Genomic DNA, 72,089 nt, shown 5'->3' with positions numbered 1-72,089 from the left:
AAGCAAGAGCTTCAGTCCCCAGTTACTGTTAACCTAATACTTTCAACCTAGTGAGTTCTGACATTAAGAAACTTGGGGGAAGAAATGAAGGATGGCAGGATAACGCAAAGGCAAATGATTAACAAATACTAGGAATTGATCCCTATCCCTTCCTGGTGTCTGTATCCTTCTGTAGATATGAAAAAGCAATGTAATTCCCTTCCCTCCTAGCAAAGGATGTTGGATCAGTCACCATGGACAAAAATACATCATGATGTTGTCATGTCAATCAAAGCTTTGACAGACAATGCCAAGACCAGTGGCCAAAGCTTTGTAAAAATATGAACAGGTTTCTGCTCAATGAATCTCTGCATAGACCCCTCTAATCGTATTTGAGAATGTTATTTACCAGGTGAACCAAAATAAAAGAAGAAAAGGAAAAAATCAAATTGATCCAGACCAAATATATTTTTGTGTTTTCTGTGACAAAGATAGAACCCTTGCATTTTGTTTGGATTGAAACAAATCATTTTGGTAACTTCTTTTTTTTTAAAAAAAAAAGCAGAGAAAATGCAAGTCTAAATTGTTACAAAACTGCTGATTTCAGCTTTCCCTGTTTTCACCTCTGACTTTTATTCACAAATTGCAATGCTTAGGTAGATCACTTGGAACGGAACAGCCCTGTTTTCAGTCTCCCAGGACAGCACCCCAGCCCTGAAGCAATAAAGCTATTTGAGGTATGAATCTCTCCTATTGACACTGTTCCACTTTGGGAAATAAGCATTTCCTAGATCAAAGACTGAAACTTGAGTGGGTATCGTAAACACAAGACTGCATAATTACTTTATATAAAATATATTTAGCTTGAAAGCTCCAATGTAATCTCAGCTTCAAAATACACTTTGGCTGGGGAGTTATGTACTCTTCTGACACACAGGAAGGGCTTGATTTAAATCCCTGTCATCGGTTCCTCTATGAGAGACTGCAGGACAGTGCTTCCACGGAGAGCAGCTCCGAGGAGCCAATTTTTCAGGAAATAATAAACGAACGTGCATCTGCATATGTGCTGCAACTTCTGTGCAGCCAAGAACTGGGAAAGGAGGATTTGAATGTGAAAACGTCTGTCCTCTACCAGTACCTCAGGCACCCAGCATGAGGCAGGCCAGCCGGCATGTAAACACCCAAATCCCCAATCCCCACCTGAATCATGAGGGAACGGCACCTGCCAGTGTTACAAAGTGGAAATCTTCAGAAATGTGTTTGTTCATTGGTAAGGGGTATTTGTACCTCATTTCTTCTAATGGACATTTCTCTTGTTCATTAGCATGCCTTTACTGGTGTTTTTGTGGAGGTAACCAAAGCAGCCTGTCTGCTTTGAGATAAACCCTGCGATGATGCTGCGGTCAGCAGGAACCAGGGGGAAGGAAGCATTTTAAAGCCCTTTAGCAAAGATGTCAGTAGGTCTCAAAGACTCAGTCTGCAGCTCTTCCAAAGCAGTCAGGCTCAGGGATCCATTTGAAGGCTCCAATAAGGTAGCAAACCTGTTTTCTTAATGATCTATCCTTTCTCATCTGCAGAGGAAAAGCAAGTCAAGTGTGTCCTTATACACTACTTTAGTAAAATGGATGTGCAGTACACACTTCATTACAACCACCATGGGGATTAAAAGTAACTTGAGCAAATGGCCCCAACTCCTTGTAATTATCTTTTGAAGACACTCGAAGACAAAAGAAAGGACAAGGACAAGACAGCAGGAGGACAGCGGAGGACAGCTCAAGGACAGCAGAGTTTGCCTAGGGGCCGGTGAGCGGCTAACACAGGCCCTGGGCTCAGCGGTTCCCCCCACGAGCCTGGCTCTCCTGCATAGCGTCCTGGGCCGATGGCAGGGGTGGTGGGCCCCAAGAGCCAGGGAGTGTGCAGAGCTCCTCAGAGAAGGAGGAGCCCTTCCATGGATGCCGGCAGGACAAGGCTGAAAGGCGTCTGGCTTTGTGTCTGAGCAATGCTGCCCTCCGATGGCATGTCCCTTAGCCCACTCACTTTGCTGACACCCATCGGTCTCAAATGCTTCAAGAGGCCCCTAACCCCACCGAAAAGGCAAAAGGAGAGGGTACGTGACGATCAGTCGGTTACTCTTTCTGGCTCGGGGCCTCTGAAACATATTCCCAGATGGCTGATCCAGCTGGCAGAGCCCCATGCTCTGCCCAGGCCCTTTTACTGGGCCACAGCCCTTCCCAGCCTTCAGGTCCTGTTTTTCTCTGAAGTCTCTTGGCTGTGGAGCTTATTCCCCTGTTAACCCTTTCAGAGGTAATGTAACGAAGAAGCAAGAAGCTGAGAAGTTTAACCGAGAGCACAAATATTCTTTTAAAAACAAACCTTCAAACTGTGACAAGTACAGGCCTGTCAGAAGCTCATGACTGGAGCCGTGTGTTCCCTTACTACACTGTCCAGGGGGACTGCAACCCCACCTGGGTCCTTAGGCCAACCCAGTACTGAGTCTTCTTCCTTCTGATAGAAGAGTAAGACCTCTCTTGTGTAAAGATTATTTTTCTTTTGAAAACAGTTTCTAGCTCCTTTCTTACCTACCTACTAGCCAAGTTCCTCTTTGTTGCCCCAAAATGGCTGCAAGTGGCTGTGGAGTTGTCCCTGCAGACCCTGCTCACAGCACATCTCTACAGCTTTGTGTGGAACTCTTCAGTACAAGCACTCAGCCCTCATGGCCCCCTTTGGGGTTTTCTCAACTTAATAAAACATCTTTCCATTACACCACCAGTCTCCACTCGAGTCAGTCGAGGCCTGTTGTTTATTGGTGAGACCTGGCTTTAGGTCCTGAATACGTGTGAAGATTTGTTAAATAAACACACCACCTTTCTGAAATGTGGTGCAGAAAACTAAAGGGTCAGCAAGCAGTTCAGCAACAACAGAGGCACCCACATTTTATGTGGACAAAGGCCCACAGCTACATTTTTGTGAATGCTCTTTGTGGAGAAGGAGGCTTGAACTGGATACACCTCATGGGTTTACAAGCAGCTGCAGAATATAAATGTATAAGGGAAAAGAAATTATAAATTGAAGAGTTTTAGCATGGCAGAAGAAAATGGCAATCCATGGGCTCTGCTCAGATCCGTTTGGTGCCCTGGATGATAACTGCATATTTTGTGCATTTATTGAAGTTGGTTGCATAAGACGCTCAGATACATGGAGCAACTTTTAGCTAACGGAATACTCTTCTGCCTCTCCCTCAAATCCCCCAAATAGCTGTGAAAGCACTTCTCCAGCACAGAAACGGGTCTGCTTTAAGTCATGCCAGCCCACTTTCCAAATCCGCTGTGGTCAGAGCTCTGCAGTTCTGAGGCAAACCTGTAGCTTTTATGTAATAAAAAAGTAAATGACTTTGTGTTTATCATGTGCCTTCTCAGATGCTTCTCACATCTGGATTTTTTCCAGTCTACATATATAGTTCATATATGTTTATAACTTTATAAAGTTTTAAAAGCTTTGGCAGTCTCTCAGCCAGAGCTGTGATGTAGGTCTCGTGTGTGTTTATGGGGCCTGAGCTGGGTATCAAAATACTGGGAAATTTCAAGCACCTTTATGGACTTGCAGGTGGAGCTAAGCAGAAGCTGTAACCCAAGTGAAGAGGATTTCTTCTGCATGTAAAAAACGTTTTCCTACAACAACAAATTCCTGACTGAGCCTCACTGTAATCACTTAAATCACCAGATCCCAGGCAGTGCACTCCTCCCAGGGACCTGTGGAGCCCCAGGCTGTCTGAATGGACACACAGGCTGTCATCTCTCAGTGCCACCCCAGGTCTTACAATCCCCCTGGCCCCTCTGCAGCCCACACTGCTTTGTACATGAGGACAAGACCGAGCTTCAGGCCTGGCCCACCCTCCAGCCTCCAGCATGCCTCATTTGCCATGGCCTTACTTTGTCAGGCAGGAGACCCCTTTGCATGACTTAACCCTCGCCTTGCTGTGCCTGAACCATGGCAGACCCCACTGGGGAGTGGGAGAAGGGAGCGTCAGCAAGCGCCCGTCTACTCTCGGATGCAGAATTTATCTTTAGTCCCAGGCTTTGGTCCCACATGTCACCCCCAAACTTCCCTGGGCTTCTCCTCAGTGGGTCATCCTTCTCCCACCCTTTCTCTGTCCTTGAGCAAAGCCATACGCAGTGATACACTCCACTCTGCGAATACCTGGCAATTGGATCTTAGAAGTTCATTTCTGAAAACAACTCACCTTGCGTGATTGTACATTAGCCCCTATATAGGCTACCACATCCAGTAATATTGTGGCTCTACTGGTTTTACCATCCCACTATGACATACTTGAAACCTGATAAATAGCTTTTGATGGTAGGCCATAGCTGGCTTCAGGCAGGCAATCCAGCAAGCAGTGGAGATTTTGCATATAAAGCTATTAAAACACAAGTTAACATGAAGGGTCAACTTCTTTCCGTGCCGCTATGGCAAGCAGGGAGAAGATAAAGACAGAACACATTTCTGTAATGAGCTAATTACACTTAATACAAAAGAGCGTGGAATGTCTACAGAGAGGCTGTATTCAACACTGATGGATCTAGGAATGCTGGACACTGTAGTTTGCATTCCTTACAATACCTGAGCATCTGTTTCAAACCATTTCCTGACAATCTAATTTCCCCCTTGAAATTTCAGAAGATGGAGGCACCAGTTTTGTCTCCCCTCACTACCCTCAGAAAGTGAAGCACAGCTATTTTTACTAGCATTACAAAACAGTTTCCATTTAAACAAACTTGTATAAACAGCAGAAGACTTTTACTGCTTTTATACATTATACTGAGCATTGTTATCTCCCTTTTTGAGAAAACACCCACTATGAATATATAGTTGGAATTCATCCCACAAACTGATGAACTGATTGCAATCACAGCATTACTAGAAAACTGACAAATTGTAAATAATTATTTCAAAAGGTAAATATACCTGGTCTTTTATTAATGATCTGTTAGCAGCTTCCTAGAAAATAATAACTATCATTTTGAAAAGACCATATCCTCAAAATGCAAAGAAAATATATACCAGTTCACTTTCCCCACTTGTATGAAGCAGAAGGTTTCAGAAATGCAATGGGAGCAATTGTGCTAATTGTTGCAAATAATTAAGCAATCAGAATTTGCTTTTGCACGGGGTTCTTCATCTATGAAGTGCAAAGAACTTCTCAGAAGCAGGCTATGAGTTTTCCCCATTTCTTAAAGAGAGGCAGGAAAGGCTCCAAAATGAATCCAGTCTCAGCAACAGACAGACACTGAACCCAGCAGCACGCTGACTCCCAGCACCCTGCTGTAAGCATTAGGAAGTTTCCCTCAGATAAAGAGGCAGAAATGTGCTAACTTCTGCCCTCCATAACACCAGCAGAGTCCTAGCATTACAATTAAGGTGACGACACAACCTAGTCAGTCAACCATCTCGTGTCCGCCCAGGTAATTATATTTTAACTGTTAAAGGGCTTTGGCAAATTGGCAGCCACGTGAATGCTTTGTTGGTGCAGCACGTACATTTGCCATCTTAAGGTGATTACTGTAATTCCCAGCCCAGGAGAAGCCAAATGATGAGTTCAGTGCAACCCCTGGTATTTAAAAGCAACAACCAAGAGAAATAATTGAGGACATACTCACACTACTCTTCATTTGTGACAGATAGATAAAGGAGTTTAGAGAAGAACCTGTATAACTTCTGCTACAGATAGTTCCTTAGATTTGGCTGAATGGACTGAGGCTGTTTTACTCCACAGGGCCTTCATAGGACATTAACATTGTACCTAAATAATTTAGCTGGACAGTGAATCAAGAACAAATGCTTTTCAGGACTTGTATGAAGGACCAGGAGAGGAAGTGACAAGTGCTGGCTGGGGACTTTATATGCAGTTTAGCACCTGACTTAGCATGTGACGCTGAGCAAGCTGAACAGTGTTTCTGGTCCCCTGTTTCACTGTCTTTAAAAGGAAGCGGGGTACCTAGTTCTTAGATATGAGCTCCTCCTACTGAGGCTGTAAGGCTCAAGGTTTGTAGAATAGCTTGGGATCTTTGGAAGAAAGATGTACAAAATCATTATTGATCCCAAATGTTTTGTATACTCTGTTGCTGCACTCAATAAAACAATCAAATATAGAACATGTTTCTGCAAAGCCAGCATGTAGAAAATTCTCTATTGTCTCTTTCTACTTTATCAAGCAGCCCATGGAAATCTTTAGAGTCCCTAGTCAATACTATTTAAAACATCAAGACTGATTTTACACTCCACATTCTTTGTAATTTCTCTTTCTCTCAAACAGGTAATATACTTGTGGGAAGAATGCCTTCCCTTCATAATTACAACACACAAAGCTTCAGACATGCACATTTCAGGTGAAGGCCTAAAATTTTGAAGGCTCTCATTATCCTTCCAACACAAAGAGGCTTTCCTGGGGACCACTTCTTTTGCATGAAAGGATGTGTATTTTGTTTTCTTTCCATGTTACAGTGAAAGATAATGTCATGACTACCTCATAGACTTACTAGTAATCCATTTCATGAACAATCAAATCCACCTATTGTATAAGTGTAGCTTTATGATAATACAAGAACCCATACAGGGTGGCTTAGGAGCAAACTGGTTCCAACTTGTCCTTTCCAGTCATTCAGCTTCCACTGCATGTCTCTTGGAGTCATAGGGCTAGCACGTGCATCTTGACAGCCGTGGAAATTACTCTAAATCATTTCATCATATTCCAACCCAACACTTCTTATGATCACAAAGTTAATAGCTTGAAATGGACATTCTAGAATTAACCCTGTGACCTGCTTAATTGGTGACAAGAAGAGAGGCAAAGTGAGCTGCAAGCACCAGGCTGAGAGTGACAATGCCAAGTGATGCTTGAGGCTCCACTACTAGAAGCAATGCTGGAAAATTGAGGTAATTGTAGGTTTTTCATTTCTCCTTTTGGCCTGCAAAAGTTTGTTTTCCATAATTGACTTTCACATGGTACTTACTATGTGTATTTCTCAATGGGAAAATATCAGTGATGAGGCATAATGATGCAGCTTGATCAGATACTTGGCTAATTCTCCACTGTTGGAAGGCAGAAGGGAATTTCTGAGAAAGGAGTGTAGGACCGTTAGGACAGGACAGGTATTCAGAGCTGCCCAGTAACTACTTTTGGCCAGTGACTGAATGATTTACATCCAGCCCAGTAACAGATGACATTAAAGTATTAAGGGCCAGGGAAAAAGAATTATTTCTTAGATAAAAAGGGGCTTTAAAATTTCCTCCTGAAAACAAACAAACAAAAAAGCCCAACCCCTGTTTTAACAAAAAGGTTGTACACTCGGCAGATTTAGCTCACACACAGACTCAAATGAGGAACATTACTGGCACAGCAAAAGGGGCAGGAACACATAACTAGGGAGCAGCAGACGGAAATGGGACTGTGCTACTGACCCCCTGTACCCATTAGATTGGCTTAGTTGTAATGCGAATCTACTCTCTGACTGATATCCAGCCTATCTATAGAAACGTGTGAGACAGGAATCAACTGAATGAGCCTCATTCTCCAAGTATAAGACTTGACAGGTCTGAATGTGGGTTTTAAATGCCTGAACAATGAAGGAAAGAGATTCTGGTGATGAAAACTTTTTGCACAACAAAATTTCCAACCTGAATCCATACTGTGTAAAGCATTAAGGACGTCTTTTTATCTTTGGAAATTATTTTGCAGGTAACTGAATAACAACTCTGAAAATAAAGCCTCTTTTTATTCTCCCTCCTTGGATTTGCAATGGGAAGGATTTAAAGAAGTATATTTGATCCATTAGGTTGAGGAACTCACAGTACTGTACATTGTTTTAGTGTACTAAATTTAGTTGACTTCTGTCTCTTTCAATTACCCTTCTAAAAAGGACAGGTGAAAAATAATGTCTCTCTTTATATCATTTGGTTTGCTGTTGATTAAGTCTTCTCTTCTAGTGCTTGCTTATGTTTTTTAGGGTAGGGAGGACAGAACAGCTTGGGGCGTGGGGGGGGGGAAGCCTTAATAAAAAGCTTTTTTTCTGAGCTTGAGCTTGTAGAGTCTTCCCTTTCATATTTAAATCTCATCAATAGAATGTCAGGATTGTTGATAAGGACACAAAAGTTAGACAGAGAATGGACTGAATCTTAACTTTGGTAAAATAGGCCAACTGTAAGAAATCCTGAACATAAAAATAAATTTCTACGCATGCTATCCTCATCGTTAATGTGAAGCAAAACTAAATACGAGTTTTACTTAATTAATCCACTGCCTTGTCCATTTTTGCCACAGCAAAGAACTGTAGAGGAATAGCATGCCCTAATTCTTAAAAGAACTGTGCTCTGCATCAGAGGTACTCTTAGACATTTCAGAAATAGTTCAATTCCATTTGGTATCACTTATGTGTATGCTCTCTGTAAGCTATGTACAACTCAACACCCCTCAATCTCTCAAAAGGAGGTAGAAAGTAGGCATGAATTCTGGGGCAGGTCTTGAACTCAGCTTCTTCTTTGCAAAGGATACAACAGTGAGAGGCAAAGGGTTTCTGACTGTGATGTCCTCCAACCATCAAATGGTAATCAAATACTTTGATGAGGAGGAAGCAAAAAGATGAATGTATTTTAGTGATCCGTTTAAATTTCCAAAATAGTAATTGCTGAACTTGACTGCTTTCAAAAACCTTGTTCTGAAAACAGAAAGAAGCAGCAATGATCTGCCCTGAGTTTCTGCAGAGTCTGAATGATCAAAGATATATCAAAGTTTTATTCCCCCACCTTGTTTCAGTGCTCAGACTGGGCTGATACTCCACAAAGACCAAAAAAATCCCAGGCTTCTGTAGAGGAAGGAAGTGCTTCATTCAGAAATTCACTAATTCTTTCCAACCTTCCTGTTGGAAATGTTAGAAAAGTCTACCTTACTACATTTGATAGTACATCGTTAATTATCGGGATTAATCTACCACTAAAATCTAATGCAGAAAACTCGGCAGTGAACATGTATATTTCATTGATTCCTCCAGAGAAACACAAAGCAAGAAATCCAGATCCTGTAATAAGACCCGGAAGAACTTATGACAGGATTGAAAAACTTATTAGTGCATCCTATGACAGTGCTGGTGATCGGTAAATTGGGTAGTGGACTAGTATCACAGGCAGAGGTGATGATTAGCAAGCCTACACTGAATTCTTGGGAGTTGTGGCTTCCTGGAGACAGGTGTCTGTGGAGCAGATATCCTGAAATCCCTCCTTCCCATCCACCCACCAGATTTTCCCTTGATGAATGCCTTCTTCAGACATTGAGATGTGACCAGGAACTGGGGAAGAATGGATCACATCTGCACTATAGCTGGTACAAATATAAGTAACTGGCAATGCCCATAAATTCTCCTATAAGGTTCTGTAGGTATGCAAATCTGATAGTCTTTTGTGGGCTGATGGCTTAAATAACTTGCCAGCAGATCATATACTAGAAACATGTCACTGCTTGTGATACAACGGCAGGTGTGTCCTTGCCCATAGCTGAAATGCACCTATTAGGGCAGAGAGTGAAATTTACCAGTGCAGACAAAGATGTCTTCTTCAGATTGTGACAAAGACAGCAAAAGAAGGGAAATATCTTAGTAGACATTCATTTTTTTCTTTATGAACAATCTATTTAATGAATGTTGTTACTTAGTTAAAGCTCCACTTTATGAACAGGCAGTCATTCTTAAGACAGAAAATGATGCAAGTACCTTTGTCACCAGAGATTCAGATCCCTGTTTGGCTGGTGGTCTACTAGACTGATCAGCTGTTGGGCACATAATATCCCTTGGCTCTTCTCGAAAGAAACCTTGCAGTTCGAAATAAAACTTGCAGTTTTAAGAAGCTGGACAATCTTCGTTGCTTGCTGCTGACCTACATGGCCTATGCATGCATTCAAGCAGATTTCCACAGTAAACAAGCTCCCAGTGGAATGTGACATGATATACAAAAATCTTTGTCCATCTTCCAATCTAGATACTTGAGAACTCATGAGATAATTAGGGGCTTATAATCTATGCTGTCTCTCCCTGGGGGACCATTAATACATTAAGAAACTCAAACACTCCCAAGAAACCATACCAGGACAATACATATACGCAGAAAACTATCACGCCCACAAAGTAAAGGAATACTCTGGTGGTTGAACATCATACATCTGGCTAAAATTGTTTTCCAGAAGAAATCACTTCTTCAGTACAGTTTTTTCATTCCCAGTTTGATAGTCTTTCAGAAAAATAATAGGATTGTGGAAGGCAACACCATGATATGGAAACAGTGAACTGAAAGCTTCTCTGATGAGTCTTCATATCTGTCTGTGGGGGAGAAGTAGAAGGAAAACGGATGGAAGGGGAAAAACAATGTGTGTAGATCCTGTAAAGATCTGAGAAGATGCTACGGAGGAAGAGAGGAATAAAAGAAGAGAAATTAGGGGAGAGTGGAGAGCAAACCCTTCTCCATTATTTGTGTCTCCTTGAAGGCTCCCTGTAATATTACAGCCCCTGCCAAGCTGTGAAACCCAGCTGACCCCCCAGTACCCATGCAGGACTCACACTTCTGGTCCCAGGGCTTTGAACATTGCATGTATGGCTCTGATTAGAACAGTGCATCAAATAGCAATTAAAGTTGTCTGCACTTAAAGAGGGAAGAAATCAGATTGAATAGGACTGAAAGAGACAGATGAAGGAAAGATCCAAGGTGGATGGCTCTATTTTGCTTTTTCCAGGCAGATATGATGAAGGGGAAGCATCAAGGCAACCACTGTTGTAGGAAAGGCCCACACCTTGAATCTTCAACCCTAGGCAAGAAGCAGAGAGCCTGTCCAGAACAGCAATCCCGTTTCCTTAGCTATAAGCACAACGGTCTGTTATGCCCTGGCCTGCTCCAATGCCTGCCTGTGCCTCAGGTCTGCTCTGGCTCTCCTCATTTTCAATGCTCTTCAGGGCAACGTAAATTTCAATAAGGCTAATAATTAGCCTAATGAGGCTAAATAATAAAGCTAAATAAAGCTAAATAATAAAGCTAAATAAAGCTAAACTACTTGTTGGAATAACCCAAAAATTCCATTGGAAGGCAGAAGGAAGAAACATGTTGACATGAAGTAAGCAAAGTAACTAATAAAAGTCATTTTACCATAGGCACTCAGCATCTCACATTCTAGTACACCAGGTGCTATGCAGACGAGTAAGAAGACAACGACCTCTTGAAAGAGCTTAAAACAAAGCCAACATGCAAAAACTGTGAAGAACATAGCAAAAACTGAAACACATTTCAATACATTTGTTTTTCACTCCTGTGGTTCCTCATTACCTTGGTCACAGTAGCCTTAGTTAATCAAGGAATGTCAAGTTCAAGCATAAGTTCTGTGGGTTAGCTTAACAGTTATTGTGTTGCAGTGTGCAATTTCATTTCTGAATTACTAATTCCCTGTTAGGGCCTCTCTTGTGATTTTGCTTGTATTGCTGCTCTTAAAGGACAATTCAGCAGTGTGCTAAATAGCCAAAAATACCATTATCTTTCTTGCAGGCAAGGGGTACATTTTTAGAGGAACATAAACTTGATTTTCAGAGATACTGGATACCTGCAGCTCTTACTGGCTTCAAATTATATTTTGGGCACTACCACGTCAGAAAAGTCAGGCTTTCCATGTAAACAACTGGAATTCACCCCCAAAACAGAATGGTTTCCACACACAGAAAAAAGTATTCTGGTCAGATTTAGAAAAAAACCTTGTGCTGCGTTTATACCAGAAATGGATGATGAGTTTCAAAATTGTTTTTAGGAGGGCTTTGGCTTGAGGAAGAGAAAAAGGCAATCAGTGAGATAACTCACTGCCACATGTGGAACCAGCTGATGGATGAAGATAACAGAGGCAAAAAATGTTGTCATTTTCTAAGGTGGTACATCAAGGGACACCTGGTCTGGATAAGAGGTGAGTTTTAAATTTCACCTCCTTCCAGGTTTAACAACATTGATTAAAAAAAACCCAAAGCCTATAAATTACTGATGATCAGCTCTGTCGGTGACAGAAGGAACTAGTTGTTAGACCATGTCCAGATATTTTCAGCACTGTATTGTCTTCTAAATATGGTGCTGTTTACTATATACCTTCAGCTATGGCTATCGCCAAGCATTATTAGAAGTGAGTCAGGGATTGCACATTTGCTAGCACAGATCCACCCTCACCATTCCAAAGGAAACAGCTCCATAATGAGAGATTAGTGAGAATGTAAGAATAAAGGCATTTTTATTTTTTATAGATATATCTGTTTTCAGAAAGGAATTCAGTTTATTAGTACAACTATTTTTGTTCAGGTTTAGCAGCGGATAAACAAAATTAGCTGGAGGGTTACTTACTTTCAAGTAGATCCAGTGTTCCTCTCCTCTCCTGGCAGAAAGGAAAAGGAAAGTACCTTCAGGTTTTCAAGGTACAGATCATGTATTTCTTGTGGTATGAAGTAATTTCTTTTAACATTCAGCTGTGCAATTCACCAATTCCCAGAACTGCATGTTATAGTTTGCATTCTGAACAAAGCTAAGTACCTTCCCTTCCAGGGCTCCTTTGTCTTCTAAATGCATCCTCCTTGGTTGTATTTCATGTTATTGTGTTCTCACTGCTTCTGTATAAATGAACATATTAATCCTTAATTTTCTTGGTTTCTTGCTCCATTTGCCGAGGAAGCATTTTTCTTCTCTCAGAAGCTGCAGATGCAGATTACCACTGTGCCAGCTTCTTCCTGTCTGGAGTGGTCTGGCAAAAGGAATTACTTCAGGAAACTTCATAAAAATGTATATTTTCTTTTCACTTCTATTGTACTTCACAGCTGTCTCATTGTGTTCTCATCACTTTTCTTTCGAGTATACTTACGAAAAACCCATCACAGCAGCTAAGGTCTGCAGGGTTGGAAAGCTGACCTTCCAAGACAAGGGGTAGAAGTACGGGAGGCAATTTTTCTCCCATCAAATGACAGTTCCTCCACAACTCTTTTACCCTTTGCAGATTCCCTGAGAAAATGCAAAACCTCAATTTTGGCTTGTTGCAGTATTCACAGTAGTGAAAAAAACATTGTGAGGATTCACTTGTCAGCAGCTTAGGCAGTTGTGGAACTTGATCTCTGCTTGCAAATACTTTGCCTCTTTATATGCAGTAGACCTAAATGCAAGGGAATTAAAAACCATATTTAAAGTCTGGCATGGAAGCCTACATGGGCAGGATATGCTCCAGTCTGAAAGAAGATAGGTTTTGGCTGGGATAAGATGAAACACAGACTACTAGAAAGAAGTGCAAGTGCAATGCTGCTGGTGACTTCATGTTTAAAAACATGGCGTGTCAGTGCAGAGAAAACTAGTCTGTAGCATCCAGTTAGAGCTGTTGGATTTTTCTGAGCTGTCTGGGTTACTCTGCATCCAGGCAAAACTCAGGTCACAGGAACAGTATATTCCCTTTTCTATTTATCCTTTCAGGAGAAAAGGAAAAAGAAAACCCAAAACTTGCTATAGAGGTATCACCCATAGAGATAAAGAACGCCTAAAATGAAGCAAAGACTTCATGGAATCACCTTTCTAAATCTTCAGCTGCTCACTCTTGAAAATGTAAGGGAGGAAAACTGAAATGCATGTGAGTTAGCATGTAGTTGCATGAGACCCCAACTAGGACTCTAGGAATTTCCAAAGTTGATCCGACCACACCTGCTTTCTCCCTGCCTGTGAGAAAGGATGTCATGAAAATCAGTCCTCAGACAGATAAAACAGATTCCTTCTCCCTTTGAGTACTGCATCATTGCAAACAGCCCAGCACCCCCAAAACAGCGTGGGAGGTGAAGGACTTGGCACTTATTGCCACAGAGCTTTTCCAACCAGTTTGATGTTGCAGCGCAGCTACAAACAACGGGATCCAGCTCATGTTCAAGGAGCACCAGCTCCACGTCTCATTTAACAATGGAACTGGTGCACTATGGAAACTGTAATCTAGATGTCCCACTATATATGCTGGTAAAAGCATATACATACTGGTTATTCAGACATAATCTGGGGTTTGCCTGACACCTCCTACAATGAAGCTACTGATGCTTATCTATCATCACCCATACAGGGCACTGCAAACCACCCTTGAAACAACTCATCAGCAACTGGTAGACTCTCTATTAAAACTGTAGCAGTATTAATATCTGATGATATTACAGTAAAGATTTTTTTTTTAAAGCACAAAAGTCTGAGAAAGCCACTATTTGTCACAGGATGATCCAAAGGCTGTTAATCTCCTGTCTACACCTTAAGAAAGGAGGAGAAAAATCTAATTTAAACAAGTGCTAATAGGGATAAAAAATTCAGACTGATGCTACGTTAAATTACTCAGGAGGCTGAGGTATCCAGCCATGGTCTTCAGTAAAAAAGAAAATTATAGGGTCTATCAATTAGAGAAGCGGTGCTCTGAGCCTATGTGCTGGCATGCTTACAGTTTTTTTAATGTCTGGCAGGATGTTTTACAAACTAAACTCAGCAAGATGACAATTCCACCAGAAGGTGCTTCAGATGGTTTTGCTAATAATTTTGATCAGCTGAAATGGAGAAAAACATCACTTCGTTTATTTGGCTTTTCCAGAACCTGTCAAATCTGAGCAGAACCATTAATTGCCCGCTTCTGCATCTCCCTGCCATCTCGCCCACCTTCTTCCAGAAAAGACACACTTCGATTTTTTTTTTTTCCCTGAAAGCATTCTGCATAATCAGCCTTTGTTCCCAAAACAAACTTTGGTCATTCTTTGTGCACTTCCTTTGCTAGAAGGAAGTGCCATTTCTTGAGAATATTCATTGGAGGCTGGTACTGCTTCTGCTGCAAACACGTAAGTGCTAACCACCATATATTGGCTTTTGTTTTAATAGCCTTTTAACCAACTTTGTTAATGGACTGAATGCAATTTAGATATGGAACTTGGCTAAAATGTAGCTTCAATTGGCTATTAAAATTTAAGAGCCAACTAAGATAGCTAATTACAAAAAAGCTCCAGTGATAATGCTAAGCAGAATTAGTAATAGCAAATGACAGTCTGTCTAGTCTTATTCCCAAAGGGAAAGAAACTCTTAACTGAGAAGTCAACCAGACAACGTGCAGAAAACCTAATTGCATTACTGGTATTATGGCATCCCAAATCTGGCAGCTCACTGGGACAAAACAGTGAGTAAAGTCTGTCAAACTACTCAGGAAAGCAACTGACCCCCTTCTTAATGCTAGCTGCAACAGATATTGGGAATTACATTATTATTTTATATGAACTTACTGGGAAATATTCCCGTAAAAATTATCAAATCAGCATCAGCTAAAAAATATCTTATACCCATCCTGAATTTGAGTCTCTCTCCAGATATTTTAGATTAGGGGAAAAAATATAAACAATCTGTCGGCAAAATGTTCAAGCACTAAAAGAAGCATTCTGTGCTTCATTATCAATATCCTCATTACACCATCAGCCGAAGTGCCGACTAGTTCTCCTGTGAAGATTTATCATGTATGGTGGCCACTTTGAAACATAGGTAGCGGAGTCTTTAACATTCCCTACTCAAGTGTCTCCCTGCTGCGCCTGTAAATGTCAGTCCAGTTTTTTCACGGCTGTGCGCACAGATTAGAAACAGCAGGAGAGCTTGGGAGTATGACTACAATACCAGTAAGGACACTTGTCTTCATGGCACTGCTCAAGTGATTCTTGGAATGCAGGACCCTGCTGTTTTCTAATATTTACACACAACTGGAGTCATCAAGAGCAGTAAATGCAGTCTAAAGGCAGCTTGCTTCTTTTGTGTTAGGGGCTTTACTTTCAAATGGGGACGTCAACAAAAACCTGCTACACCCTCTGCCTCTTATAAAGTGGTGTATTTCCCCATCACTGTTTTGCAAAACAGCAAAAACACATGTGTGCAAGCACACACTGCATGCAATACATACGGTAGTACTGCAGGTATTATCACAGCCTTCCACTTGGCTCGTCCTCACTGTCCCACACTTTAAACATCATTGCAGTTTACAGGGAGCCAGAGACATTCTTGCCTGCGAAGACTGTACTTTTGCACAGTCTCTTGTGAGCAGAGACCAACCCTGAAACAACATTCACCTAGAATGGAAAGCACCCTTTTCCTTCACAGAACACTTGCCAGTACAAACCTTTCCCAGGACATTTTTGGGGTGGGAAGAGGTAGGGGCGCCTTATGAAATCTGCACCTCAAAACACTCTTTTCAAATATATGGAAATATCTGCGTTCGTTGCATTTGGCTTTGGTAGTGTGTCCTGGTTTCAGCTGGGATAGCGTTAATTTGTTTTTTCCTAGTAGCTGGTATAGTGCTGTGTTTTGGATTTAGGATGAGAATAATGTTGATAACACGCTGATGTTTCAGTTGTTGCTAAGCGGTGCTTACACCAGCCAAGGACCTTTCAGCTCCCCATGCTCTGCCAGCGAGAAGCTGGGAGGGGGCACAGCCAGGACACTGACCCAGACTGGCCCAAGGGCTATGCCGTACCGTATGACGTCATGCTCAGTGTATAAACTGGGGGAGTTGGCCGGGGGGCGGCGACCGCTGCTTGGGGCTGGCCGGGCATCGGTCGGCAGGTGGTGAGCAATTCCATTGTGCATCACTTATTTTGTATCTTCTTTTATTATTATTATTTTCCCTTCCTTTTCTGTCCTATGAAACTGACTTTATCTCAACCCATGAATTTTATTTCCCCCCCCCCCCCTTTTTTTTTTCCTGATTCCCTCCCACCTCCCACTGGGAATGGGGAGCAAGCCAACGGCTGTGTGGTGTTTAGCTGCCTGCCGCGTTAAACCACAACATAGTGTCAAAAGAAAACACACTCCTTGAAATATTGGAAAGTAAAGAAAGGAAGTTTACCAGTAAATAAGTTACTAAAAAATTAAAATATCAAACAACTAAAGTACAAAAGAATGACAGTGAGTATGCAAGACCAGAAAGAGAACACAATGTGCTTTCCTGACAACAGCTCTTCAGAACAGTGTAACATACTTTTTGAACAAAATGATTAAATGAAGTCATTAAAATGATAGTTTGATTTGAGGAGTTTTAAATATGAGAGAGGCTTGAGCAGTCCTATTTTTACACCTGAAACAAAGAGAATGCTATGCTTGAAGTCATCAGACACACTTTGCTAATACCCAGGAAAATGAGTCTGTATAGCACTCAGAACAGAAATGAGAAAGCACTAGATTTTAAATATGTTATTCCAGTTTTATTTCAAAACAACGGATTGCCTTGCTTTCAAAACATAACCTCATCATTCACTCAACATTTTCTGCTACAACATATTTATTTCAGTGAGTAGCTACTTGGACATTACACAATCAAGCAAGCAGAGGACTGAACATCCACACGAATACACTACCCGTTGGCTCATATGGATTCCTTTTGGTTTGCCAAACTTCATAACGCAGTCTCCCTGATAAGAGTGATGTTCATGCTCTAATTCTATGTATTTTTGCAGTATCTAAATGAAAAGTATTTCGGTATTTCACACCGAAATTAAACACTGCATTTTTCTGACTTAGAACTCTGAAGAGAAGACTAAAAGCCAAGCAAGGCAGTACTTTTAAGAAAGGTTACATGCTTCTCAACTATTAAAAAAGGTAAACCATTATTTAGTTATGAGAAGCACATGTGAGTCAAGCTTTCACTGGAACTAGATACTGTACAAAGTTATTCATAATTATAACTTTTCTAGCCTTTTCACTAATATAAAGACAACCTGAGCAGGGGGTTGAGATTGGGCATTGGGTTTTGGTTGGTTCTTTTCTTTGCTCTGGGCCCTATACCTGAAGTTCTGGTCTCCTTCTTTCCAGAGAAACTCTGAATAATTGGAAAAATGATACAAACACAAATACTATGCAAAAAAATAACTAAAATTCACTACCTGTCCTCCAAAGAATTGTTTAAACACTTTTTATAACAAACTAGAACGGAAGGATGTGATATTTTGTCTTATGTTCTCTTTTTTTAATTCAAAACACTTGAGAAATATTTAAAAGATATCTCTGCCATTTCAGACTTCATCTCAGTGTATATCCAAGTGACCTCCAATAAGACTTTACTCAAAATTAGAAGAAATCAGATGCAACGCCGCTGTTCCGTATAAAGTACCCATAGCAAAACTAAATAAGGCTTCATTTCTACCTTATAAAGCAGAAAAAAGCACTTTCTTTTAGTTTGCCTTTAAGATATGAATTTGTGTATATAAAGAATAAAAATGCATCCTCACTTCAAAGTTGGCAAAATTTTGCATTAGTATTTAAGTACACATAAATTATGCAAATATTTTAATAAAACATTTATTCTTCAAAAACAGGTACAAACAACTGTCCATGTTTTTACAGGATTCATCATTTAAAAAGGAAAGAAAAAGATTCCAGTGCTACAATAACTGAAAAAAAAACCCAGAGATGAACCAAAGAGCAACTTATTTTTTTGCTCCACCTATTATTTACTTCTGGACTCTCTTTCTGGTTGCTGTGCCTTTCTTGGGTTTTGGTGAGGTCACCTTCCGGGTTCTGGTAGCTACCGCATCTGCAATTCAAACAAAAAAGAGACAAGACTCTGTAAAATAAAACAACAGAAATGGATCACAGGAAAATATTTGTAGTCTTTAAGGGGACAGATCAATTCAAATCACTCATGTAGTTTTGATGGGGGGTTGGGGGACACGTGACATGGACTCAGAAGAATTTACCGCAATTTCTGGGCACCGATTTTCTCCTGAAATACACATTGTACAATTCAACTTCTCAAAGAGTAGCATTACATAGAGTTGAGCCAATTTAACAGCTCACATCCACCAAAGCATGAAGAATCAGATCCTCTTCAAATCCTAAATCCCTCCTTCCCTCCGATGCACCAACTTTCAGTTCTGTGATCCTTCCCACTATTAAGTCATTTTTGGTGCTCTTTGGACCTCGCACTAGGCCGATCCAGCTCCGCAACCTGGCAAAGAACTTTTTTTTGGTCTAGTATTCTCATAGTTTTAGTGAGTTGCGGCATCTTAGACAGTTCTGAATGGAGCTTATACAAGTGGAGCTGGAAGGCACACAGGTAGAAAAAGAGGAAGATTTTTGTTTGGCAGTGTCAAGCTGTTAAATAAGCTCAGCATCAGTGCAACTCTACCTACGGATTTCAAGCTATTATTTGACAATATTTTATTAACAAAGGTAACAAACAGTCCCATCTAAATAAGATTCCTAACAAACCTGGCAGGCAGGTTGTTCAGAGAGACCATACTTAAATGCAATAATAAAAAACTCCCTGCACTTTGATTCCTTCCTGCCCACTAGCAGAGAAAAGGAAAACAAAACAAAAAAAAAAAACACCACAGCTCATTTCTGTGAATCACATTCAACTGTAGTCACTTTGAGAAAAAAATATTACATACAATAAAAATTGCTACCATTTTCACAAATGTTTTTCATCTCCTAGATACAGTACTATTTTTTCAATTTTTTTTTTAATCCTGACTTCCTCCTTGAAGTCAGTATGCCTAACTATATAAGTTCTTGCTTTTAAAACTATATATAACTCTACAGTTCCTGTCAACTTCTAAATCTGCATTACTGACAAAGAAAAAAAGGTAAAATTGAGTTTTGTGGAAGTCCTTAAGAAAGAAGCTGCTCGCATAAGACAACAGCCTTTGAGCAGTATGAGTCACTGATCATTCAAGCTCAATGAGTAAATCTGGGGGAAAGCAAGGAGGCAGAGAACAATGCAAAACAAACCAAAATAGTCTTGAGTCTACCCAAAACCAAAACCACACCAAGAAAAGCAATGAATTATTGCAAACAGTTTTGCTTTCATGTTTGTTTTATTTTACATAACTTAATTTGCTCTCAAAATGTTGATTTAAAATTAAAAATACCAAAATTAACTTTGAAGAATTTTTCCATTCTTGAAAATGAAATGAAGAATGAAAAAATATTCTTGTTCCTTTTTTTGTCCAAAAGCATTTGCTGCATTCAACATAAAACCACAAGTAGATTTTGCCAGACAATACATCTTTGATTAATAAATCACTTTAAAAAAACCCCAACCAACCAACAACGGACAGCTCTGGTGACAGTCTCTTATTGAGCAGAGCAGCTTTATCAATGAGAGATCTGCTCTGGCAAAACACCCCCCCCCCCCCCCCCAACCACTATGTAAAAATCAAATCTATTCTGGTACCCTTACAAGTACTGGTAGCTAAAAGCAATACAAGCATGTATCATAAACTACAGTACTTACTTAACTATGTAAATCATTCCCTCTCCCAGCTAAATTCTGATTTATGTTCAAAAATTAGCTTATACTTTTCAAAGTCACAGAATATTTCAGCTACTATAATTGTGAATTCTAGCAACCGACATGTCTTCTGACTTTTCAAACTGAGTAGTCTTAGTGGTGTGTAGGCCAAGTTATCCTATCAACTGCATGAACTGTACCGGTTCCATCCCTCCTGAGATTTTTCGCTGGAATCTTTGTATTGCAACAGAAAGCAGAGAATGACCAAAGTTTTCTTTTCAAGAGAAAACAATAACCTGATCTTTTTCCCTTTCATTAATCTTCACTGGTTTTGACTGAGGTAACCGTGACTTTTTTTTCTCATCCAATCATAGACTGTATAATCAAATGCTGCAAAGATGGGTCAAATTCATGTTCTATTATCAGCAAGACTGTCAGTATGAAAATGATGACCTTGGGTAGGAAAACACTACAGGTGTTTGTTTATACAGAAAAAAAAGAAATGAGTTATCAGATTTTCATGTTTGTACTTCAGGAATGTAGTATTTCATGGTAGTCACAGACAACACAATCAATTGAAGCTTACTAATTCCTAATTCAGTAAGAGCTTATCCATTTCTAATTGCCCATGCTGGAATACCAAAAAGGAGAAGAGAGCTACCCTGCCTCTGATCTTTCCTTTGTCTTTATTACATTAATGAGTTCTTTTCAAGGCTTTTCTAAACAAACCATGATCATGGGGAATCTCCAAGTGAATCACAACAAAAAGGAAAAAAAAAAACCCTTGTCATGGTTCCTTTACTCATAATTTCAAACTTAAGCAGCAGAAATATTCTCTTAAAATATCTGATTAAGTTAATTATGTTAAACTCAGAATGACTGCTCTCAACCCATGTTTAGCTTCAAAGTTTGCAGCTGTTTTAGAACTGAAGATCTTCTGTACTGAAAAGCTTGTCTGCATTTTCAAAATTAGTTAGCCTGATAACTTATATTGCCCCCTCCCCACAAACTTTTCTTGCGGGAGAAACGTCAATTCTGTTTCTGAAAACAGGAGAAGTCCCGTGTGGGCAGCACCAAATGAGGACACAAACAGAGCTATTACAAGCAAAGGAGAGGGTTTTTATAAAGCAGATTAAACTGAATTAGGTTGAAACAGCAATTTAAATGAGGAAGAATTATATAGGCAAAAATAAACCAGATGGTGTCACTGCACAGCTTGTTTTGAGACTGGAACAAAGTTCAGCAGAGGCATAAAGAGTCCCACAGGCTCTAGAGGAATTATTAGACAAGTTGACTGTGATATCTGATCCTCTCAATGTAAACAGTATTATAAAGCAACAAAAGAAACCCAGCATGCCACATATAGTTTTGGGCTCTATCCTTCAAGAAAGTTCTGAGAAAAACAGAAAATAAAATCAGGAGTGGTGATCATGGATTCCAGCTCTCTAACAAACAAAAAAAAAAGAGAATAATTTAATTTAACTAGTTTAACTGATGAAAGTAAAAAAACGGAAGAGAGATGTGATGGTGCAGCCTTTCTACTCATCAAATATGCATAAAATGAGAGCAATTTTTATGTCCACAGTGGACAGGACAAGTAATAAGCTTAAGGGAAATTCATATTAGGTACTAAAAATATCAAAATAAAATACTCCACCTTATCAAACCCTTTCTAGTAGTAAGGATAGTTAAGTATTACAAGTGGTGTTGACCGGGGATGTTTTAGAATCTCAATTATAGAGGTTTTAAGAGAAAATATTGGTATGTGTCAGGATTAAAACAGATGTAGATAGATAAGCCTGTCCTTAGGCTGATGTATAGAGCAGATCACCTCTTGATGTCCCTTCTCATCTTGTTTTCCAATTCTACATACACCGTTTTAGAAACACACATAAGTCTTATGAGTAAGAGAAATAAAACTGTACTTGAGTCAAAAAAATGAAAGTTTCTATAAAATGACAAAGGTTCCTTTGGTAAAAATAAGCAGACACCAGAGTCGCAAGTTTCACGCTTAACTGCCTGCTCTGATGGAAATGAGGACAGTGAGAGATTCTGAGCGTGAAAACACAGCTACTGAGCAGATGAAATCGGGTACGATTTAGGTGCTAATAGGGACTTCTAGGTTACATCATAGGCTAGAATATTTGAAAACTGAACCACATACAGATTTTAGACTGTAGGCAAACATCAGGTCCATAGAAAAAACATCTAGCAGGAGGCATGCTGAAGGTTAGCAACTGCATCACTTGCATGTCCTGAACTTACACCTGACAATGAGTACATGCCAGTCTCAGTATAATGGCTTAAGAGTTCTAGCGATTCTAGTATATGCAGGCTCTTAAACGAGACTTGAAAACACAGCTAACATCTTTCGCCCTCAAAAGAAGCACATGCAGTGGAGTATGTTGACCAGACACAGCAAGGTTTCCTTTCTTAAAACAAAAAAACACAAAACAACACTAATGTGTGTGTGCGCATGTGTGCATAATCACACACACACTTTGCTGTATGTTTATCTCTTTAAGAAATCAAAGGTCAATAAATCTGGAGAGTTGGACCATGTGATGGAGAGTTCTCAAGTGGTTTCTGGAAGAGATGTTCTCAGACTAGTCTCCACATAGATGGAGCTTAATCATCATTTCTGTATAGACACTCAGTGTGCCGCAGCAGGACAGTCTTATTGCAGAACTGACATTTCTTTAGTGGTGGCAACTTCATGTCACAGTTAAGCCAAGAAGTGATGAAGTTGACTCCCTAGTCAACTAGATATGATCTGACATATACCACTATATCAGATCTCAGTGCAGTAAATTAATCCAAGAATGTTTTGTTTGTTTTGTTGTTAAGTAACTAATTGTGGACCTGCAATTTCCAAAGGAGACAAATTTAGGACTGCCAGTTCTTCAAAATTCTTCCACTGGCCACAGTGCCACTTTTGTCTTGCAAAATGTGCTTCAGTCATATTTCAGCTGTCTTCAATCATATCAAATAACCAAGACATTTTGCTAGATGGCTCCCTAGGAGACCTTTTTCCTTCAACTGCCCCTTATAAGGGTTCTACAATCATCAAATTGAAAAGGGAAAACAAGAGAATGGAACCCATACAATTGCTATTTACATATGGAAGGAATAAGAAAAAAAAAATAGCATTGGAAGCTGAAACACTTCACTCGGCATCCAGCTGCAACATCAAATGGGAACTGAAGCCAGCGTGTCCAGCATTTAATGAGAGTTTAGCATCACACTAGTCTACCGTTCTCAAATCAGTTTGGGCAGTTTGAATACAGTGCCAAGGAAGAGCTATTTTTTTTTTTGAGAAGATGAAATAAGGAAGAGTATGTAGTCCTCTGACAAGCCCCTTCCAAACTCTGCTAAGGAACCCTGCATAGCTGACAAAAACCTGTAGTGTAACACTTCTCAAACAAGAATTTTTCAGTACTTTGAAGGCTGTTGAAGCAACTGCAAGGGTGACAGATAGTTTTGGTTAGTTGGCTTGTTCTCTTTTCTCCACAGTTCTTTTCTCTACAAAAATTCAAAAATACGATTCAGAAAAAAAGAGCAGAGAGACTGGAAGAATGGAAATATGTACTTGAATTCCAGGAAATACATGACTGCAGGGTGGGGATGAGAAAGAAGAAAGAAAGTTTGTAGAGTTATAGGATGGGGTTTGGCTTTAGGTAGTCTGTTCTTCCAAGTCTTCTGTTTCCTGCAACAAATGAAGCCAATACATTTCCATATGATAATATGGAAAGACATCAGGACACAAGAATGTATTATTTGATGACTTTATGCCTCTGTATTTCCTAAAGCTAACATCAAATCTGAGTGTTCTTTTAAAAAATTTAACAAAAATTTGTTCCAGATAAAACAAACTGATTTACTTCTATTTGTAAAAATTGCTTTTCTGAAGACATTCCAAAACATAATTGTATATACACATATAAATCAGTAGCCACATGCAGTATGTGTTTAAAAATAGCACTCCTTTCCACCACAGAGCAATTCGCAGGAGGAACAAAGTTTAATTCAAATATATTACTTGCAATCATGAAAAAGGTTAGTTCCCTGTAAAAATCTGAGTCATTGCAGTACAGAGGTTTTTTTCTTTCTTGTAGAAAAATTTCACTTACAAATTTTATAACTGAGTTTGAATTGCAACTCTTGTTCAGCAGACTGCAATACATCTTCAGGTCACAGAAAAATAACAAAACAGCAGACATCACTTTTATTCTTAAATGATTTAGTTCTACGTGTAAAGTCATTATACAAAACATTACCCCATGGAAAATTTTCCTCAGAAGGTTTTTTTGTTTTAATTTAATACTTTTTATTAGCAGCAAACACAAGAAAGTTCCGTGAAGTGTAACAAGGAACTTAAATGTATTTACATTTTAAATGTGTTTAAGTACTAAAAATGGTTTGAAGAGATTGTACGGAAATAAGCTTAAAATATAAAGGAAGACTAAATAGAAAACTGTGTTCCACACAGACACAGGAGAAAACAGGAACACTCCCATACTTTACATCTTGGACATTAATTTTGCCTCTTTATTATTATAAGTGGCATGTATTCAAGGTGCTTCTCAGTGAATCTGTCACTTGCAAATTGTCAAAGAAAACCATTATTCAGGAAGAACCACAAAGATATATTTGTTTTCTATCTAATTTATTTTAGCCTTCCTACTCATAATATTTAAGGATCTTTATGCTTAAAAAAATCACCTCCTACCACACCTCTCCTAATTTAAATAGCTTTTGAAGATCCTCAAACAATTTTGGCACAGGCCATAAGAAGACAGACCACTTCATATCATGTTTGAATATACTTAATCCAAAATATAGAGGCAAGTTTATCAATAATTCTGACAACTGAGAGCAGTATTTCTCTGCTCTAAAGCCTGAATCTTCCTGTTAATTTCTAGATGCAACATAGCAGCACGTGCTTTTAACTTCTAAAACCAGATCGCGTAACTCTCATACTAGAACATTTAACTTGCAACATTCCTGAGACAGGTAAGGGAAGGCTAAGAACGGCGCAGGAAAGGACAGATCTTTTGGTGACTAGTCACAGAGGTGGATACACTGTTTTAAGACTAATACCGACTTACTCCCAGAGTGTTACAGATACTAGTCAATACCAAATCCATTACAAGAAGGAACAGATAAGAGGCAATTAGAACTATTGTACAGTACAAGTTTTGCTGAAAATGTTTGTATTAGGGTATAAAATTAAGAGGTAAAAATCTGCCTATAATGTGGGCATTGGTGTGGAGTAGAAAGACAAGTAACAAGTGATGCCATAAACAAGCTCGAAAAAACCCATATGATTTGCTTTCTCCTAAAGCTTGATGACAAGGCCAATAATTCTCTAAATATAAAAATAAGCCTAAGTGTAGATTTAATCCAACATTAACTAATAAGTCTTGCTTGAATAAAGAAAAAAAATATTTCTAAGACAAAAACCCAGATACTGATTTATGCAAAACCATGCAATGTAAATAAACATAAAGCTAAATACCAATTAATTGAGAAATACTATTAAACCTCCATTTTGGAACGCCTTCTAACCAATCCATCAGTATGACTGTTTTCATATCAGAGCTGTTCACAGTTTGTTATTTAAGAGAAACCAAAGACCCCAGTTAAGGCCTTACCATGCTAGATGCTAGCCAGCAATACAGACATGCACAATTCCTACCCCTAGCAGTACTGGCTATTAAAAAAGTACATTAAAAATACAGTATTGTCATTGTCATGTCTACTTTAGTATTTCTCTCTATACTGTCCCAATCAATAAACTCCAAAATTGTTTAAAAAAAATTCATGACAGAAAAAAAGGCTGGTGTAAAAAATTTCTATTCTAAAAAAATTCTGTATTTCTATAACCCAGTCTTCATCAACCCCAAGATTAAAGAAAACCACCAGTGACAGAGGTTTTATCTCTATTGGTAGCTCTGAACCTATGATTATTTACAAATTCTCATAAAACTCTTATTTTTCTGGCGTTTATGCCATTTTCAACGAGGCTCCCTACACTAGCTGCCTATTCCATACAAACTGATTAAAAATAAGCATATTAGTGCTATTAACATTATGCAGTACACCCCTGCAGAAGCGTTGGTGGATATGTACAGTATATGCCAAAATTTGGTATTCTGCTTTAACAGTATCATAACTTTTAAGCCTATGTATTTTACTATCATACATGTAGGCAGCTAATAATGAAAATGGAGATATAACAGTGTGAAAAAACCTTTTCGTTTAAATAGACATCATCTCTTCTGATAGCATTTTTCCTGGTGGAGAGACATTGACTAATAATGGAACACCTCTGCTATGAAGAAAGGCTGAACGAGCTGGGGTTGTTCAGCCTGGAGAAGAGAAGGCTGCGGGGAGACCTTATTGCGGCCTTTCAATACTTAAAGGGGGCTTATAAGAAAGATGGGGACAGACTTTTAGCAGGGCCAGTAGTGACAGGACAAGGGGTAATGGTTTTGAACTAGAAGAGGGTAGATTCAGACTAGATATAAGGAAGAAATTTTTTGCGATGAAGGTGGTGAAACACTGGAATGGGTTGCACAGAGAGGTGGTAGATGCCCCATTCTTGGAAACATTCAAGGTCAGGTTGGACGGGGCTCTGAGCAACCTGATCTAGTTGCAGAGGTCCCTGCCAATTGCAGGTGGGGTGGACTAGGTGACCTTTATAGGTCCCTTCCATCCCAAAGCATTCTATGATTCTATGAATATAATAGTTCAACATAATCCATATTAGCTTAAAAAGGATACCTCTTAAAATTCCAGCCTTCAGGAAAGCATATAGGTTCCAGTTATCACAGGAAGAGAAAGAGGAAACTGATAACATGCTAATGTAAATAAAAAACAGTTTAAGAATTCCACAAAATTTTATGCATCTTATTTTGGAAGTACAACACAGCTTGTTTCTTGAGGGCTTTCTGAAATTCTGTTTCTAAAAAGAAGAGTCTAACACTCTTGCTTGACAGCTCCAGAAACACTGATGGCTGACATGACTGAAAGAGATGGCCTTTACTGAACTCATCTGAAGCGGCCACTCTTACACTGAGAGCAACCAGAAGCAGCAAGAATTTCAAGATGCCCTTCCTTTCTCTGTGCCATTCTTTCTCCCTCCTCCGCCAAGCCTGGGGGCTCCCCAGCCTCAGCAGTAGCAGATTTCATTACTGGCAGAGTCCCTGTAGCCACTGAGCACCCTGGCGTACTCAAACTGCTGCACAGCTGATCAGGATCTTTTTGCGCCGACTAATCTTTTGGACTGGATTAGACAAACTGCATAGTCAGATGTGGTTAATGCTGATTAGCTGAACAGCAAGAGGCTGCATGGCTCTTCTTGCCACTGTTTTAAGTCCAAATACTCATGAGATGTTGTCTGAACACCTGAAGAATAACCCCTGTCCAGCCATATTTATCCCCTTTTAGAAACCAATAAAATAGCATTTCAAGAACTTTTAAAATGTTCCTGTATGACTAAACTTCAATGTATACAATGAAGAGGTATCAAGAACTGATCCATTTTGCTGGACAGTAAACTTTAGGATATTTTTTTAGTCACAGGACTAATCACTAATGGAGAAACAAGTCTGTGGTAACATAAAACTAGTCAGATCTGGAAACACGGTTTTAAGTATTCCTATAATAATCAGCTATTTTCAATTTATCAAAAGAATCAAAATCATAAGATTATGAAACAGCTGCCCTTTCCTTCAACACAGATTTATGAATCATGTAATAAGTGGTAAAGTTTTTAATTCCAAATTTGGAGAGAATAAAATGAGTAAGTACATGTATCACTTTCCACCTGAAATCATTTGATATACTCCCCCCACTTGGTATTCATTAAATTGGGTAGTATAAAAAGGTGAAATTAGAACTATTTCACCTCTAACTATTGAATTGGCAGGAGGAGGTTTAAATTTAAGCTAATGTCCATTACTCATTTTAACCACTGGATGCTGAAAATACATATAGCCTCCCAAATACCTTTACTTAGTCTTAATCTAAAATGTTAAAAGTATGAATAAAGATCAGCATCATATAAAATAATTCTATTTCCTTGAAAGGAAGTATAATAAAATTAACACTTTTTCAGCCACTGACAGACTAGAAAATTCATAATAAATTGAAGTCAACAATTCAAAAGGCATTCAAGTAAGAGACATAATCACCAATTTTAATGATCAGAATTCTATAATTTGAACAGCTGAAAACGAACAAAGGAGTGTCACTTGCTTGAATAACATTAGCTTAATTACTTGCACTTTGTACCGTACTGTTTGAGTAAATATACTAGGGTAAATCCATAACTTACCAATGATAGTACTGTGTTTGAAACGTTACATTTTCCCATCCTGTCATACTCCTTCATCAAACCATTTTTAAACAAACAGCTTTGTTTTGGGGTAGACTCCAGTGCTACTCCTTTATTATTTTTTAGACTACTTGACCACAGACAACATCTGGTCTTTTACTTAAAAGTCTGAATCAAAAATTCTTTAGGAAAAATATCTTTGTAATTACTTGAATTCAATTCACATCTACATGAAGGAGTCAGAAGGTTAGATCCAGAAAACAGTTTGACTGGACACTCACCATAAGCTTACCCTGTACAGATCTACTGAAGAAGATTTCTGATCTTGGACTTACAATAATCCTACTTTATCTGTCCATGACTTTTTCCAGACAATACTGAAACTATGCCAAATTATCTGAAATGTAGCCTCAGCATTTTCTACCCTTATAGCTGATCCTTTCCTCGACTTTAAATACACTCGCTTTTGGAAGCTGCTGCTGCTAGCCCCTGGCTTTAACACACTGTGATGAAGAAGTCCTGAGGAGTCAGCATATTCTGACAGTGAATTGGACAAGACGGAAGGACAAAAATGAGAGTGGAGGACAGAAAGAACGATGGCAAAAGAACACGGTGCAACCACCAATTTTTATCACCTAGCATTTCTACCAGCTTTAGGCAGCATATAATTGGAGAGTACAGCTTTCTTACACAGAAAGTTTAAATATTTCAATTTTATTACAGTTAATCTAAAAAGAAATTATGGAAGATAAAAAGCACTTGAACTGCTAAAGGTAAACGGTTGTATTGGGTATATGTGGCCATGTGGCAGAGTTTTGGTAAGCTGGGGTCAGCTACAGGGTGGCCTCTGTGGGGAAAAAGCCAGGTACTGTCCTGTGCCTAACACAGCCCATTCCAGCTGGCTCCAAAACAAACCCACCGTAGGCCAAAGTTGAGCCCATCTTGTTTGTGGAACCTCTGTGAAAACATTTAAGAGAGGGTGAAAAACACTGGACAGGCCAGGGGCGATGGTGCGGGGAAGAGAGTGAAAAACAGCAGAGCGAATGCCAAGGTCAGAGGTGGAGGTGGTGCTCCACAGCACTGGAGCAGATATTCCCTGTAGCTCATGGAGGACCCAGGATGGAGCAGATATCCCCTGCAACTCATGGGAGTGCCCACACGGGACCAGATGGATATTTCCTGAAGGAACTGGAGCACATTTTTTTCCCCTGAGGGACTGTAGGCCAAGAGAGAGACACCACACTGCAGCAGGAGAAAAATGTGACGAGGGAGGAGCAGCAGAGAGAAAATGCCATGTACTGATCACAACACACTTCCACTCCATGCCCCCTGCACCACTCAGGGAGTGGGGTAGAGGAGTCTAGAGTGAGGAAGTTAAGTTGAGCTTGAGAGAAGGGGAAGGAAAGATGTTGTTTTAATGTTTGCCTTTGTCACTACCCAAATTTATTTTATTGGCAATAAATTAAATCAATTTTCCCCAAATTGGGTCTGTTTTGCCTGCAACAGTAAGTAATAAGCAATCTCCCCATCTTTGCATCGACCCATGAGTTTTCTCATCCTGTTTTCTCCTTCAGTCCCACTGAGGAGGGGAGTGAGTGGCTGGGTGGGAGTTTGGCCCTTAGCCAGGGTTAATCTACCACACCAGTACATGTGACTGTGAGAACGATCTCTTAACTTACTAGAAGAAGTAGGTTTCTTTTTTTCTGGACTTCCTGTATCTTCCACTTCTGCTTCAGTGTTCTCATTGGTTGCAGCTGCTGCTTTTCTTTTTTTCTGGGGAAAAAAAAAGGCGGGGGGGTGGAGGGGGGACGACAACAAATGAACTCAAGAGCAGAAAAAAGACCACACAAAGTAGAAAATATCTTATCCTTACAAGGTATTCCCCAATTTTAAGCATTATTTCTTCATATATTATAAAACGTCTCCAGTTGTAGAAAAAATTTGTTCATATATTAATACAAGAATACTAGTACTAGGCAATAGACAATTTAAAAGTTCAGTTCCCCTATCTGGAGATCACATTAGGAGTTGAAATTTTAATGTATGAAAACATAAGTTTTTATGATCAAAACCTGTTTTTTTTATTTACATTGAATAACTGTTACAAAAGGAGCAATCTGAAAAATCTTAAAGAACGCAGAAAAACATTTTATCCAAAGTTGATGTTAATTGCTTTTTTAAAAGCAATTACACCTCATTAAATTCAAGTTTATCTGGATCCTTGCTTCTTAAGGCTTTCTTTGCACAGCTTAAAAGTAGCTAACACCCACTGACAGTACATTATTATTTTTTTCTAATAGCAACTACGGGTTCTGTTCCAAAGAGAGGTACTTGGGAAATGTGAACTCTATTCAAGGTACATTATCTTAAAACCTCTAAATGGATAGAACTGTTATTATCTGTGTATTACAATTAATCTTAATATTGCAAAGTATTCTTAAGGTGGTTATGTAAAATTATTTTTTTAAAGCCACGTGACTTTTGCAAAGGATGACTTGACCTGTATCTGTATCAGACATAGATGATAACTTGGATGAACACTGGAAGAGTTTATCTTTCCCTTTTTTTTTTTTTTTTTAATTGTGTGAGACTAGAGCTTTACTAATACAGCTTTACAAGTGGCTACAACTTCACACAGCTCATGAGAGAAGGGGAGAGTGCATTACATCTTTCCCTTCCAAAGTGTTGCTTCATGATTATCATCTAAACCCTGCTGGGCTGAACAGATTGGTTCGATAATTACATACAATAACTGCAGTGGGCAGGTAACCCTCAGCTGGCACAGGGCAGCTCCCCTGTGAGAACTTCCATATGCAAACTGCACTGATGGAGTGCATTAGGTACATCTTTCCTGCCGGTGCACAGGCCTGATTACCGCCAGCCAAGACTCCAAGGTTAGCATGTCAGCAGATTTGTGATGCATTAGGCAGGAATAAACACAGACACTTTTGTTCATTCTGACCAAAATTAAGGAGGACTATTTCAGCGCTGTACTGTTTTTATATGAGAGATAATGCATTCCTCCCAATTGTACTAGAAAACATTTTAAACGCTCATCAGAAAAACAGATATCCAATACATGCTACACAAAAGCAAAATACATTTATCTTGTTTCCAAGCTTATTTAATAAAAAGTGGTTTCTTAATCTTGATGCAGTTGAATTACATAGCAGTAGGAATCAGGCAGCATTCATCTGACAAAAGCAACACCTGCGCATCAGATGCTGAACATTAGAAGGAACCACAAATCACTAGGATCCATATTTCTCCAGTTTAGTTTACTCCCAATATTTCCCAGCAACTCTTCAGCACTAAACAAAAGTAAGATGTGGTCCTTGCCCTAAATAATTTAGTCAAGAGCTCCAGATACTTCCTTCAACACCTGGTACTGTTAGCTTCTTGTTTTGCTAGAACTGTTATAAAATATCGCACACATAAACCAACATGCATTTACTATACAGAAAAAACAAAGCAAAACAAAAAAACAGCCTCCAGCAGAACTGTGGACTGTGTTTCATTTACTTATACATCTGGGGAAACTTGAGCCAGGATATAGAAAAAATAAAATGTTAACTTTTAATATAGCAGACATCTGTGACTTTTAGCCAGATACCAATACTGGAGAATGACTGAGATTCCGAACAACCATGCTTATATGCAGCATATAATGCACATCATGGCTCAATTAGCTATACGAGCTAAAAGCACAGGAGAATCCTAGATTCTAAGAATTTATTTACACAGAAGCTAGAAATATTGTCTCCTAGCTATGAAATAGCATAACTTCAGAACACCAAATAACAGTGTTTTATGGAAGTATTACGGTAGATTGCCCCAAAGGAACTGAAGAGTAGGTGTCTTAATACCTGGTGTGATTAAACTATCAGTAGAGCCAAAATGTCATAAACACTCTGCATTAGAAGTCACCATCTTCTTAAGGGTGGATGCCAGACTGCATTTTTCTTTTCCAAATTAGACATTAAGCATGCCAAATGAAATTCAGCATGTGCTAGAAGATACTGGCTTTCAGAGGCAAGATGCTACTGATCAGTGGTAGGTTGTCTTTATGGAAAGCAGTTTCTAACAGAGTTTGGAATTTGGAGCTTATCTTTAAAACACTCAGTCATCAAGTTGGACTTCCTGTCACAGTTGAAAATACACATAATTTTAATTAGCATTCTGTGTTCTTCCTTTCTTCCTCTGTGTATCTAAGTGTCCAGCTATTCTCAACTAACACAAATCATCTTTCTGTTCTCCTAGACTCTCATTAATGTCTGATACCCCCTGGAAGTAAAACCTAGTAGCTTGAGTTCCAAAACATATATTCTGGGAAGGAAGACATCCTGCTGAAGACCCTCTTTCCCTTCATTCTTGAAGTGCAAAATACACCCTTGGAAGGAAGACTGACACAATCTATTCTTCTACCCTAGCCTACACCACAGCTGTTACAGGGCCTAGAAAATTCAACATAGAAGGAAGAGTCATCTGTCTTGGTATTTGGTCAAAAGCAAGCAGGCTATGTCAACCTGACTGCTTTCAAGCAAAAAATCTTATTCTGTCTGGACACTCTAGCAGTAGCTGGCAGGAAGTAGCTAGCATGAAGCCCACTGCAATGAAGCGGACAGCTGAAAACGCTTATTCAAGCAGGCCAGTGACACTCACTTTTATGTAAGCACTTGAACATATTTGTGATAACTGAGCAAGCCAACTATGCATATGGTTCCTCAAAGTAAAAAAAAAAAAAAAAAAAAAAAAAAAAAAAAAAAAAAAGACGCACACCAAAAAGGTAAGAAATTATGGAAAATATTATCCCACCCTTTGGGAGTGGTCTTGACTGATACTGGATAGAGAAATAAGATTTTTGAGGTTTTTTTCCATTGGAAACGTGCACCAGCCATCTCTGCTGGACAAGGACATTAAAGGTCACAGATGTTGGCTCTGCAGCAGGCCAACTTATTCAGCAAAGAAACCAGCCAACCATTAAAAATTAAACCCCCCCCCCAACACAGGTCTCAAGCCATGTCGATCTACAGGGGGAACAGAAGTATTATAATTCTCACGTCCATGGCTCATGCTAAAGGAACCAATAAACTGCCTACTTGTTATTAACAAATGCAAATAAACAAGTAATAAATGCAGTTTGAAGTACGGCATAATAATAACAATGGGCCTGTTGTGATAGGACAAGGGGTAATGGCTTTAAATTAAAAGAGGGTAGATTTAGACTAGAAAGAAGAATTTTTTTACGATGAAAAAATTTTTATGAAATTTTAGGAAGAAATTTTTTATGATGATGAGGGTGGTGAAACACTGGCACAGGTTTCCCAGAGAGGTGGTAGACGCCCCATCCCTGGAAACATTCAAGGCCAGGCTGGATGGGGCTCTGAGCAACCTGCTCTAGTTGTAGATGTCCCTGCCAATTGCAGGGGGGATGGACTAGACGACCTTTAAAGGTCCCTTCCAACCCAAACCATTCTGCAATTCTATATTTATTGTTTCATTGTTTGACCATTTTTTATTGTTGTTATAAACTGTTTTAACACACAATTTCCTTAAGGCTTAAAAAGTTCTTACGCTGTATTCAAATGGGAGTCCAAATCTAGAGTTTAAGGCTTCTTAAATACAAGGAATAAAATAACCCTAGCCTACCACTATAGTTAAGGCTCATAAATAACATATTAGATCACAGTGAATTCAATATGTGAATTCCAGAATCAAATACTTGGCATAAAGATGTATACTTAAAACTAAAGCTTTGAACTAATCACAGAACGGAAACTAATATGAAACAAAAACTAGACTTATTTTACTTTACATGTGTTTTGACCCATCTGGAGTTTTACCAATTTAAGGAAAATAAGTAAATTAACTGAATGTTCATCTGTTCAAATGTCACTACAATTATATATACACATTCTGTTATCCAAGATATTATCTATTATGAAAGTACACCTATAAACATCATTCTGTATTAAGTTTTAATAACAACTAGTGAAGTTAAATTAGAGAAATAATGTATAAGAGTAGGACTTAATCAAATAAACATTTCACTATTTGTTTATTTGCAGTTATGACACCTACTTCCAATACCACTTTAACACTTATTTAGGTTAAAAAAAATGCATTAAAAGCTGACATAAATTTTTAGAGTAAAAACCTTTTGAGTGGGATTTGTTTGCAAGTCTCCATTCTCTGACAAGCCAAAGTCAAGTACTCCATCATCTTTTTGCCCAATGGCCTTAAGACCTTGCAGAAGTATTTCTCGGAAATGCTGATAAACAGGTTTCTCTTCATAGCTCAGTAGCTTCACCTTTTCCATGTATTTGGCTATTTCATCTAAAGAAATGGTACCTCCAATTAATTACTATTTTAAAACATTTTAATCATTCACTTTTACCACAAAAGACTCCGAAATTATGCATGCACTACTTATGCTATTTTTTGAAATCATTATTTATAAACTCATAATTATGACTTTACTACAACACATTTTAGAAAAAAAATTATACCAAGGTTCATTAACCAGTGATGATAGCATCACTGTTTTTTACACGTTCATTGCAATGAAGAAAACAGTCAGTCGTAAAAAAATGTAATAGGCCAATCTTCACCAATGAATGCTTGTTTACATGATATTTCTTATGTCTATATTTAAAAATGTTGAAAAGGAAACTCAATGTTATCTCAAAAAATTCATCAGTTCAAGACTAAAACACATATTAAAAAATACGTGAAAGATTTGACCACTGAAAAACCAGAAAAGACACACTTGACAGAGAAAACTCTTCTGATCACTGGGAGTAGCTGGAAATAACTAAATATTTAAGTTTAAGTGTATTTCTAATAGAGTCAGGTTTAAAAAAAAAAAAATCTACTCCGCAAATCACCAGTGCCAAATAGACACAATCTAGACTTCAAGTTCGCATTACTTTATATTTTGAATCTCTAAAATTCAGTTGTGAAAAATCAACTTACACATTTCATGTTTGCAAATACTTAATACTAATACTGTCTTTAGTCAGAAGCAACAGAGTGTCTGCAGTTCATACAACTGTAGCCAAAACGAAGAGTCTAAACTTCTCCTAATCAACAATGTAATTCATGCCACTTTGCTGTTGCCAATAAAAGTAAGAAGAAAAACAGGCACAAACTTAAGTCAACAAGAAGGACTTAAACAAGCAAGAGATTAGAGTACAATGCCTGAGACACACCTCTCGGGAAGAAAGCTGCTGACAGTCTGACAACTCCTCACCTTTTGCAGCAACTGAATTGCTCTGTTTTTATTTGAATACAGAGTAGCACAATCTTCCCTTGTACACACTCAAGGTAGCCCATGTAAATACGAAATTTCAGAACTTCTACTCATTGTCTGAAGTTGTCAACAATTTGGTGATGACACCCAAACAGATTGAGGGAATTTTTTTTTTTTTTTTAAGAAAAAGAGCATTAAAACAAATTTTTAGAGAATGCTTACCACATGGTACAAACCACAGTATTTTAATTTAAAATAGCTCCTCTTACCTGGTTTATTTTTCCCAGGGAAGCATTTGTCCATCAAAACTGAAATATTATCTCTACATCTGAAAAACAGAATTATTCAAAACTATTGTTTCTTTCGAAGTTTGGATCTTGCCCTGTTCTGATAGACTTCCAAAATACCTAGCTTAGGCCACCGTCAGAGACAGGAAACACTATTAGATAAACCTTTGGCATGGCTTAGTACAGCCATTTTTAGGAGTGCAGTACATTTGAGAACCTGATGAGTGCCAGACAGGCTATCTGAAATACGATAAATTTTTGTTCAACTGTTTTTGATTCCTATAAAAGCAAGCAAGTAGAAGACTGAAGAAGAAGAACTGGTCCATTTTAAACCCTCACATACCAATGCTCTCACCTCTTCCTGCTAGAGGACTCTTTCTCTAGCTGATATTCAGAGCAGATCCCCTGTCAAAATAATAACTCAGGAGAAGTAGGGGGAGCTTCGCTAACATTGATGGAGGCCAAAGTGTTAAAAGTAGAGATCAGGAAGCCAGATAAATACTTGTTAATGAGATAAACTGCTATGCTGGGACAGCTTTCTTCATATTAAATATCTGATGAGAGAGGGTTGAGCAGGGGTGGGGGGGAAGACAAAGGAATGTAACAGTGAAGGAGGGGAACCAAAAAAATAATTAAAAAAAATCCCACATTAGTAGCCCTCTAGCTGGAACGATGATCAAAGACATTTAAGATCCACCTTTAGCTCTCATCTCTGCCACTGACTTCAGAGCATGGTGTTATAAAGGCTACTCATACTCCATACTTCAGTTCTCTTTCTGTAAAGCAGGACTAATGGTTACCTGCATACTGATAAGAGCGCTTTCTGCCTTAACCATGGCAGTATTCTAAAGTGACAGTACTGTGGTGGATAAATAAGCATCTCACATATGGAAAAGAAAACAGAGTAGAATAGTACAAGTAAAGTTTAATTAGAAGCCAAGGATACAGGAGACACAATGAAGGGAAACTGGGGGGTATACAAAACAATAGTCTACTCACCAAAAGGGAACATACCTAAAGTACAAAGTATTTCTACATTAAGACATTTTCATTCCTATTTTCTATTTCAATAGAGAAAGAAAACAAGTAGTTTCTCACCTGATTTTTGAATCTCTGACAAAATTTGGATCTTTCAAATTATCCTCCCATGGTAGATGGCCACTAAGCCAATGAATCATACAGTAACCCAAGATCTCCAGATCGCCACGTCTCGATGGCGCTAAATATACACACACACATAATAAACATAGTTTAACAACAGTTAAAACTTGTAAATATGTTAAGATGATAGAACTTGTAAATATGTTAAGATGATAGAAAGCCAATGCTAACAATGTAACACTACTGTATCTGTTACTTGTTTCTTTATTTTAGCATGAAAGCAGGAAGGAAAAAATATTGTTCCTGTATCTGGAAGAATAACTTCATTTTCAAGTCCTTCATCAATCTCTTTCTTCTACTCAAGGATATGACATGCTGCAGTTATCCCAATTTGGGAAGCTTTTTAAGTACTCCCATTGTGGAAAAAAACCAGAGCAAGTTAGTGAAGTGATTGACTTTCTATTCAAAACAGTTTTTTGTTCCCTTCTTCTATGAAAAGGTAATAGTGCTAAAACCCCAGCTCCTGAAAAAAAAATTCCACAATGCTGAAATATTTTATGTGGCCTGAAAACTGAACAGAAGACAATAATAGATCAGATCCCTAAGCCCTGCCAAAGAAAATTTAAAAAAAAGCCACCCACATGTACATTGACCATAGACTACACTATAAGTATAAATGGGCAAAGTCATCTTTGTTCATGTTCGGTTTTAAGCATAGGTGCAACAGTTCATCCTGAAGTAAATAATAATTTTCAATAACTGATATTTTTGCAGGACTCACTTCTATGCTAACAAAATCTAAGAATGAAGAAGAAAAAACTGGTATTCACTATAAATCCTCAGTGTTTAATCAGACATAGACCTGTCCTTTTCACATGCAACCTTTTGTCACTTTGTGCCTTTTGATATTCAGTGACCATAGGCATAATTATGAAATAATATTTCATAATTAAATGAATTTTCATTTAAAAATATTCTAAATATTAAGCCATAAACAAGATAAAGAATATAGTGCATCTTTGCCAAATATGAAGGAACAACGTTCACATTGATAACAGAAACTATTTATCTCCTGAAAACACAGCCTGCTTTTCTATCAAGATCTCATAAGCACTATTCCATTTCTACTTAGTTAATAAAAAGCAATACAATAAACATCTTAACAGTCTTTATAATTTAAAGGAAATCTATTTAAGAAAGTTACATTAAAAAATACAGTAAATTGATATGAAAAGTTAGTAAATGGAAAAAAAGAAAAATACCAGCATAGTCCATAGAGAAGAAGAAAATATTTTTATAGACTCAGAAACCTGGTTGTTTACAAAACTCAATGCAGCAAATAAAGTCTTTTGTGTTTATAAAAAGGATGCACAAAATGCCTATTGCCAAGAACAAAGTTTTACATCCTTACCCACACCCTTGTGTGCATCAATACTGGTATACTCAATAGTTCCATCATGACACCTTTTAGGATCTTCTTTATACACTTTGTGAACTCCTTCAGGACAGTATCGGTAGGCAAGTCCATAATCCACCAAGTACACCTAGTAATTTCCACAAAGAATTCTAAGATTAAAGAACTACAAATACAAAAAATAAACAAAAAATAAACATAACTCCCAACCATTCTCAGAACTTCTTAAGAAGTATTAAAAATGGTGAGTTTTGACTTTCAATGATCCTTTCCTCAGTGCTTTATTGAGATTACTACATATGATTTGAAAACAATGTGTCAGACAGGTTTTGTTGTTTCCCATATAGAAGTCTGATCTGGAAGTAATTTCTTGCTGATGCAAAGCATAAGTAGAGTAAAATAGTCTGTTATTACCAGTAAGAAAAAAAAAAAGACATAATGTTCATAGTTATAAATACACTTAGTGTCCTATCCTCTTTAAAGTCAGCTGTCCCATGTGAACACTACTGCATACTATTAATTCTCACTAACACCACAGTTACTTTAAGAGAACTGAGATTATTTTACTTATTTCAGGACCTAAAACATTTGGGCAAGATGACATACATAATTCTGAAACTCTAAGATGCATTGCTTGAATAGTAAAGAGAGTTAAAAATGCAGAAAAATGAAAGACTTCTGTAAATCAAGTGGAACAATCAACACTTTAAAGACCAATTTTTCCAAGTAACAGAACACTTATCTGATGGATTTCTTGAACAAAGGAATGAGGTAACAATGCAGACAGGCAAACATAATTTACCAGTGTGCTATATAATTTTAAGCTTCCACCTGCAAATACTTATTTGTGAGTCATTTTTTTTTTAATCTCGAGAATTTCTCTAGAATATTATTTAGGGCAAATAGTCAATTTGATAACTGTCCAGCAAAATGCATAAAAAAATCGTAGAATATTAACTAGATATAAATGTCAAGCAGAAATATACATTCTTAAAAATGAGCTTCTGCTAGATTTCACAGGTTCAAAGCACTTCCATGTGTTGTCAAATAGAAGGTTTAAAACATGAGGAATAGAACGCATTAGAAATACCTGATGAGGGTTCTTGTAACTCACGAGAAGGTTTGCGGCCTTGATGTCTCCATGCACATATTCATGCTCATGGACGTATTCCAGAATATCAAGCTAACAAAACAAAATACAGTCATACAAATGCAGTACCCAGCTCCACCCAGCAGAGGACCTGTACTCAGCACGAAAGTGGGATTTAACTGAAAAGCTTACACAGGGAAGCCAGATTGTAAAAATATATTTTTTAAACTTACTATTCTCAGGCCTAATTGTAGTACAGTTTTATGGGAAAATCGCTTTGCGTTCTCTTCATACATCTTCTGAAGATCTCTGCCAAATCGGTCCATTATCATAAATCGATAACTAAATTCAAGGAAAAAAAACACAGCAGTGAAGTTACTGAATTATACTTGGCAAAGTATTTTATCTATATGTTAATTGTACAAGTTACTGATTGAAAACATCTCTCTCAAAAGATAAACCGCAGGTACACAGAAAACAAATATATGGGAATTACTTGACTTTTTTTAATGTTGTATATCGATTCTTAACTTTTTTACATCAGCTAGTCAAAAGTTCATCCATCAAAAGAACTGTTCTTTATTCCTGGCTAGTTATGCAATACAATAACAAGTACCCACAGAGGAAAATATCTGTATTGTAATTCTCTATAGGTAAAACCAAGCATCAATTACTTAGTCATTTATAAAGTAAAAAATGTATTTCTCTAAGTGACTTAATATGATTAAAGTTAGTTTCTTGAAATCTATTACAACCTTTTTTTTAACCTCTTATTAAAAACAAAAACCTCACTTGCCAAGGTGTTCTGATATTCATTGCTATAGCGAAACTGTTTCTGTTACTGCAAGAGCTCATAGCTGCAGCTGTATTAAAGCATAGCTGTATTAAAGAATCTCATGCGTTAAACACTAAATGCATAGAAAAGTTTATTTGGGAAAAAATTTAATAATTTTGTTATATTTACTTTTGCCTCTCAAAATTAATGCTGATTTTACATTAGATTAGTTTTAAAGTTGAGGACCTACTGAAATAATGATATTTCTGACATACTAGGGCATACATACCAACTCCCCTATGTAGTGGTCCCCACAAAGAAGCCTGACCTACTATAAACTGCCAGAGAACTACTAAAACTTCTTGCAGCATAGCTGTGTAGAGAAAGCCCACTAGGAAACAAGGACTGTTACATAAACAGGCATACCATTCAAGACCAAGTAACAAAAACCCTCCATGACATGGAACAACACTAAAAACTATCCCTAGACTTAAGACAAATTTAACATGAGACTAGCAGTTACCCTAGCTCACAAATCAAGTAAAAAAAATCCTATCCCTAGGGAAAATAAAACAGATTTAGAGAGAGCACCGAGTCCTTTATATGTGTGCATGAAAATACTCTAAGTGCACACCACACCAGAAGAAAAACTTTGAAGTCATTATTCAAGGACTTATAGGAGTCTACTTTATTTTAATTCAAATATGAAAAGCTTCTAAACCACATATATATAGCAGCACTGTATTACAGCAATGTTTGAGACAACTGAAAACTAAATCACTAAGAATGTAATAAACACAAATACCAGTAACAGAGTACAGATACAATGTATCTATTCATCTATTCCCTAAACACACCCTGTTATGAACATGAAACTTTGTAGCAGAAATTAACAACATGAAGATAGGTGGAAAATACATCTTACAAAGTAAACTAGGTTAAAAGGGATAGTGGTTGTGGATGAAATAAATCCCAGTATATGCCAACAAAAGATATATTCACCTGTTTCCATTTTTTTCATGCAAGCCAGAACCCCAATATCTTGGTACACCTAAATATTTCAGTTTATGGGACTTAGTCCACTTCTGAACTGAAAATACAAATAAAGGTAAGTTCATGAATTCGCATCAGGAGAGATTTTCACAAAAAGGGAGTACTCACATCACTTACAGTTTCTGCATACACGTGAGCTGCTTATTTCATGGAAACTTGTATGCAAAGTATACTGGAAAGTTAATGATGCAGAAGGACAGAGATGCAACTAAAGTTTCTATGTAGACAATACCATCAACACAACTATAAAGAACATCCTACCAAAAACCCTAATTTTACTATATGTCTGAATTAGATTTCAATAATTTAAAAATAATTTTTAAAATGACCTGAAAAGATTCTTTTCAAGTTCGACCTTACTCCTGTAGGCTCTATTTTCCTAAATGCTTGTAGTTCATTAAAAACATTTTAATAGACTGCTTACTTTCATCTGGCTTAGCAGCTCGCATGTAGAACTTTAACTCAGTAAAAAGAGGTCCATTCTGGCTGGGTTCCTTTAAGACAATTCAAAATTAGTTAAAAACTGTTGTGTTAGTGCCTAGTAATTATTAAAAGCTCACAAAATGCAACATTCACCCTATAACAGCATATTCTCCCTCAAATGCTCTACCCAGCGCTGATAAATTCAATAGAACATGTTCTTTTAATAAAAGAAGGTTGGCTCTAAAAAGTTGTTTTAATTATAGATTGCTTAACATTAAGGATATCAAAGAATCATTGCCCATAACAAAAGATTAAAGAATAACAAATTAACTTAAATATACAGAATTACCACCAATAATTGGCAGCAAAATGTTAGCAGAGAACATTAAACAGCATAACCTCAGATTTTCCAGATTAAAGCTGGATTGCATCAGTTGCAATAGCCATTAGCGAGCCTAAAATAACACCTGAAATGATTTGATGGAAAAATCTTAACAAAAAGTTAAGTTCTTGCTGAACATATGGTATTTTGTTCCTTTCATACATTAGCTGATCAAGATAAAAGTTACAGAGGACTTCACAATTTCTATTAAATTATAAGAACTACATCTATTTTGACTTCAGAGTCTACCTTGTATTTAAGCTAACATAAGGTGTTTCAGTTCCATTTTCTAGGGACAAATCTCTGGTAACCACGCATTACAAATAAAGTGCAAGACAGAAATAGGTTTGAAAACACCAAAGCTTTGAAATACTGCAAGAATTGCAAATGGGCAAGTACCTTGACTCTACATTTCCAGAACTTAGCGCAGAAAAGAAAAAAGTGATTTCAACTCTTGCGATTTTTAAGCGATTGATTTCAAGATAAGCTTAAGCAATTTACTTTAGTCTAGTTACTCATATATGTCCAAACTCATTCTATTTCAGTGAAAATACCTGTTTTGGAATATCCTACACTTAAAAATCTAACCAAAAAGAAGTACGTGATTACTGGCAAAGAAACCCAGAAAGAATACAATCACACAATTTTAGCAAAAGTTCCAGGATATATAACATCAATCTTAAATGGTTTTAATTGTAACTTCTAAATCCAGAAAATTGCTAAAGGCCAGACCGTACCACCCAGCTAATAGAGGTTTACTGCTGTCTGACATAAACAAAGCAATGTAAAGAGATCAAACACACTGACAAACATGGGCTTTAGTGGGCACCTGACGTATTGGCTCAGAGTAGCAAGACCAGTCAGACTGAGGGTAGACACCAGCTTAGGCACCACTCCTCGTCCCGGACACTGGATTACAAAGCTACCGCCTATCTCCACCCCACTTTCTCCAGCAGCATTGCCCTGATAAACAATGGAGCCAAGACAACAGTTTTCTGGCCCCTCCTTGTGGGACCAACATTCACACTTAAGCCATGAACAAGGAAAAAAAAAAAAACAAAAACACCAGCTAGACCAACTGAGCAATGCACATAAACTTTGGTACATGCATATTTACTTTCAATTAGTTTATTTATCCACTATGGACAACAAATTAGTGATACAGAGATTATATATACAGAGGAGAAGGCTTAAACAGCTGAATTCTTATACTGCAGTTATCTCGAACAAACGTTACTTGACCTATTCACTTGTTTCTGTGTAGCATAATCCATTAATACTCTAACTTAATTAGAATATAAATTATACATATTCTTTTGATTCCATTTACATAGGTTTGATGAATGTTATTTTCTTACTAAAATACAGCGAAAAACTGTAGGTGTTAAAACTTCTTAAAATATTTATCTTTAAATAAATTATTCGACAAAAAATTATGTCTCCGTGCTGAAGAAAGATATCTCTTTCTCTAGCCAGACCAAATGCTGAAAATCTGGTATCTTTTCATACTTGAGGGGATGGATAAATGATTTAACCATAAAACAGATCTTCATGTTGACTACGAAGCTGTTTCCCCATAATACCAGTAATTGTACATACAGATAAATAAATGCATACGCTATGTTAAAAAGGCTCATGTAATGATGTCCAATATTTGCCATACTCGTCATCTTACAATACGCTAAAACCAGAAACACTTCAAACACAAATTTCTACAACTTTATGCCCAGGGTCATTCTAAACACAATTTGCAAAACTGAAATTAAAGTCTAATTAGAAAAGATATCATAATGAAAGAGATTATGGAGTACATGTCGAAACCCAACAAATTTCTTCAAGTAGTATTTTAAGAATTCTGATCTTTTTTCAGTCAGCAATTTAACAAAGTGTTATTAAACTCTGCATCCGCTCCTGAACAATGTCATCTGAAAGGTCCACATGTTAAAAAGCATTTATTTTTTTAATAAAAACTGTGATCCATTTCATATTGCTCAGACATCAATGCTATGAGGCTATGTCAAAGACTAAGCCAATTTCCATCCTGCTTTAATAGCTTAATTTGAAGAACATTACTATAGAAGCACATATTTTGCTGAACACTAATAATTGTTCAAAGCTGTTAACCACTTTGCTTCAGCTGATGGATCAACTAGGAATCACCCAGGCATCAGAAAATAGGCCCTTATCCGTAGTTGTGTTATACTAGACTGTAGAGGCAGAATGCGTTATGGGTCATTTGTGAGGGCAGCACAAAGACTGGGGCTACTCTTTATTGCCATAAAGACAAAATTATAAAAGACAAATTAAAAGTGAGTAGTCATCTGTGAGATTAGCAATGGGGGTATTTACAAATTGCTGCAACAAAGTGAATCTAGCATTAAAAGCAACCCAAAAGTTATGACAACTCTTCTTATATTCAGAGTCCAAAGTGGAGGAGAAGAGAAGCAGATGGACAGGTTTCAACCTCAGGGAAAGAGGAGCATAGCAATTACGCAGAGCATAAAATAATGCATATCTGACGATCTTCCAAGCAAGTCAAACTGGATTCTCCCATGAAAGTTAAATGGAGCTCTGCTTCCTGATCAGTCCAAACTCGGCAGGAGCCAGTAATTAGGAGCCAATGCCTCTCATAAGCAAGCCACTGCTGATAACTTGAATGCCTGCTGCCTGCCTCTACAACAGGCCACAGCTCCTGAATAATGGACAGCCCCTGCCCTCGGTGGCACAGGTTGAGCATGCAAAAGCAGGCTGCCACCGTGCAACAGCTGCAGGTTGGGGCTCCTGGTCTACATGGAATTCCTGCCCACAAACACCTAAGGCGGTGGCAGTACGCTGATGTGGGAAGTGTGGTAGTTTGACATTTGCATTGTAAGCAGTACTTTTTTCAGCAAGTGACAATGTTTTGGAAAAAGGGTCATCACCAACAGTATCTTGGGGTGTCTGAACAGCATCATAACCAGTACTCTAGAATTTCCCTGTAGTCAGCAGATATAAATATCAAGATTAAAGGCACATACTAAGTAAAATGTATTTTATTCTAAATTAACCTGATCTTTTAGTTTCAGTAACAAATGTCAAAAGTATTAACATATTTACATAAGTGGCCAGCTATTGCAGTACAGCATTTCAGTATTGCCATACAGTTTAATAAATAAAAGATTAAAACATTGCAGTTCTGAACTGTGCTGAAGAACTAATTTTTTACATTGTGAAGTTCTTGGGCAGTTTTCTGGTATTTGCTTTTGTCACAGGACCAGAAGTACAACCAAGACAATGAACAGTCTGGATCCACTATGCCTATTCCCATATTCCCAGTTTTTTTACCAAGACTTTACCAGGGAATCATATATAGTAGTAGGATCTATAAAAAAATAATGTAGCAAATTTAAGAAAAATGGACTCTATACCTTAGGAAGAGAATATTATAGTCAAATCAAGTTAAATAAATCTTATTTATTTTAAGATTAAAAACATAAGAAAATTTCAACTAATAAAAAGGATTTGCTGATTTGCTACAACGAGCTAAAAATGAAATATCAACAATGCTTTTTCTTCTCTCTAATCATTAGGTTAAAAAAATTATGTGTCAATGTCATTTTAATTCAATAGAAATTAGAATACATATGTGTTTTATGATAAAACATTTAAAGTACTTTATATCTGTGGGGACCTCGGGAATCAAAGTTTTGCTGTTTCTACTCCCAAGCCATCTGTCAGCTTACCAACATCCAGTGGTGAGCAACAGTTCACAGAGACTCACTGTTGAATCACAGAAATTCTCCAAAAGCTAGCCAGATTTCATTCATTTTTTGATATTTGGGCTGTTTACAGGAAGCAGAAAGTGAAACAGAATCTGATCTATTTCATGAACCTTTTTCAGCTCCACTGATGATCCACCCTCATACATAGGAGTCCCAATTCTCAGCAGCATTCCTCTAGATCACACTTACTTTTATTTTAAACAGCACTATGCAATTGTATTATTTTCAGTCAGAAGATGTTTTAAATTACACGTGCTATTCTAGAACAAACATTTTCAAGTTGTGAAGTAAAGATTCAAATGCTCTCTTACCACTTTTGCAACATAAGGTGCATCACTGCCAACTGACTTTGAAGAATTAACATCAGCTGTTAAAAAGGAAGCATTTATTAGTAGTAGGAAACTGTCACAAAACATACACTTATTTGCTATGCAGTATAGACAAACAAATGACAGAGCAATTAAGTACTGATGTGAATATGTATCAGTACCTTAGACTTAGGTAAGGGAACTACTCTATATGGCAAGACTACTTTATATGGATATGGTCTTGCTTTCTCCCTTCTGTTTGAGGAGAACAGACAGTTTACTAAACAAAGGAGTTCTTTCTTATTATTCAGTAACTTTTTCCTAGTCCATAGCATTTCTTTCCTTTTCTAGGACTATGATGAACATACACAGTTGTGGACATAAATATGAAAAACACATTCTCTCTACTATTTTGCCACGTCACATATCCAAAACTGACTTTCTGTTGCTACTAAGCTGTTGATATTTGTGACAAAGGAGATAAAGCTATGAAGGTCGTCAAGTTAGGCAAGAATGATGTACAGGAACAGTCAGGGGCACAGCTTTGTGCAAATGATGGGGAAGCAAACAGAGGGCTTGAACAAAGCAGTAATTCTTAACACAAAGAACTACACAATCTGAGTGAGCTGGAACCCCAGTCTCAGTAAATTTAGTAGCTCATTAAGCAAGGCTGAGTAAGTAGCAGAAAGCTTCTCTGGCAAGAAGCCACCCACTGGTCCTGTTTTTCTTCTTAGTCCACTTATGCTGCAGTCTGTTCATTTTGAAAGAAGGATGGATTATTAATTTTTTTTTCAACTCAGAATGAATTCAGTGCAACTTTTTCACCAAGACAAGGAAGACCATAAATGCACATTAAAAGAAAACCTTATTATCATGATCACATTAACTTTCATTCCTTCAAAACTGTTTGGAAAATTACTAGGGGCAATCAAGTTTTTTTAATTTCCTGAAGTATCCTCAAGACCTCTCTTATCTGTTCATCTGTTCAAATAATAGAGATACTAAGTATGGAATACTACCTACTAAAAGAAATTTTCCTTGAATTCAATAAACAGCATTGCAAAACAAGATCTGCGCTGATGCTTTAAACTGTAAAGTCCAAGATTTCAATTTGTTTTGAGCATTGGTTACATAAAAAAGTATGAGACTTATGTCAGAAGTTCACAAGGCAATGAAAAAGTCAAAAGCAGCACCAAAGTCAAAACCAGCCAAAATACTGGCTGATCAGTAGCCTCTGTAGAATATGCTTAGACAGTTTCAGTTCGGAATTTGTGATATAAGCACACTTATGCAAAAATCCCTTCTTTCAGCCAGACCAAAAATCAAATTTAAATAAATACTAAACTATCCTTTCACTGCTAAAAAGTAATAAAGATTTTGGTTTTAAAAAAATGAATGAACTACCACCAGAATCTCATACAACCACAGTGCTTTCAATGACCATTTGTCCACTCCTGTTATTTTTTTCCAACACCATGAAGCAAGCTAAGGTTCTAGTAAAAAAATCACTTGAAGACACTGCACTTCTAACTTAAGGTCAATTTTTGATTGCTTTAAATAAGGATAAACATCTCACCCTCCACTTTAAAGCATTGTCAAAGGTAACTACACTTACCAAGGTATAGGCGTCCAAAGCCTCCTTGCCCTATAGGAACACCTAATTTCCATTCTTTTCTTGATGTATCCGCCAAAACCTCCCCCAGAGCAAACACTTCAGCAAGTTTCCTTTTGGCAGGGACTCTTTTTCCAGCAGTCGTCTTCTTATATGGCATTTTCCCTGGAGGAAGAGGAAGCGGGGGGGGGGGGAGGAAGCATAGGTTACATTCTGACCAGACTTATTCTATGTAGAAATCTGTTAGAAGCATGAAAAAGTATGGATTGTTTAAGTTTTAATTTGTTACTACAAAGATACTTCAAAAGAAATACAGCAAGTAGTTTCATTGGCATGAATTCTAAAGTGAAAAACAACTAATTTTTCCAGGAATCACAAAAAAATTTGACAGCAAAAATCTTCAGAAAAGAAACCTATTAGAAGACCTTGTATAATACATGCTAGAAAAAGCTCAGAATCTATCATACTCAATCAATCACAACCAACCACAGGTCTAAACTCAGGAAAAAGTAAACTAATGAAATAAAGCTCATCAGTTTTCCTGGAGTGAAATCTGCTTATTGAAGAAGTGTCATATAGTCCAAGTCCTCAGTAATAATATGAGGAAATTATTTCAGTAATAATATTTGGGAAATTAAAAAAAGTCCTAGCGGAACATTAGAACAAAAAGAGGAAAACCGGTATTAAGTAACTGCATTTGCCTTAGGGTTATTGTATTTAGTAGCTAGACTAATGGGAAAAGGATATTTTGCTATTCGGAAACTTCCTGAATTGTGTATTAAGATACCTTAATATTGCGATAGTATTGTGACTGAACTGTGTATTGCAATTGCTGTATTTTGCCAAGTGTAACTTACATTTGTATTGTTTTCAGTATATTTTGTATCACTCTCCTAACTCGGATATCCCGTATAGCATCAACTATCTTCAAATAAGTAAATTTTATATTAAATATTATGCCCCCCATATGTGGAAGATCTAAAAGAACCTGGTCAGAGAGTATTGGACTCTGGCACCAAGCAGTCTGCAGACACCACAGTCATTCAATACAGGAATAAATGCAGAAGAGAACGTGTATGATTCCATGCCAAAGAAAAGTTCTTCTTTTTCAGGGTCCTTATTAATCTGAGAATTATCTTTGTGTCATAGAACCACATCTGAACACCTACTGTGATTAAACAAATAACGTCAACAAAACAGTATTATGAAATACCCACATCACAGGAAGACACTGGTATTTATCAATACCTACATTGCACAAGCTTCCTCATTACCACAAAACAGGATGTTTTAATTCTGCATTACTTTCCCATATTTCCACTTACTTCTATACAGAAACATTCGTCCCTATAATCAAGATACAGTTTTGACATTTTACACTCAAATTTTAAGACTAACTTTACCCACAGCTTTACCCATAGCCTGTCTTCAAGAAACTCCTCTCTTTACACTTCTTCACATTTTTTTTTTTTCAGTCTTCAAGGTGATACATACTGTACTATCTTAGAGGAAGGTTTTTCATCCAGATTTTCCACAGGAAAAAAATTAGCTCAGCTAAGACCATACCAATGAGAACATAACAGTGTAAAAGCGCCAGAAGGAACAGAGTGTGGTAGGAATGGCTATGTGTTGAGATCACAGCAGACCTTTAAGCAGCTTCTCAGGACACCCAGATCAGGAAAAGGATTAAAACAAAGGACAGACTGAAACCATTAGAAGTGGTAATGGGAAAATAAACCAGAAGCCTGGAGCCTCAGGACTGACTCATATAAAGAGAAAAAGAAAGCACAAAAATCAGCAGCGTTGCCTAATGACTCAGATGTGGGACAAGATTTTGCAGATGTTTGTAAGTTTGCAGATGACACCAAGTTGGGCGGGAGTGTTGATCTGCTGGAGGGTAGGAAGGCCCTACAGAGGGACCCAGACAGGCTGAATCGATGGGCTGAGGCCAACTGTACAAGGTTCAACAAGGCTCAGTGCTGGGTCCTGCACTTGGGTCACAACAACCCCACGCAACGCTACAGGCTTGGGGAGGAGTGGCTGGAGAGCTGGCTGGAGGGAAAGGACCTGGGGGTGTTGGCTGACAGCAAGCTGAATATGAGCTGGCAGTGTGCCCAGGTGGCCAAGAAGGCCAATAGCATCCTGGCTTGTATCAGAAATAGAGTGGCCAGCAGGACTAGGGAAGTGATCGTCCCCCTGTACTCAGCACTGGTGAGGCTGCACCTCGAATACTGTGTTCAGGGCCCCTCACTACAAGAAGGACATCGAGGTACAGGAGCGTGTCCAAAGGAGGGCAACGAAGTTGGTGAAGGGTCTAGAGCACAAGTCTGATGAGGAGCGGCTGAGGGAACTGGGGTTGTTTAGCCTGGAGAAGAGGAGGCTGAGGGGAGACCTTATTGCTCTCCACAACTACCTGAAAGGAGGCTGTAGCGAGGTGGGGGTTGGTCTCTTCTCCCTAGTAACGAGTGATAGGATGAGAGGAAATGGCCTCAAGCTGTGCCAGGAGGGGTTTAGGTTAGACATCAGGAAAAACTTCTTCACTGAAAGGGTGGTCAAGCATTGGAACAGGCTACCCAGGGAGGTGGTTGAGTCTCCATCCCTGGAGGTATTTAAAGGACGGATAGATGTGGTGCTCGAGGACATGGTATAGTGATGGACTTGGCAGCATTAGGTTAACGGTTGGACTCGATGATCTCAAGGGTCTTTTCCAACCTTGACGATTCTATGATTCTACGATCACACCCACTGTCATCTAAAGGGTACAAAAACATATACAAAATAAGCATACTGTCCTCAAGCTAAGAACAATATAAGAGACATGAAGAAGGCTTGAAGGATTGCATCCCTTAACCTCTGAGTTACTACAAATAATTCCAGTGATGCCTGGACAGATGCACTTAGGTGCCTGAATGCTGGACAGACTCCTGCCCAGTAGAAGAAAAATTTGCAGCTTCTTTTTCAAGAAAGCTAGCAAGCCAGTGAAATAAAACTATTGATAACACTTCACATCTTTGACATTCACAGTGACTCTCTTGATAGCAGCCTCGCTTAAAAGGGAATTAAATTTACCTAAAATAGCTTCTCAAGAGTATTAAAGAAGGAGCTGGTGTTTCTCTCTTTTTTTTTTTTTCCCCTTCCCTTTTTTCTGTAACGTGGTCAATAATTGTATCCCTGAAGGTATTTAGGTAAAAAAAAATAAATTATGACAATTTCCCTTTATCCATAAAAGCAAAAATTCAAAATGGACATAAGTTTGAACATCCCCAGCTGGGAACCCTGCCCTTAACAAATACACTAGATACACATACATGGTTTCTTGGCTGTCTATATTCATATCCATCTGTTAAGATGGCACTGTGCCTACTTACAAGTTGGTCAAACTATCAGTAGGCCATAGGTGCCAAACACTGATCGCTTTCAATGGGCAGCATGCACAATACTAAGCACTTACTCTTTTGCAAAAAAGCTGTTATCCATGGAAATATTTAAGCAATGGCTGCACATGCTTTCACATTTATTTATATAAATCCATTCAAGGATCTTCTGTTGACTGAAACTAAAAACACCTGGAGACTGCAAAAATTTTCTACATGAAAATACAGAACTGAGAAAAAAAAGACAAAAATAATGAAAAAAGATAATGGCATTTTAGTGAAAATTCTATCATTCTATGTGCTTTTTAACTCACAATACAGCAAACACGAGAGGTTTGTCAGGAAACTTATGAACAAGCAAACATGATGTAGAGCTGCCTGCTGTACACTGCACAACTGGAATAAAGTCATCTACTTCTCCCTAAAATCACCTTTAAAAATCCACATGCACACACACAAAAAAACCACCTTTAACTTTCCTGCATCCTTACCTCTTTCTATCAGTAAATGGAAATATTTTCTATCCCACAGGTACTGTGAAGCTTAATTCATTAGTGCCTGCAACTATGCTGAAGTCCTTGGAGAGAGTGCCATAAATGTAAAGTACTATACTATCATTCGAGTTGCAAACAGACCTGACCCTACTTAGCCAAGGTATCTGACAAGAACAATTTTCAAGGTGCATTATTGTGAATAGCAGCATTTTATGTGGCTACAATATGCTCAAAACAAAGATTTTGCTATTAACAAGTATGAATAACAGAAGTCTATTTGTCTAAACTCTCTCCAAAAGCCTCTTAGTACTACAAAGGCTATTTCTCCTGCTTCGCCCTAATAAAACATCTTGGAAGAAACTGAATACACTGTACTTGAGATATGCAGACAATTTTGCATCAATAGTGCTATTAGTGCTGTTATGTTTACAAATGTTGTCTGCAATGGTTGCTACTCTAAGGATACTTGAACTCTTAGAATAAATACAAATAGCCTCTTCTCAATTTTTGTTGGCATCCATTCTGAATAAAACTCCGAAATTAATATAAATCAAATTTATTTTGAAGGAAGTATTTCTGCTGTGTGGCAAGTCAGACTGGTTTCTTTCTGATCCTCTTCTTTTATTCTCTGAAAATTGTCATTTTTATGGTTGTTTATCTCAGTAAGACCTATTTTCATTCTCAACACAGAAAAGGCACGCAGGCAACCTGTGCTCCTCTTCATGAATAGGTAATCCCAGCAAGACCTGAAATCTATGTGTCATTAATACTGTTCATCAGTCACAGCAAGACATCTAAGTCTGCCTGCACAAATGGAAATAAAGACAAGCAAAAAAACAAAAAAAAAGGTTTTGCTCAAAGAGTGGGAGGGAAAGAACATGACACTTTAAGACTTTTGAATACTGCAGAACTGTTTCATAGGAGGGACCACCAAAAAAAAAAGGCACCTGAAGTATCAGTGACTTGTAACACCAAGTGAGGTAGATCATGAACAAAGACTTTCTTGCATAAGTTGGACATTCTGTGACTGACCTATCATTGTGCTACATTTTTGAGTACTGCTATAATCTCATTTCCTGGCAATTTAGACATCTGACAAATAACGGTACTTATGGAGGAAGAGGCGCTAGGGTTCTTTTCCCAAGAAATAACAAAACGTCTTTTTAGACAAAATGAATAACTGTCCATTGGTGGACCACAATTAATGAGAAGCATTTCATCACAATAGCACCACACTGGGCAAACTGAATACTTTTTTGTCTTTTTTTTTTTTTTTTTTTTTAAACACACTGAGATGACTTTTTAAAATTTCAGAATGCAGCTTGTTCAGAGATGGGAAACAGTCATTTACAAGAGGAATTACTGTGTTGCTAACTAATTTTAAATTGCCTTTTCAAGAATATGTTTTCTTCTTTTGAACAGTGTTTAAGGTTTTCCTGAAAATCCTGAGCATCACTAAGATAGCTATTGCAATGAAGAACACAGTAAGCTTTATAAGGTGCCAAATCATCTGTTACTCCAAATCACCTCACCACCAAACGAACAGCAAGTACCTATCCATGTGAGCTAGACATTTGACTTAAAGGCTTCTTGATAGTTCAGCATACTGTACAGAAACCAACAACTCCGAAATTCATTAGGAATCCTACCTCATTCGGGGATTATCCCTAAGCATTAAGTGGACAGCTTTTTCCTACAGAGGAAGGCACAAGTCTTTTGACACACTAATAGTTACAGGAGGCTTCACAACAGCTTTTATATTTTTCCTAATGATAAAAAGGGCTCATGGATTCCCTATGAATTAATAAAATTAATAAAAGCCTTAAGCACAAATTGAAAACCAAAGAAAACAACAGGGTTCACCCTGCCTCCAATTGCATGTCTTAAACAGAAGGCAAATGGCAAGAAATAGGAAGCAAAAAAAAAAACCACAACCGCTGACAGAAACAAGTTTAGCTCAGTTCTTACGAAACAGGCCTCTCCTGATCCTAAAATTGCAGATTTTTATTTGTGATTTATAGGTTTGTAAGTAAAAAAAAAAAAAAAAGAAAAAAGAAAAAAAAAAAGAAAAATATGTTTACTCTAAAGCAAAACTCAGGAATGCCTCCCAACCAAGGTGATACTCTGCTTGTTAGCCACACCATGACGCTCCTGATGGTGACAAACCTCTAAGTGGCACTGAGTATAGCTTTTACTCTGCCTCCCCCACCTCGCCTCAGTGCTAAAAAAAACCCCAAAAAACCAAACCAAATTCGAAGGAAAGCAACTTCGGCTGCTGCCACCAAAGGCAGCTTTAGAGCCAACAGCCCATGAAGGCGGGGGAAGTGGGGTGCAGCAGACCCACAGGGGTGAAACTGAGGGACCTCTTACCCACCTGCCCCCATTCTCTCGGTGTCTTCCCTACCCCCGGTGGCAGACGAGAGGGAGAAACAGGGGCCGAGCGAGCCCCGGCGGTACCACCAGCCTCCGTAGGAGGGAAGCGGGAAAACCCGGCCGCAACCTGCCAGAGGGGCCGGGGATGTACCGCAGGCCGAAGGGGAGACGAAAAAGCTCCCCAAAACTCGCCTCCTAAAAAAAACCTACACCCCAAAAGCAGACGCCGGCTTCAAATACCTCCTGCGCGCCCAGGCCCGGCCGCCGCTCCTTCCGCCCCGTCCGAAATTCCCGCACTGCGAGGAGCCCTGAGGCGGCCTGCCCACCCCGGCGCTCACCTCCCACCATCGCCCGCGCTCATTGGGCCGCCGCGCCACGGCCGCCCGCCCGCGCCCCGCCTCTGGCGCGGTGCCTGCTGGGAAGTGTAGTCCCTGACCGCCGCGGGCGGCCGCCCGCGGCGGTCAGGGACTACACTTCCCAGCAGGCACCGCGCCCGCGATGGGCCAAGAGCTGGGGTGTTTTACAGGGTAGCTGCACGAAATCTCGGTGTTTTAAGCCAAAATAAGTTTGTAAAGAGCTTTGTCAGGCTGATGCCGTGTGGCGATAACCCCTGTCTGGGAAACAGGGCAAGACACAGGCCGACGGGTGTCTGGGGGTCAAGGTAGTGCAGCAGTTCTCCATCTTGTGTGACTGATGCCCAGGCCAAAACCGACGCCTCCAGCCGCCCCAGCACCAGAGCCTGTATTTGCACGTTACCTCATTACACACCATTACGTACTTCATGATTTTACCTACTTTCCTACTTACCTGTCAGACCCTTTCTGATTTTTCCTACTACGGTCTCGCACAGTTGTGCTATGGATCTTCTCCCTACTCTGAAGAAGCTTTTTATCTACGCTTTGACAAAGCCTGCGTTTATTTAGTCCTGACTAATTTTTTTTAATAGGTTCTGTGATACTTAAATTGTTTTGAGTGCACAAGAACGTTTTGCAAAATTAATAATAATGGCAAAGTTTTACGAAAAAGAACCCATGCCTTTGAAGGGTTAGCATGGGTTCTGACTCTTTCCTCTTCTGCTTCTCTTTCCTCCCCATACCAATCTCCTTTTCTTCAGGTCCAAGTCAAATCATACAGCGTTAGTTCACCTAGCAGGTCTGATCCATTTGTCATCCACGATCACTACATCTCCTTCTTTTGTTGTCAGGTACAAATGCATGCACACCCATACTTGCTGCTGCCGAGCTGTGAAGTGGGAGACAGGCATGGAAGATTAAAGACATGTCAAAACAGAGGATTTAGGGGATGAGGCAGGAAAATAAAAGGACAATGTTTTTGTGTTGTTAATTTTCTGGGGGCTTTAAACCTTTAAAAAACGCATTATGATTTCATGGCCACCATCTTCACGTGCTGCAATTTTAGAAGTACTAAATAGCTTAAAACAAACTAAGAACTATCATTCCATAGTATGTTCGTCATGATAGTAATTACATAGAATATTTCTTTGGAAACCTGGGCTGCATTAGGAATAATAGAAATGTATACTAGGAATCCTGCAGATGTTCAAGAATCTGAGCTGTTCTGAATGTTATAAGGTATTACTGCTCATAGGAAAGACCAAATGATTGCTTGAAAAAAGTGGAGGACACTACCTCACATGGTAGCATTTCACTTTGTCTTTAATATTATTCTCTTCAATATACTATTCTCTTTAATATTGGATTACTGAGATCGTGAAAACATTTTAAGATGCTGATACAGAAAATAAAATGAAAAATTTAATAGATATTCCATTCATTCCTTTAGTGAAAAGCTAATCTTTAGGTTATCAGTCTGAAAACAGTCTTAACAATGAGGCCATAGAGATCTGAAGTAAATTCTGCTACCCCATCTAAAAGTTTGGCCAAAACCTATTCTCTTTCTTGCATGAAAAGAGAAACCCGGAACTCATTTTGCCTCTGATTTTTCTCCATTGAGCCAGAATAATCAGTTCAGTTTTAAGCAAAAGGCACAGTTTCAATATACCAATCCTACTTCTTATTAACAAAAACGTAAGATTCTGCTAATAAACTATCAGGGCAGAGACTTTCATATATTATGTTACCATACACTAAAGGGCTGGATTTTTGTTTAGCCAATCTGGATGCATTTCCTTTAATACTGCTACAGCTGGAGATTCTTCAAGTATTAACCAAATCCGAAGCAGCCACAACTTTTCTCAGGTGCTCCCTATATACTGTCAATTGTTTGACTAGATCTCAGAAAAGCAGGTATTGACCAAACAATGAAAAGCATAGGATGGGTTTCTCATTATCGTCCTTCATCGTAATGTGTAGTAAGAGCATTCCTTGAATGTGCTGGCTACAACTTTCAAATATGCTTTAAGAATGATTTTAGATTTGATAATTGTGTTTGATTCTTCTCCAGAGAGAAGACTTCATATCTTTTCCTTAAAAGATCTCTAATCTTAAATTAAATGGGCAATCCAATCTATGTGTGCACTACAGATACAGTTGTTAAGAAGAGTTTAAATGCTACTTTTAAATAGTAGTAAATATGCATTATATACTGTAGTGTAGTATATAAACAGATACATTTAATTTAACAGTGGGATAAAAAGTATCATATTTTGAATATGGCTTGACAAGAACATCTGAAGAGAGAGTGATCAAACTGCAGTGTAAATTCTTCTAAACCAGTACCTCATAAAATAACCTAGACTGATTAACCTTGAAAGTTTTCAGAAGACTTGTGAATCTCCAGACTAAATGGAGAATAGCCATTTCACAAATGGCTGTTCTTTCAGGAGAGCTACATGTACTCATCAATTCCAGAAGACATGCAAGTTACGTCCTCATTACTAGAAGAATATTAAGAATGTTCCTCAAAAGACTGAAAATAGCACAAAGAACATTTGAATCCTCCTACCTCACAGAAAAAAAAAAAAAGAAAGAAAAAAAAAAAGTGAAATGTTCCGAATGATTTAGCCTCACAATTTCATTCTACAGTAAGAAAACTGAGGCATAGGTTGATTAAAATATTTGCTCAAGGTCTTCACAGATTATTAGGCAAGGTCGGAAACGTAGCCCAAATCTGAAGTGGTTCAGTGCTTTCTCACAAGGCCAGGTAGAATGCAACACAGGAATGCATGAATGTGAGGGTTCCAGTAAAAATACCAAGTAAGAGAATGCCAAATGTCTGCAGGTAGTGAGATAGTGTGTTATACTTCAGTTAGGCTCATTTCTGCTTTAGCATAGAGTTTTTCAGGCTGTGATTCATGGACTAAAGTTCTCCAAGATATCAGAAGGGAATATTGGAGCAAAACATGAGCACATGCATTTCCACATACAGATGCAAATAAGAAAGTACCAATCTAGAAATGTAAAAGTAATACATTTCCCTTAAGTTTTGTTCTTGAAAACTATTGCCATAAAACCTCACAAGATTGTTGTTTGTTTCTTTACAGAAAGATTAAATGACCTTTGGATTTAAAAAGTTATTAAAGGCCGCAGTGGTATTTTTACATGATGTTCTTCACATTTCCACTCTTCCAGAAATTACAGAATTAAATGGCTCAGAACTCCAACATGTATTCCCTTTCTGCAGCCCTTTTATTTTTCTACTTTGCAAAATGAGAGAAGTCCTTATACTTTTCACAAACACCTTACCATACTACACACAATTCTTTAAAAAAGCAAAAATTTTAAAAAAAGTTAAAAAAAAAATCAACAGCCAGTTCCAAAATGAATGGGGGGACTGTGCCACCACAGATGCTTGATAAAAGAGTATGTATGCACTGCACTCAGCTGTCCTAACAGTAGGAGTAGAAATTAGAGATTACTGTTCCTAGAAATCACCACAGTATTTGCTTCAAATTACAGTCGTCTTGAAGCGCTAGACCAAAAAGTTTTGCTGAAAACCTGGTGGTCAGAGGCCATAAACAGTTTGAGAAGGAACAGTGATCACTTTCGAAGAAGCAGTTCTTGACTCAGTAGCCTTGTGTTACCATCCGCCCACAGTGTACCTACTGTGGTGTACAAAGAATTATGCTTCCCATCACATCTATATGTCATCCTGCAGTGTGAGTATACTGACACTGGGGAAAAATGTGGTTACTGCAAACATTCTTTCTTTTTTTCCTCTCATTCACATTTCACACTGTTTTCCTCAGTGGAGAGATGTGTATAAATTAAATGAAGGGTGTGGGTTTTTTCCTCTTATCTACTTCTATTAAACTTTAAAAGGGTAATCACTATTCTCTAAGAATAGCAGTATGGCGCTCTGGAATTGTCTTTCTTCATCCATTAATATACATTCTAAGAGTATTTAAGATGATCTGTCTGGTAACCTCAGAGCTTGTGTGTATTTTAGGAGATCAGTACAACATTCTATTGTGTCTGAGTGCTATTAAAAGGTAGCTAGGAACAAAATTGGTTTTGCCACGTGTTTAAGATCTTTCCAGGTGTCTTTACAAGTTAGACTAATTTTTGTATTTGATAAGATAGGAATTTGAATTTTTGTTTATTAATTCCTTCAGAATGCAAAATGAAAAAGAAACCAGAGAGAATGAACTATTATTTTGAATATTCAGTCCATTTGATGAGACAACTTTTTTGCTCAATAAAGTTATTATGTGTCTGTCTAGAAAATTACACGAGATAAGGCTGTCGCTTAAGTTCTCCTAACCAAAGGAAGGTGCAGTATCGTTTCATAATATGGTCAAGTTCTTAAAGAACTTAATAAAAAATTACTTCAGCAAATAAATATTTACCCCTTTTTACAAATGAAGAATCAGACGGAGAGATGCTGAGTGAATGTTTAGCTTGACGTCATGAAGGAAATTTGTAATAAATGTCAAAGTAAGACCTGGATTTCTTGACTCCTTTTTCTATATTATGAATTACAAAACCATTATTAATTGTACTGTTCGAAACATTAAATTCAAAATTAAGATGCTGAGGCAGGAAAGGTCTTTGTAAATCTTGCAGCTCTCTGACAATATCCTGTGTCATTCCCCAAGTTAAGCAGTTAAATAGTTAGATGAAGAAACAGAATATGGGGAAGAAGAGGTCCAAATTCTACAGAGTAGTGAATAATTTCATGGAAAGGGGATGGAGTATTAGAAGAATTAATGAAATTGCTGTGGAAGAAAAGCTGCCGAGTCAGATCCATGGGAAGTTTCACTTTTTCTGGAAGTTTTGTGATGCTAACAGACAGGATTTGAAGCTGTTAAAGGGAATCGTTTTAAATAACTTGAAGCTTCTAAGACTAGAGTTTGTTTGAAGTGCATTACATTAATCCAAATTAAAGGACTTTCATGAGTTTCTGAAGGGTTTGTATGTTTTCTTTGGTCAAGGTCCAAACTCATATGCATGGGCAGTTTTTTCTACTTAAAAATAAATGACTGGACTGCCTTGGATGTCTTCAGCCATCTTACTTAGAAGCTATATTTATAGGTATGCATACATTTTATCTGGGGAGCACTGTATATCGTAAGCTGTAGATACCTTCACATGCACAAAAACACCAGTACATGGAGTCTAGCTATAATGATACAAAGAACTTCTGTTTATCATCAAACATTTCATATATCCCATTACATGTGAAAGAATTATTATCTGTCCTGTTGCAGTGCAATGCTTTTTCCTATAATGGAATTTTTCTCTGCAAATTTATTTTGGTATTAAAAGGTTCCACTTTATAATGCCTATGGTTCAATCAGTGATCTAAAAGGCACTTAAATGCTTTGAACAAGATACATAAAATGCTTTTATTGCAAAAGCTTTGCTGTATCTACCAATTTTACCATTGATCTCTTTCCATGTAAGGCAGTTCTGGAAGCTGCCCATGCTGTATAAAATCACATGGTGGCTTTTGATCTCCAGCTGGTGATTAAAGCGCATTATGGAGGTTTGAAATTTTCTTGTGGTCATTAGCATACCTCCAAACACTTCTCTGCTAAACAGTAGTGATGTTCTCACTACACGCTATTTAAATAAGAAACCAGGAATCTATAAACTTATTTACTATCCTTTGTAGCTCAGAGGATACAGATCTCTTGAGTGAGGTGACCTTACCCTTACCAAGAGACTTACTGATCAAACAGTGATTTCTTAAGGTGATTAGGCTCTATCAAAATGGAAGGAAGAATGAGGTTATATATTTTTAAATCCCCTTTTGATACAAACAGGCAGAGCTCCTTGCTTTGCAAGACCTTGTATAGTTACTCCCTATCTACAATTCCATATTTCCCACTGCTAAAGCACATCACCATCGCTTCCAAGGTCATCAGGCTGTTGTAGGTTTTCCACAGTGGATTTTTAAACAATGCAGCATTAACTCTGTTGCTTGTAAATAGCAAAAAAACCAATTTTCCTCCCACTTTTTGAAACTGTATTTAAGTGGTGGGAAAAAATAAAGAATCACTGTGTATTTGTTACTTTCTCTAGCAATCTCTTTGAGGTTTCCTTTTGCACAAAACAAATGAGGATGTCAGCTTTATATATTTATATTTCACTTTATCAACATTTGTTGAAAGAGATTACAGTCAGTAAATACCAAATAAATTCCAAAGCTTTCTGTTAGTTGTTTTACCCTGTCCCCTCACTCCCAAAAATAGAACAAATATAGGTAGCTGGTTTCTGACAAGTCAGCGGTTACAGGCTTTTAAAAGGGAATAAAATCTGGGTCAGGGGAAGAGTATTGGCCTGGAATGGATGTTCCAGTTCTAAGGGAGACATTTGAGAGGACACTAAAACTTGTGGAAGAGATGGGCAGGCAGAATATCAAGGTGAGCAGACATCGGCAGACCAGTGAAGGAACACAGTTTTGAGTCTCTTGTGTGGCAAAGCACCTTGAATGATTTGAATCTAGGAAATAACAGATTCCCATCTCTGCTTTTATCCAGCAGTTTGACAAACGCTTGGAGGAACAGAACTACAGAGAGAGGGCACTAAAAATTTATCATATAGGTAACAGCATTTTTCTTTTCTTTCCAAGCAATACCCTAAAATACCTAAGATCTTTTATGAGACTGGACACAGCAGTTTTTATTCAAGGAGCTTTTTGTTCAAAAAAAAAAAAAACAAACTTAATGAAAAGCAGCACACATCGCATTGTTTTTCATATCAAAAGTTAATCCCTGTTCATATAAATAGGTATTTGGTGGATTAATTGTCTCATACAAGCTTTCTTTGAGGAAGTAGAAGGGGCAGAAGTCATTGACTGTTTCCTCGGGAGAAGATATCATACAGTGAAAAGTAAAAATAAACCATTGCATTTCATTATAATCCACACTTTTCTGTCTTCTGGCAAGCTTTATTATCCAGAACTAGCTGTCTGGAGAAGAAAAAATACATATTGCTGCTCTTCTGTACTTGAGCATAGCATGGAATCATTCCCGTCATGCTGCTCTACTGCATAGTTTTGGTGTTCATGACCATGCTAATCTACATAAAATTGACATGACAAGTAACAAAATGTATGACTTGCATAAGAACTGGTTTTCTCCAAGTCCCAAATGGCACTAAGAAACTCTAAAAAAAGTGCTACCACTAGGTGTCTCATTAGTTTCAATATACTCCAACCTAAGAGGAAGAAAATGCTCAACAAAATTTAACAAAAATACAGTTAATTACCACTGACGTTCCCTCCTTCGTTACACCAGCACACCCTGAATTTAATCACATGCATTATTGTAATCAAGCTGTCAATCAGATTTTGAAATATTTCACTTTTTGACATAATTACAGCAGAATCCCTACAGCCCGTCTAGAACATGGATATGGCAAGATTGATATTGTGTTACAAAATGTGATCTGACAAAAAAAATTGATGCTTCTGTGCAAAAATTAAAGAAACACTGAACTGCTAATGCATTTACCCTGCAAATATATTGCATCAGGTAGCATGTCAAGAGTTAATATAACTGCCTGCCCATTCACTGAATAATGTACTCATTCTTCTTGTGCTTTAAATGCTTAAATGTTATCCATATAATTTGTATTTTTGTTTAAAAATATATAGCTTTAATTTGCTTAATTGGAACCAACTGTATGGAGGACTTTTTTGCTTCTAGGCTTACAGCAAAAGATTTAGAGAAACAATCAGCAGACAAATGGAATGCCAAGGAGAGAGTTGGGCTCATGTTGAAACTGCTCTGAGATAACCCCATCTATGGAAACCCACAAAACTAGTGGGCCGTTTGATTAGCGTTTGCAAACAGCTCGTGATGAGACATGCATAGTACCTATTGGTATCTTTTTCAAAAATTTCATGTTCCTGCTTTTTGGTGTATGGTGGAGAGCGTTTTTTTATGTTAACACTTCAAAACATTTGAGATGCATGTAGAGGTGGAAGGCTCTCTAGATGGAGACCCATCTGTCAGCAATTCAGGCCCCTCACTACAAGAAGGACATCGAGGTGCTGGAGCGTGTCCAAAGGAGGGCAACGAAGCTGGTGAAGGGTCTAGAGCACAAGTCTGATGAGGAGCGGCTGAGGGAACTGGGGTTGTTTAGCCTGGAGAAGAGGAGGCTGAGGGGAGACCTTATTGCTCTCCACAACTACCTGAAAGGAGGCTGTAGCGAGGTGGGGGTCGGTCTCTTCTCCCTAGTAACGAGTGATAGGACGAGAGGAAACAGCCTCAAGCTGCACCAGGGGAGGTTTAGGTTAGACATCAGGAAAAACTTCTTCACCGAAAGGGTGGTCACCCAGGGAAGTGGTTGAGTCTCCATCCCTGGAGGTATTTAAAGGACGGATAGATGTGGTGCTCGAGGACATGGTATATGATGGACTTGGCAGTGCTAGTTTAATGGTTGGACTCGATGATCTTAAGGGTCTTTTCCAACCTTAACAATTCTATGATTCTATGATTCTATGATTCAATTACAGGGGTTCCCCCGAACGCATGTAATACAAACTTCAGCCTGGCTCAGGTGAGTGTCAGTCAGATACAACCTCTCTCATTTTTGAGACCCTAGTTTGTCTTTTAACCAAGAAGGTAATTTTTACCATCTGATGACTATTTCATGGCCTCTGTGAATGAGTTTGCAGACCCCAGCCTGATTTTATGTAGACAGATGTCCCCCTTCACAAAAACAACTGTCACAATTGGCAATAGTTGTCACACGTGCTGGCAGCAGCACGAGCTCAGGATGAATGAACAGGAGGCAGGAGAGTGTCCTCGCTACAAGGAGGCAGGTGAAGACGGGGGATGTTTGCAATACCACCAACGGTGCTGCATTTTCAGTGTGCAATATCATTAGTTCAGATGTCTTTTATATGACCAGTGCTCTTTGCTTTAAAAGCCACTTGTTTGGATATTTCTAGGCAGGTATTCCACTAGAATAACTTGATCTAAATGCGTTTGGATAACTTAAGACAATCTCTTGTCCGATAGCAAATTAATAATTAATTTCTTCCTTTTCAATGGTGGGTGAGGAAAACTGCAAACACATTATTCACTGGAGAGATATGCAAGGCTTTTAAGAAGTTACAGAAACACACATGTAGCTTCACACACAATCCCAGCCTTTTCCACCCTCGACCTGAGGAGACGCACTGTAACTGTGCTCCTTCTCTCCATCTTCATTCTGTCCTCAGGGTCTCATTTGCTTATTTTCCATATCGCTGGTACTGGCCCTGTTATTCAGAGAACTACTGTTTTACTTGAGTATTATCTCAGCTCCTGAGACCTCTGTTTATAAGATCTGTTTTTTTTAGTTGAGTTGCCGTATTTTCATGCAGACATCTGTTGAAAGCGTTGAATTAATTAATGTAGTAGTAGCAACTAAGAAAACATGATTAATCAGCTTTGTCCTCTGCCACAGTGAACTTACCAGGGCACTGAGAGACGATGTATAGAATCTGATGGGCTCTCTGTTTTATGATTTGTCCTTGGGGAATAGGTTAAATTTCTTCCTTTTCCTTTCATGACACCACCTCCTACTTTCCCTTCACAGACTTGAACCCGCCTCCATCCACACATACGAAAGACGACCTTGCGTGTCTGATGGTGGAGGCGAGGAGTTCTGCATTCCCTGCAGACTGGCTGCTTTTTGACAGGAGATGCCAAGCTTTGTCCCTCCCCAGTTGCCTATAGCTCATATTCAATTGAAACATGCTAGGAGGAAAGTGTTTACCATCTATTGTTGAAACAGCTAATTTTTTTAGTGAAGACATGGCTTTGAAGATATTTAAATGGTATTAAAACTACCTCAATGATATAAATAAAGAAGCGAGTTCAGCAGTTTTTATGACACCATATACTGACAATATTCTAAACTGTCCACTAAACATTTTTCATTCTCCATGGAATATCAACATACTGACTGCAATATTTCTATCATCTGTGTTCTTTTACTTGCTAATAATCAAATTGCAGCCATCACCCTTTTCATTTAGAACTACTTGCCCCAAAAAGTAAGCACAGCCATTTGAAACAATTTTGTAGCTATCTCAGATGGAATGTAAGTTTTAAATTGTTGAATTGTAAGACTGCCACCTCGTAAACATATTATAATGTATATTGGTCTATTTTGGTGAACAGCTGAATAATAATGTACTTTAAAAACAGTTTGAAATGCATCTTCTAAGATATAAAGCAGGGAGGATGACTAATATGAGAATATGGCATTTCACAGCAAACCTAATGAAAGCTTGTGAAAACTACAGTATCTCATCACCACACTGGCTGCATTGGCTGCAATACAGTCAATACTATATTGACTGCTAGAAAGGCTATAAGTACAAAGCATTCCATCTCTCCTGATGAAAGTAACTGAGCTGGGCCAAAATTGATGGGCAAAAGAGTAAATCTTCCAGTTTCATGAATTTTGTATAACTCATTCTTGAATATTTCTTAGAATTGTGTCCTGTCTCCTTGACCAATGCAAACTTTGCTTTTCCTTCATTTTCAAAGAGTCTTTTGAGAATGATCATTAAAGTAATAGCATATTTTTAATACATAATTTATCTGCAGAGCCCCAAAATAGAGCCTGCTTTGCCTGCATTTCTAGTTCAGAAAACTCGAGAGGGTACAACTACTTTTAAAAGGATTAGATTGCCTGATCAGGTGTTTTACACTTTTTATTAAGTTATTTCTTTAAAGTAGAAAATGTTTCCTAAGTGTTTGCTGTTTACTTGGATTTACATTGTTTGTGCATGAGACAGTCTTCTGAGCAGAGGGACGGGTCTGCCTGGCTCAGACATGAAATCATCGGTCCCGTTTGCTCGACCCTGCAGGCAGAGAACGCTGAACTAGCTCAAAGTGCACATGCCATCTCTCTCTCCTGCTCATGTAGACTGTTATTCAAGCAGGGATGAAAAACTCCTTCCTTGTAGTCAGCGATCACTCCGTGCCTATTCAACATAGATGCTACATTGCTTCTAGTCCTTAATCAAGGCACCATGGCATGGTACTCGGCACAGAGGACCAGCACATACACCCCAAGCCCCAAAAACCAAGCACGCCTGTTCCAGAAAACAAAAAAAACCCCCTAATATGAAAATGTATCCTATACAACCAGCTAAAGATACACTTTCCTCCAGTACTGATATCTTTGTGCTGTAGTGTGGGTTAAGCTCAAAATGCAGTTGTTTAGTGACCACTTTATGTGTCATGTGAAAAAGGGAAAGTCTATGTTTGGGAATGCTCAGAACAAGGTGCAAGAAAATTTTCTCTTATAAAAAGAACTGAAAGAGGAATTCAGATGCATGGAAGTTTGTCATTTCTGTATGCAATTGGTCAAATAAGATAGATAATCTTTTCCTGCAAATGTTGTTTGTCACATCTCTAGACTGCGAGAGCTTCTGTTGGAAATATTAGATCTATTATATCATTCTAGAATCATAAAAGTGCGTGGAAGTAAGAACTATGTACATATAGGTGTGTACCTTCCCAGGAATGTCCTGAACAACATTTGTACCTGGACTTTCAAACAAGCCAGAAGTTGTGAACAATGAATTCCCCTACAGGTAGGCTATACTTGGGTAGAAATATTTGAATTTTTATTAGATATCAAGATCCTAATTTATTAGATATAATAATCTTTGGTTACCAAAACCTCAAAAGATGGAAAGCATAAAAGACAGCAAGGATATATGGAGAATTTTCTTAGTAAAATGACATATTTAACTCATAGCCTCAAGGTTGTTAGTTTATTTTTCCCCAGTGGAAAGCCAAGCATAAGATAAGGGATGCAGGTTATTATAAAGCATCTGAAAAGTTCCTTGCAAAACACCATTTTTAGATGAAGTTTTTTTCAAATTAACATAGCGTAACCTGTCTTCCCTAATGTGGTCATTTTTAGCAAGGCAATGTGAGCCTGGAATGAATATAAATCATTAAAGGTGTGATCTAATAGTGTTTTATTCAACTTTGATTCATTGTGAATTTCTATCTCACATCAATAATAAGCTGCAAAAACCTTCGTTATACTAATAAATACAATAGTCAGAACATTAAAATAGTCTTACTTCCTACTGTATACCAACAGAGGAAATAACACAAAAAAAATCAAAACCACCATGAAAAATATACAGACAGAAGCACTCACAAAACCCATAGAAGACGTTCCAAGAAAGAACCAGAAGGGACATTTGCCTAGGAATAAAGGAAGCCTGGGGATTTAACAGATGAGTGACAGAGATGACAGCAGGTAGGAGTGGGCAGCTGAGGGGTTTGGTCTGGTGGCAGGGAGAAAAGAATTGCACCTGGTGTTTCTGGGCACAAAAGTTGTTGGGAAGCAGGTAAAGCAGACAGAGGGCAGAGAGTCCAGACAGAACAAAGCAAGGATAACCAAGCTGGAGTTACCGGAGAGAAGACTTGGCCAACTAGAAAGCCTTTTCAAATCAGCACTGATTAGAAAAGAAAAGGACAAGCAGGGGCAGGAGGAGGAAAAGGAAGATATATCTGTCCCAAAGGTCTTCCACTGCTCTACTAAGGAAGCATTTTCCAGCTGAGGAAGGAGGGAAACTGAAGCAGACAAGGCAGCAGGTAGAAGATACTTGCCAAATTCAAGTGCCCAGCCGAGTTTGTTTAGCATGGCCACACATGCTACACTTGGCAGCTGCCAAGTTGACCATTTGCAATGGTTCAGAATTTTACTTGTTCCCTTTTCACTGCATGAACCTGGGACACTTGCACCCAATATGTAGTTTAAAAGGTTATATGATGAAGTTGTGTATCTGGAAAGAAGTGAATTGTACAAGTAAATTTAGGTATGTACTGAAGAGCAGCTTTTTGCCTACTACTGTGCAGCTCTGCCAATGCACTTCAGGCTTGACTTGCAATACCCTGTATAAAATTTCAGTGCCACCTCTCTTCAGAGCAGTGACTCAGTCATGCTGAACTATGCCACTTCTGTGGCAGAATACAGTCTATTGTGGGTGTTTTATAACCTTTATGACTCAGAATCCAACACGGTAATCAACACAAAACAGAGCACCTTCAAAAGCCTATTTATAATGCAGATGATTTGATATATCAGCATTCAATGAGCAGGTAGAAATTTCAGGCTGGTACACATAACTACATCTTAAATAAAGGGCTGCATTATTAACAAGCTGCATCATGTTTTTCAAGGTCCACCGGGGAGGACAAGAGGGGGTGAAGCTTGATTGCTTTTTACTGTCATCATTACTATCCAGAACACATAGGACTGGACAGCTCAGGGACCTGAAGCGTGGACAGCTTTCCTTTCTAATCATAGGTTGAATTTGAGCTATTGACCTATATCACTACTGGTAAGAAAACAATGATTGCCAACTTACGTAAGCGACTGCAAATGGTTTGGTTGTCTCAATACAATTTCTACTGAAAAAAGGGTAGAGATGACAGCTCTATCAGTTTTTGCATCATCATTGCAGACTGAATAGCAGCAAAGGTTAGAGCTTATCTAAGCAGGGAACTATTCTGAAGCATCTACCTACTTTCAGGTTTAATTTCACGCAGAGACACATGCTCCAGCGTACACCTACCTCGGTCCTGGTCTGTTTAATAGTAAGGGTAAGAGGAGCCACAGCAACATGTAACTCTTTCTTAACAAGTCAATGAGCAGGCAAATTTTGAGTTGGCCATGACCAAGTTAGTGTTTCCCTATTGGGCTTAATTTCCCAGTATCAAGAAGCAAACTCTGCTGCCCAAAGCCATTTCTGCTCTCCACAGAGAAGAATTTATTTCTGTCTCTTACAGGAGTCTTTGAAAGTGGTGTTACAGAATTGTAGCCAGCGAAAACTTCACAGTTCTCGGTAGCATGACCATCATGGCCACTCTGATCTTTATACCTATAACAGAATATGTTCAGATCCTCCTCAAGGAACAGTTTCCTCACAAACTGAAATTAACTTATACTGCTAGCAGAGATTTATGATACATTGAGCCATCCAGTGGCACAGCCTGAAACAAACCACTACACGTACTTGTGAATGCATTTCTCCAGTCCCTTTCCTTATATGAGATATATATTAGTGACTATAAAAAAAAAAAAAGCGATAGAGCATCTGTTTAGTGATTATTGCAAACAGAACTGAAGGTAATGAACATTTCTAATCATTTAAGGTCAGACAGAAGTGGTCTCTTGACATTGATTTTATAGAGAAGAGGGGTGCGGAAAAAAGAAACAAAACAATGGAAAATTCCAAAAAGTCAGAGTTTCAAATTCAGTGTTTAGGCTGCACATCTGCCCTTAACTCACCTCTTTGCACATACATGCTTTTCTACAGGCAGTGGTTAACATCAGATCTCAGTCTTTGACCCCCTGCAAATTCTTGTCATAATAGTTTGAGTTAACGTAATTTATCCCAGATCACCTCACTTTTGTCAATGCTAGAGTCTTGTGACTGCAAAACAATACTTTAGGATTTGAAATAGGAAGAGATAAGTATCTGTACACAGAAGCAGAGATCCAACTGTTGAGGGCTTAAATGAGCCAATATTTAAGTATAGTGTGAGTGGGTTTTTTTTGTTTTAAAAGATTGTGAGCAAATTAAATGCTGAATAATGGTGCTATAGCAGTAGTGGGTAAAGTTTGACCTAGCATGGGCAAAGAAGAAAGATCATTAACAAATAAAACAGGGAGCACCTCAGGGGACACGCCTACAGACAATCTGTCACCCACTGGTTTTCACATTTCATTTCAAAATTTAGTTAGATATAGATTTCTGAATGCCTAAATAAAATCAGCCCCTTTGCATAGCATCAACATGCATCAGCTTTCACTGATAAATTTGAGACTGTAGCAACATTCCTTTTCCTAAATTTTGAGGGGAAAGAATAACAACAGAAGAATAGCCAGAAATTACATTCTTGGTTCCAGCAACCTAACAAACCATCTAACAAAAGTAAACAATGTTAATACCAATATTTAACTCATCACTGGTGCACTGGAAGCAATAGCAAGGCTTTATAAAAAGTATGTATGAAGTAATAATATTTTGCACTAACCTAGCAAAGGACAGGGCTGAAAGTCTCTGGTATCCCTGGTTAATAAGGAAATGCTTCATTGATCACAAAAGCAATGAAAGTCGTCTATTATTCTAGTAAAATCTCTCTAAAAGAAGATAAAGCTGTGGTTACAGAATAGCTTGTCCACCCTTAACGGCAAGTGTTGCTTGTCTACCCATTCATATAAGGGAGTATCAGAGCTTTGGCTTAACCCAAAACACATGTAGGCTTATTTGTTCTGAAGAGACATTATTCAAAGGAGGTAGAACCATGTCTTCCCAAGACTTCTTTTTTTCAAAAATTTAAACGTAAACTTAATTTTAGAATAGTGAAAAGGAGCCATTCTTTGGTAAAACACGGTGATCAGTAATTTTAGGGAAAACTTTTACCTTAAAAAGCTAATTTTACATAACATTAGGGTCAACTTCATCTGACCAAATTTTGTAGCTTGTCTAGGAAACCACTATAAGCACTATATACAACACTATAAACCCCAAACATATAAGTCGGTAAGAACCATTGTAGACTTTATGAGACACCCTGCTGATGCAGTGTTGTCAGACAGATCATTGCAGAATCTGGGTATAAATAGCGAATTTAGGGTGTCATAAAGAATGAAAAGTGCATAAGAAAAGCTGATAGTTCTGTTCTGGAGACAAACTAAGCTCTAATCAATGTTTCCCTTTCTAAAGTAATTGCAGCAAGTCAATTCAATGACCAGATGATGGAGCAGGTGTACTCCGTGTCACAATGTACAGTCCTGATGTCTGTTTTTTTCTTACCAAGGCAACCAGGGTTTGGAGGAGATCAGTGGCATAGAGCACGTCAGGGTTTCAAGTTTTTATCTACCAAAAAATAAACATAGCTACAGCTTTTTGAAGTAATTGTTAGCTACATGGAAACATGAACCGTTGTGCAAATGCGTGAGCTACCTTCATTACTGGTATCAGTGCATTTTTCACCAGGGGTTTATAGGACCAACAGTTTCTATACTTTGCAAATAATTCAACACAGTTGTAGTAAGCTTAGCTGTGTTCTGCTGCAGGTGGGCAGGATGAGACTGTAAACCATCTGTCATTCATCTGTCTTAGACACATATCCCCCTATTTCAATAATACTCAGAAATCATATCATTAGATGACTGATAAAATCATCTCCATTTTATACATGGGGAATGAAATGAGGCTCGGGGTCCTCCTTCAGCTTGGGGCTCAAGTCTGTAGTGTCCGTTCCTTTTGTGATAGTGCCCCCCTCACTGGACCGTTTCCCTTCATCCTCTACAGTATCTGTCCCTACCTGAGGCTCCCTACCTACCCCTCTGTGTGGGGTGTACACAGAGTGAGATGGTTTACAAAGAGAGAGAGTGGGGTGATTTGCTGTCTTCATGGTAATTCAGTTTATTCAGGCTATTCAGTCTATAAGGTATTCAGAAATACCTTAATGTAAATGGACCAAGCCAGTCTCTGAGTTTCATAACTGCACTTCACATTTTAGTGTAATCCAACCATTACCCATAGTATTGCAGTGAACTACACTGAAATAGCATGCAGTGTGCTGGGGTGATGTTAACTGTATCAATCTAAAGTGAAACATTGTGGGGTTTCATGTTGCCTCCAGCACAGGAAAGGACAATTTTGCAAAGGGTTATTGAGTATTTGCTCATGTCAAAGAGCAGACACTAGTGCCGGCAGTGGGAGGGGTGGCTGCGTGGAGGAGATTCATGGGTGGGCAACTGCTCCCTGGGGCTGCAGCATTGGAGATCGGGGCTGAAGCCCCCTTATTCTGCAAGGGCTGCTGGAGCTGCGTTGGGGCTGCTGGTGCAAATAAGCCTGAAGGCTATGACTGTGCAGAGGAGGTGTCCTGCTGTGCTTCTGCAGGAGAGGGCATCTACGGGCTGAGATAAGAAAGTTGCTTCCAAATGAAGTTTTCGGCTGTATTGTGAACCAGAGGAAAGTTTCTAACAAGAGTTTCCAGTGGGTAGAAGGGGCTGCCCGTTTCCAAATGGATAGTAGGCAGCGATAGCACACTCATGCTCTGTAACACCAATTGCTGTTGAAGTGTTGAATTGATTTCTGAATGGTAAGGCACCCCGTGGGTGCAAAACCTACTGCTAGCAGTACCAGCGACCCGTTTCAAGGCCTCTGGTTTACTTAAACCTGTGCACCCTGCTAACACACAGTAAAACATGTCTCCTGGCCCCAGACTATTACTACCTTTCCTTGGTGTTTTCCTTCGTCATTGCCCAGACCTCTCACTATGTATGCAGAAGTCGAGGCAAGTTTACACAGTGCAAAACACCTCTATTTTGGCACAAGAACAA

The 72,089-nt window shown here is 38.3% G+C and overlaps 1 protein-coding gene across 3 annotated transcripts; it reads right to left on the bottom strand.

Moving 5' to 3' along the window:
• Nucleotides 1–18,338: 18,338 nt before the first annotated feature.
• On the bottom strand, nt 18,339–54,673 carry VRK1 (VRK serine/threonine kinase 1). 3 transcript variants are annotated; one of them, XM_087746987.1, is made up of 13 exons: nt 54,571–54,673; nt 48,093–48,254; nt 46,481–46,536; nt 42,028–42,097; nt 41,553–41,640; nt 40,009–40,117; nt 39,776–39,868; nt 38,683–38,815; nt 37,269–37,389; nt 36,153–36,211; nt 34,789–34,967; nt 30,311–30,404; nt 18,339–18,589 (listed from the first exon to the last, which is right to left on the bottom strand). In XM_087746987.1, the coding sequence occupies exons 2-13, from the start codon at nt 48,247–48,249 to the stop codon at nt 18,507–18,509; spliced, it is 1,242 nt and encodes a 413-aa protein (XP_087603113.1). In that variant the 5' UTR covers nt 48,250–48,254; nt 54,571–54,673; the 3' UTR covers nt 18,339–18,506. The 3 variants fall into 3 exon arrangements, with proteins under 3 accessions (XP_087603113.1, XP_087603112.1, XP_087603115.1); XM_087746986.1 differs by lacking the exon at nt 54,571–54,673 and adding an exon at nt 54,332–54,545; XM_087746989.1 differs by lacking the exons at nt 39,776–39,868; nt 54,571–54,673 and adding an exon at nt 54,332–54,548.
• Between the last annotated feature and the right edge of the window lie 17,416 nt (nt 54,674–72,089).

The sequence above is a fragment of the Nipponia nippon genome, unplaced genomic scaffold, assembly GCF_047370975.1.
Source record: "Nipponia nippon isolate SJK-2023a ecotype South Korea unplaced genomic scaffold, ASM4737097v1 scaffold_11, whole genome shotgun sequence".
In the NCBI taxonomy this organism is placed as follows: domain Eukaryota; kingdom Metazoa; phylum Chordata; class Aves; order Pelecaniformes; family Threskiornithidae; genus Nipponia; species Nipponia nippon.
Note: the sequence above shows the minus strand (reverse complement) of the source record. Positions and strands in the feature narration are given on the sequence as shown.

Excerpts from the sequence above, each read along its gene's own strand:
- VRK1 (XM_087746986.1), bottom strand. Across the intron at positions 37,390-38,682 it reads TGATGCACACAAGGGTGTGG|CGCCATCGAGACGTGGCGAT; the intron begins GTAAGGATGTAA and ends GTGTATATTTAG. Across the intron at positions 36,212-37,268 it reads GTCAGAGATTCAAAAATCAG|ATGTAGAGATAATATTTCAG; the intron begins GTGAGAAACTAC and ends TCTGTTTTTCAG.